This window comes from Nelumbo lutea, chromosome 2, assembly GCF_056320005.1.
Source record: "Nelumbo lutea isolate HS-2025 chromosome 2, American lotus-T2T, whole genome shotgun sequence".
In the NCBI taxonomy this organism is placed as follows: domain Eukaryota; kingdom Viridiplantae; phylum Streptophyta; class Magnoliopsida; order Proteales; family Nelumbonaceae; genus Nelumbo; species Nelumbo lutea.
The window spans coordinates 33,598,630-33,653,672 of record NC_142685.1 but is presented as its reverse complement, the minus strand read 5'-3'; the positions used below and the strand labels follow the sequence as shown (position 1 = coordinate 33,653,672).

The following is a 55,043-nucleotide window of genomic DNA, read 5'->3' as shown; positions in this document are numbered from 1 at the left end:
ACAACATACAGGAAAGAAACTCTTCGGTTGTGATCTCTCAAATTAAACTGAGAGTCGAACAGTCGGAGCTGCATGCAAATAACACTTTTGAGTCAATTTGTTTGTTTGGGAATTCAAATTACTCGTCGGTCGTCGCCTTTTTTAGTATTCCCCTTAAATTCACTAAATAAAAAGAAATCCACCATGCGTAATCTAGGTAATCTTTTACATGTTGTTTTCGAGGAGAGACGAGACTTCAGACTCGAGAGTGCAGCTCTTTGACGTCTAATCAATAATCATATCATATTCGTCAGGCAATTAAACATATACTTGAATTAAACTCTCATGTAATCCGGTTCGGTTCTGGGTAAATCATTAATGCACTTATCCGCCGGGTAGGTGATACACGATGAACGAAAACAAAAGAAGATAAGGAAGAGAAGTTAGGGCTCTGTTTGCATAATCAATTCAGAATAGGGATGAGTATTGTTCAATTAAAACCGAAAAATAGAATAAAAAATTTTGGTTTGCTCGGTTGTTTCAGTTTATTTAATTCTGGGTAAATCATAAAAATTGAATTTATCGAACGTTATTATTTGTTTTATATATATTAGTATATATTATATTATTTAGAATGTTTATGATATATTATAATATATAATATTATATATATATATATATATATATATATATATATATATATATATTGATGAAGGGAAATTTGGACCGATCTCGCAATCACTCAACATGTGGCAAAAGCGAACAGCTCGGAGCAATAGTGCGCCCAAGACGCAAGCACCAAAATGAACCAACCCAGGAGTCCGAGCTCCCTACTAGGAGCCCGAGCTCCCTACTAAGGACCCGAGCTCCCTACTAGGAGCCCGAGCTCCCTAAGGACCCGAGCTCCCTACTAGGAGCCTGAACTCTCTGCTAAGGACCCGAGCTCCCTACTAAGGACCCGGGCTCCCTACTAGGAGCCCGAGCTCCCTTCTAAGAACCTGAACTCCCTGCAAGGAGCCCGAACTCTCCCTTAGGCTCTGCGCCTCCCAAAGCAGTGACTCGAACTGGCCCATGGCAGTTCGGGACACTCCCCAAACCGAACTCGAGACTTCACCTCGCCTCGCCACTCCTGTACCTCACCTCCCAGATGCCTGGCTGACCGAACATATCGCCCCTGACACCGGGGATGTCCGTATCCCAAGGCGGCGCGTCTGACTGGCTTGGGATCTGACGCTTGACAACCGCACTTCAAACGACCTCCTACCACCGCCACCTGCCACCATCATCACCCGTCGCAGAGATGACCTCGACAAAAGGAGCAGTGGTGGTTCTGACCAAGTCAAAAGAAAGGACATCCAAACTGGGAGGAACACAGAAGTAATCATGCCCGATCAGACAGAGCTTGGAAGTGAGTGCGCGAGGTGGTTATAAAAGGCTTCTGACCCCCCAAGAAGGAGGTATGCAAACTTTGCGCTATCTGGTTTCATTTTGCCTTTGAAGGATTCTAACTTGAGCTTCGAAGCCTCCACACCGGGTCTCCCCCGGACCATTCTCACCCTTTGGTTTCAGGTTCCCCGTAGCTCTGTTCAGAGGCCAGGTCATCGACAACTAGGACCGGCCGGATTGCGCACCATCAATTGGTGTCGTCTGTGGGAAAGCGCTTCTAAAAGCCTCCCTCTACAACTCTCAATCCCTCAAACTTCTTCCAAAAAATGACACTCATGGCTTCCTCCAGTAACGCCGGACGTGGCATAGAAACAAACACCACCGGGGAACGACCCCAAGCTCTCGTAGTATGCATCGGACAGTTCACCATCCCCCTTCCTGTGGATGGAATACCCAGCTTGGATGCGCCTCAAGCAGTGGCGCCCATGAATCCTCCTACCATGAACATCCCCTCTTCGTTCCCTATCGAAACCACTTTTGCTGAACCAACCGCCATCCCCCTGGTCCCCCTGGCGACTCGCCCAAACCAGTTGGATGACCTGATGCAATGCATGCAGGCGATGCAGGCCCAAATGCAACAATTCCAGCAACATCAACTCCAACAGCACCAAGTGCTAGACCACCTCTCCCAACATCATTATCAACAGCAGTTCCCCCAACTACCCTTGAACCAGTCACTGCTTCCACCTAGGCATCCTGCCCCGAAACAGGTTAAGGCCTCTCCTCAGGGTGGACGCCCTCATCGGGGAGAAACCTCCCAGCTGCAGAACCCCCCTAACAGTCAAGCCTCATCTCCAGGCCGAAGGGAAAGGAAAATCACCCCCGCCTCGCAGCTCGCAGGCGGAACAGGAACCTCGCCCGTGAGGTCAGCACCCCGGCGCTCCAGACCCGATTTTTCGCTCACGGAGAACCGGTTCAGTGCCCTAGTAGTAGACTACCGGCATTCCGGGCCCGTCGAGCTCGGCAACACAGAGGCTAACAACGCCAGTACCAGGCCCACTCAACGAAGGCGCCGGCGAAGTCGCCGAACTGCCACCCACGTCCTGCCCGAGCTCAAAGGAAAGGAAGAGACGAGCTCGGACGAGGTAAGAGCTACCCCAATTCTCTCTGTTCCTTCTCCCCTCGCATCAGAACTTCTGGCAGTCCCCATGACCAGAGACTTTAAGCTCCCACCTTTGGACAAGTATGATGGGTCCTTCGACCCCAACGATCACGTCGATGCTTTACAGTCCCAAATGCACCTCGCTAGGGCCAGTGAATCATGCATGTGCGTAGCCTTCACCACCACCTTCAGGGGGGTGGCCCGCACTTGGTATAGGAACCTAGCCCCATGGTCAATAAGAAGCTGGACCCAGTTCGTGCAGGTCTTCACGGCACACTTCGTCACCAGCAAACGATGCCCCAGACCAGAGGAAAGCATCTTTGGGGTAGTCTAGAGAGAAGGAGAGTCCATCCAGGGCTACATCAAGCGGTTCAATGAAGCATGCTTGCAGATACCGCGTTTAGACCCCACAGTCCAGCTCGCTGCGGCCAAGAGAGGAGTAATGCACAAAGAGTTCAAATGGCACATGGTAGCCAGCCAGCCTGCGACCATGGCCGAATTCCTCAAACTTGCAGACAAGTTTATGAGAACAGGGGAAGAAATCAACCAAAGGACTGAAGCCGGGGTCGAGAAAAGGAAAAGAGAAGGTGAGCCTACCAACCCAAGTGACAGGAGAAACTCAGCCCGAGAGACGAAGCCTAGCCAGCCGTCCCGAGCTCCCCCAGCAGTTTGAACGGATTACATGCCGTTAAACACGAGGCGGATTGAGATCTTGATGACGATCAAGGATGCCCCGTACGTGAAGTGGCCACCTCGCCTGAAGGGGAATCCAAACGAGAGGAATAAAAATTTATATTGTAGTTTTCACAAATATCACGGTCATAGTACCGAACAGTGTAATAATCTCCGGGACGAGATAGAGGGACTCATCCATCGTGGATACTTGAGAAACTTTGTACAGTATGACAACAATAAGGCAGGTCGACAAGGGGAGCATGGAAAAGATATCCCCGAATCCAGCAGCAAACCAGCCAAAGCGACGCTACGACAGCCCCCGGAAGAAAGGCCAGTCCGAGGGACCATCCATGTGATAGTGGGAGGTGTGGTGGTGGCAGGATGTACTTCGACAGCAGCCCAGACGTTAGTTCGCGAGGCAGCCCGAGAAGAGCAGAACCCTCCCAAGAGGCCGAAGGCGGAAGAACCAATCTTCTTCACGGAAGACGATGCGCGAGATGTCCATTACCCTCACGATGACGCGCTCGTCATAAAACTAAGGATCAACGACTTCGAGGTCAAGCGCGTGCTTGTGGATTCGGGAAGCTCGACAGACATCCTCTTCAAGTCAGCATTTGAGCAGTTACAGTTGCAGAAACACGAGCTGAAGCCCTCAAATACCCCTCTAGTAGGCTTCAGCGGAGAGGAAGTCAGGCCCCTCGGGAAAATAACAGTGCCTATGGAAGTCGGCACATGGCCCTGTGCGGTCAGACTCAACCACGATTTCCTGGTAGTCGCGACCCCCTCCCCATACAATGTCATAATAAGACAGCCACTTACGCACATTCTGCAGGCAGTGGTCTCCACCTACTATCTGACAATGAAGTTCCCTACCGACTTCGGTGTGGGTGTAGCGCGGGGCGACTAGCTTGAGTCCTGCAAGTGTTATGTTGCCGCCCTGAAGGGAAATACAAAGGCAGCCGACGACCTCGAACTAGAGCGGCCTACGGAGCAAGGTGAAGAGCGAGCTTCGCCCACAGAGGAGACTGTCGCAATACCAACCTCGGTTGCGGATCCGACCCGAACAATACAGATCGGTGCTTCCGTCGAGGAACCTCTACGAACTGAATTGGTAAGTTTCTTACTCCAAAATTTAGATATTTTTGCATGGTCTGCAGCCGACATGCCCGGTATTGACCCTGACCTTATAACTCACAAACTTAACACTGACCCTGTAGTCAGACCCGTTAGACAGAAGAAATGCAACTTAGCCCCAAAACGCTGGAGGGCGATCGACGAGGAGATCGAGAAGCTCCTCGCAGCAGACTTCATAAGAGAAGTTCATTACTCGAGTTGGGTGGCCAACCCAGTGCTGGTGAAAAAGGAAAACGACAGGTGGCGCATGTGCGTCGACTACACCGACCTGAACCGAGCTTTCCCAAAAGACTACTTCCCCCTCCCCAGGATCGACCGCCTAGTGGACGCGACCTCGGGACACAAGCTGTTAAGCTTCTTGGACGCCTACTCGGGTTATAACCAAATCAAGATGGACCAGTCCGATGAGGAAAAAACCAGCTTCATAACCGAGTTCGGCCTATACTATTACAGGGTCATGCCCTTCGGACTGAAGAATGCTGGGGCGACCTTCCAAAGACTTGAAAATAAACTGTTTCGGCCCTTAATTGGCACGAAAGTAGAGTGTTATGTAGACGACATGGTCGTCAAGACGCAATTCTCATGGGAGTTAATACAAGACTTAGATTCTGTTTTCCAAATTGTGCGTCGATTTAGCATGAAACTAAACCCCAACAAGTGTGTCTTCGGTGTCACCTCGGGTAAGTTCCTAGGGTACATTGTCAACCGACGCGGTATTGAGGCCAACCCAGACAAAGTAAAGGCTATCCTAGACATGAGACCACCTCGGAAAGTAAAAGAAGTTCAAAGGCTAAACGGCAGTATAGCCGCCCTGAGCCGCTTCATGTCCAAATCAGCAAACCGCTGTCTACCTTTCTTTAAGGCAATCAAAGGCAAAGGGTTCGAATGGACCCAAGACTGCCAGTTGGCATTCGACCAACCCTGGCCAGGCCCGAGGAGGGCGAAGTCCTAGAACTGTACCTCTCAGCAAGCGATGAGGTGGTCAGTTTGGTACTTATAAAAGAAGCAGGTCGGATCCAGCGACCCGTCTATTATGTTAGTAAAATCCTACAAGGGGCAGAGGCAAGGTACCCGCAGATAGAAAAGCTAGCGTACGCACTGGTAATTGCAGCTCGAAAGCTCCGCCCGTACTTCCAGGCCCACACCATCGTGGTCTTGACCGACCAACCCCTAAGGCAAGTTTTACTTAAGCCCGAGGTTTCTGGTCGGCTTACGAAGTGGGCCATCGAGCTCAGCGAGTACGACCTCCAGTATAAGCCACGAACTGCTATTAAGGCCCAAGCTTTGGCAAATTTTATTGCCGAGTGCACTTTTAGCCTCGAAGCCCCTGGGCTGACCGAGCCCGGGATCCCCAGTTCGGGCGAGCCCGGAGCTCCCAAGCCAGTAGAGTCTGAATCCCGTGAAGTAGTAGCCAATGTGGCATCTCTCCTAGTTAGGCCAAACGCGAACTGGGATGAAGAGCCCTGGATCCTTCACGTAGATGGCTCCTCGAACCAGTAGGGCAGCGGGGCTGGAATAGTCCTGCGCGGCCCAGGTGGCGCGAAACTGGAATATGCACTATGCTTTGAGTTCGCGGCATCCAACAACGAGGCAGAGTATGAGGCACTGATAGCCGGGCTGAACCTAGCACAGAAGGTAAGAGCAAAGCACATAATCATCTGCAGCGATTCTCAACTCGTGGTCAACCAGGTTACGGGCGAATACGAAGCACGCGAGCTCGCTATGATCGCATACTTAGCAAAAGTAAAGAATGCTCTGCTCAACTTCCAATCACACTTCCTCAGACAAATCCCGAGGTCAGAGAACACTGAGGCCGACGCCCTATCACGGTTATCCAGCACGAGTCACAACACCATGAGAACCGTGTACATAGAAGAATTACCTCGGCCTAACATTCTCGAGGGGGGGGGGGAGGCAAAGGAGGTCGCTCCCGTCCTTGAAGCAGAACCGAGCTGGATCGACCCACTCGTGAGCTTCTTGCTAGATGGATCCCTCCCCGCAGATCGCAATACAACCAAGAGGGTGCAGCGCCAGGCAGCCAAATACGTCATAATAGATGAGCGATTGTACTGGCAATCTTACACGCTCCCCTACCTACGTTGCTTGCGACCTACCAAAGTCGAACTTGTACTACGTGACACCCATGAAGGTTTGTGCGGCGAACACTTGGGGGGCAGAGCCCTCGCCCAAAAAGCACTCCGACAAGGATACTACTGGCCAACAATGAAGGCAGAAGCGATCGAGCTCGTCAGGAAATGCGACAAGTGCTAGAGGCACACCAATATACACCATCAGTCTGCTGCCGACCTCAAGTACCTCACCAGTCCATGGCTCTTTGTGCAATGGGGCATTGACCTCCTGGGGCCTTTTCCACCAGCAACAGGAGGAAGAAAATTCCTAGTGGTGGTAGTAGACTACTTCACAAAATGGATAGAGGCTGAACCTCTGACAACAATCACAGCCCGAAACATACAAAACTTCTTTTGGAGGAACATAGTATGTCGCTTCGGGCTACCTCAGGTGCTGATCTCCGATAATGGCAAGCAGTTCGAGGATATCAAGTTCCGAGAATGGTGCCAAGACATGGGAATTCGTCAGAACTTCACATCGGTCGCACACCCACAAGCAAATGGTCAAACAGAAGTAATGAACAGAGCCATCCTTCGCGGACTGAAAGCACGACTGGACCGAGCTAAGGGATTGTGGGCAGACGAGCTACCAAGCGTCCTATGGGCTCACCGAACTACGGAAAAAACCGCCACGGGAGAGACCCCTTCAACCTCACCTACGGCACCGAAGCGGTAATCCCAGCGGAAATCGAAATACCTACGTTGCGGCTAGAGGCGTATGACGATCAGGCAAACGAAGATGAATTACGCACCAACCTCGACCTACTAGACGAGGTAAGAGACCTCGCGCACATCCGAACTGCAGCCTACCAGCAAAAAGTAGCTCGATACTACAATGCCTGAGTAAAGAAGCAAAGATTTCGTGTTGGCGACCTGGTTCTTCGTAAAATCATGCTACCCGAGCCTGGCGTGGGCAAACTTGGACCAAATTGGGAAGGGCCCTACAAAGTAAAAAGAACGCCCGGAGGGGCATATGAGCTCGAAACCTTAGAGGGTAAGCAAGTACCCTGAACTTGGAACATCGTCAACTTAAGAAGGTACTACCTATAGATCACCAAGGCAAGTATCCCGAACATACCGAGCTAACAAGGCAAAGGTGAAGCAGAGGTAAAAAAGAGTTAGCAGGGAAGACCGAAATGGTCAGTTCGGCAAAAAACACAGCTCGAAGACAGGACAACCAACACTTGAACAAAAGAAGCCATTTCATTTCAGATAATGAGGTGTACATCCAAAAAAAAAAGAAAGGAGCCATTTCATTTTTACAAGTCCGGGGCTACTTCTTCATTATCAGAAGCCACTTCGACGATACCCGAAGGCCCCACCTCCCCCTCGGAGTATGGTTCACCATCCGCAGCGTTGGCCATCTCCTGAGTAATACGCGAAGTGGATATAGCGCTAATGTCGAACTCGGGGTACGTATTCTGGATCATCCACCGGCTTAGCTTGAAACCCCTCCTGTAGGAGTCCACCATCAAATCATCGAAGCCCGGCGAAGCAATATAATCATCAACAACTTTCTTCTTCACATCCTCGATGTCTTGAGAGAAGATCTGAGTCCTCTCCCTGATGTCCTCCTGAAGATACTCGACCTGATGCTGCAGATCCAGCCTCAAGTCCGCCATATGTTTTACCACCACTCCCATGTCCTCAGCATCTCTCTAAGACCTTGCCTGCCTATACCGCGCGAAACGAGCGGCCTCCTCAGCAGCACGAGCAGCCGCCTCAGCAGCACAAGCAGACGCTTCAGCAGCTCGCGTAGTCGTCTCAGCAGCACGAAGAGCCTCTTCAGCAGCTCGCGCTTGCCTCGAGCTCCTCTCCACCTGGGCCGCCAAGGCGTGAATAGAAGAGTTCACCTACCAAAAAGAAACACAAGTGAGCAGAGGGACCAATAGAAGAATAAAAGCCAAAGAACTCTAAAAAAGGGAGATCACTTACCACCATGGCATGGGTAACGGCACGGCATGCCACTTGATGCAGAGGGAGATCGGTCCACGCCGCGACCTCCTCAGGGAAAATGGCCTCCTTGCTCCTTTGAAGAGCGTAAGTAGGCGACAACACACTCCTAAAGTCCCCCAGGGCCCTCGAGCCTAACGGCCCAGCTCGCATGTGGGTAGACCCGGAGTAAGCGGGAGCACCGGAGTAGGTAGGAGCCCCTGTGTGAGTAGTTTCAGCATAAGGGGCCCCCGCCGGCTCCTGCATAGGAGGAACCATCTCAGGCTCCCTAGGCTGATCCTCCGCCGGATAATCCGGCACCTCGGGCTCCGCACCCTAGGGTAGCTCGGCGCGAGTTCGCTCAGCAACCCGTTTCCTCCTCTTCATGCCCTAGAACAAGTGCCCACCTCGGGTCCCTCGAGAGTCCATCACACCTGCGAAAAGGAGTTCGGCATCAGTAAAAAAAAAAAAAAAGAAGAAGCAAAAGAAGAGCAAGACAGAATCGCTAGGGGAAGAGCCTACCCGAACTCAGGCCTGCAGCAATCAGCTTGGCCTCCATCAGATACTGTTGACACTTCAGCCCAAGCCGCGCCCATTGCCGGAGGCCCTTCACTGTCTCTTTGTCAAGTGTGACGCCGGAGTCGGGAGCGGCCATCCCCCAACCGTTCTGGAATGGCCACCCCAGCACACTTCGCACCCCGAAATAGTCTCGCTTCCACGCCGGGACCTTGTTAGGGAGTTCGTGTAAAAGCTTAAAGCCCGGGCGAGGAGACAGGTAGTATGTCCGCCTACGCCTAGTGAGGGGACCCGCTTGCTTTTTAAGCATCAAAATGGAAGAAAAAATCTCCAAGTCTAAAGGAAAGCTCTCCTCACAGAATAGGGAGATCGTCCCCACTAGATTCTGAATGGAGTTCAGGTGGAGCTGGCCGACCGTCACACCGAAGTGGTTCAGAACCTAGACAATAAGAGGATGGAAAGGCAGTCGCAGCCCCGTAGAGAGTTGCTCCCGAAATATCACGATCTCATCAGGACCGTGTTCCCAAGGGAAGCTACCCGTAGGGATGAAGTAGGCATACTCCCCGGGCAAGTTATAGTAGTTTATGAGGGATCGGAGTCCCTCTGGCGTCATGGTCGAAGGGCCAAACTGATCTAAAGCTCGACCGCAACGAGAGGTGGACGCCAAACTACCCGAGGCACCTCGGCCTATGGGTTCAACCTCTTCCTCAAGACCTACATCGGGCTCGCTAGAACTACAGGGGGATGCAAATTGGACTGTTTGAGCCATCCGAGCTAGACATCAGGGAGTAGAAGACGGGTTCCAAGAAAAGCACTCACCCGGGAAGAAGATTGGAGTAGACCACGAAAGCTCGAGCGAGCAGAAGGAACCTGGGACGCGAACTGAAAAGCCTGGACGCGAGCTGAAACCTGGACACGAGCTCGAGAGGTATAGTAGCAACGACTGGGGTCCCCCCCCCCCGCTATTTATATCCACAACAACCAGAAAACGACAGCCCAGATCGAAGCCAATCCAACGGCCCACAGTCGCGCTGACCGCACGTCCTCCGAAACTGAGACGTGACCAGTGCACGTCTGCTTGAAACGGACGGCGCCGACGCACGTCTTTTCGAAACTGACGAGGCGTCAACGCACGTCTTATCGAGACTGACGGGGCGTTGGCGCGCGTCTTTTCAAAACTGACAGGGTGTCAGCGCACGTCTCCTCACAATAAAAGTGGCAGCAGCACGACTCCCGAAATTTGAGAAAATGGCTACCGTCACGTCTCCCAAACGGCGCGCTTTTTGAAAATTCAAATTAAAGCGCACGCCATCAGTTGAATAAAATTCAAAGTACGGGACAAAACCTACCTGCCACCTTGCAAACTCCCCGCGCGAAGGCAGGACCCTTAGCGCAGGGAGTGGGGGGCAATTGATGAAGGGAAATTTGGACCGACCTCGCAATCACTCGACATGTGGCAAAAGCGAACAGCTCGGAGCAACAGTGCGCCCAAGACGCAAGCACCAAATGGAACCAACCCAGGAGCCCGAGCTCCCTACTAAGGACCCGACTCCCTACTAGGAGCCTGAGCTCCCTACTAGGAGCCCGAGCTCCCTAAGGACCCGAGCTCCCTACTAAGGACCCGAGCTCCCTACTAGGAGCCCGAGCTCCCTTCTAAGAACCTGAACTCCTTGCAAGGAGCCCGAACTCTCTGCTAAGGACCCGAGCTCCCTACTAAGGACCCGAGCTCCCTACTAGGAGCCCGAGCTCCCTTCTAAGAACCTGAACTCCTTGCAAGGAGCCCGAACTCTCCCTTAGGCCCTGAGCCTCCCAAAACAGTGACCCGAACTGGCCCATGGCAGTTCGGGACACTCCCCAAACCGAACTCGAGACTTCACCTCGCCTTGCCACTCCTGTACCTCACCTCCCAGATGCCTGGCTGATCGAACGTACTGCCCCTGACACCGAGGGTGTCCGTATCCCAGGGCGGCGCGTCTGACTGGCTTGGGATCTAACACTTGACAGTCGCACTTCAAACGGCCTCCTGCCACGGCCACCTGCCACCATCATCACCCGTCGCAGAGATGACCTCGACAAAAGGAGCAGTGGCGGTTCTGACCAAGTCAGAAGAAAGGACATCTGAACTGGCAGGAACACAGAAGTAATCATGCCCGATTTGACAGAGCTTGGAAGTGAGTGCGCGAGGTGGTTATAAAAGGCTCTCGACCCCCCAAGAAGGAGGTATGCAAACTTTGCGCTATCTGGTTTCATTTTGCCTTTGAAGGATTCTAACTTGAGCTTCGGAGCCTCCACACCGGGTCTCCCCCGGACCGTTCTCACCCTTTGGTTTCAGGTTCCCTGTTGCTCCGTTCAGAGGCCAGGTCATCGACAACTAGGACCGGTCAGATTGCGCACCATCATATATGTATATATGTGTTAATGTTTATCAATATATTAAAGAAATTCAATTTTAATTAAAATAACCAAAAATCGAACTGAAAGCTTCAGTTTTGGTTATTTCGGTTTTCATTAATATTTTGTTTTCAATTCCGTTTTCATTTTAAACTTTGTTTTTAAAAATTTTGATTTATTTGATTTAGTTTTAATTAATTAAAGGGTAAATTTCTTAAAATATCCTTATAATTTTGTTAATTGATTAAGTATACTCTTACTATTTGAAAATTAAATGGCACTACCCTTATTGTTTGTGACAATTGATTAATTCTTCTTAGTCATTAACGTGCGTCAATAAAGATGTCAAAAACACTATTTCTCCCTTTCCTTCTCGTTTTCTTTGCCGGAACTATCAGAACCGTTGAAACTGCTAGAACGGCAATCAAATCTTAGATCTGAGTATCTCTAAAATCTCAAATCTTGGTTCTTCTGATTTTTCAAAGGACAGCACTGGTGACATCAGCAAAATCACCCGTCTTGGGGCCTCCTGAAATAACCTAATGAACTTCATCGGATCGTGGCCGCTGCTCATTGGAAGAGGAAGGCAAAGGTGAGGAACAGGAAAAGAATATTTCCATTGGACCACTAAAGTCTTGTTTCCTCCTCTGCTCTAGACGGAAGCAACAAGATTTAAGGTTGCTGGTTTTGGGCTGGCAAAGAAGGCGATAAGAGAGAAAAAAAAAAAAACATAAAAGTGGGGCGTTTGGATTAAGAGGTACTTTGGTTTACATGTTGCAGGAATCACAATTTTCATGTTCCCGCCCTCAACTCGGAACCTGTGTGAGAACCCCTGGAATCTTCGCCCAAACCAATCCAAAACATTAGGGTACTAACGTCGGTGTTAGCTTCACACTTTTACGCCGACTTACCCATTATTATTTCCGACACAGCACAAGACCCCGTATGTCGGCCGGCGCCTCGTGTTCATTGCCGGACCTCCCTGTGCTCATCGTAAGAGTAAAGTGAAGGTAAGGAGCGGGAAAAGAAGATTTCCGATGATTGTTAAGAGTTACCCTCCGAACGGGAAAAGAAGATTTCCGATGAGGAGCGGTGATGTTTCTGCCGTCGAAAATCTACTTGTTCATCTCTTCAATAGCATCTCATGGACTGCTCATCACAGAAAATTACTTGCTGCCAGATTTCTCGTGCTCATGTAAGACTTTGAGATAACGGGAACGATAAAGGGAAATGGGATTTTGACAGAAGAGAGTGACAATGGGATTTTGTCAGTCGATCTGAATTCATGGAGTCGTGCTGGTTTGGAGAATGAATTAGTTAGATGACGAGCTCACTGGGTTGGCGTCAAATTTTGTTAGTGGCAACCTTTGCTGCCAGTAGACCCACGGAAGCTTCCCCTTTTTCAAACATTGGGGCATTCTAGTTTGGCCTTAATTTGGAGAGTGTGTGTGAGAGAGGAATCGGAGGTAGAGGGGGTTAACGCAGGCAGGGACTGAATTAATTCGGTTTGCAGTTGAAAGGTAGAAGAAAGTAAGGGTAAAATTGAGTTTTAAAAAAATGTAGGTTATTTGTATATGAATTTAAAGAAATATTAATGGATGCAAAGGTTAAGGGTAGAACTGGTCAATTGTCAGAAATAATAAGAATACCGTCAGTTAATTTTCAAACAATACAGATACACTTAGTCAATTAATTAAATTATAAGAATAGTTTAAAAAATTTATCCTTAATTAAACCGATTGCTCACCTCTAAAACCGAGTACACAAACAATCTGCTTCAATCATGCAATACTTCCTGATGAGGAAGTCTTATGATAGATCATTCATATCAATAAATAGCATGAAGTGAAGCAAGCCAAAAGCCACTTTGGGCTGTCAATGGATCAGATATTTGTCCAATTTGATCTGGTCTAATATGCATCCACTACAGATGGATTAGGTTCAATGCAATCCAATATTAATCCACTACAAATCATCTGCATTCACTCAGTCAGCTTGGATGGAAAATAAAAGCAACTTTATGTATCCGTCAAATATTCCCAATATCAACAGCAAACAAAATGATAGATTATTATCAATTCATGGTAGCTCGGTTAATACATAAGATCTCAATCGGCTGGTTGATAAGGTCTCTTATTAATTATGGCAGAGACATGGGATCGAATGGTGCTTATACCTTGGGTTGGGGAAGGGTTACTTCTGTTATGTAGCCCTTGAAAAAAAAAATTGATAGAATCTCTGACTTATTGTAACAGATTTCTTGTATCAAATGGCACTGCCACCAAAATAGATCGATTAATACATAAATGGCATTTGGATGATATAATCAGTTTTCTTTTAAAGCTCAGTTTGGATGGGGTGTAAATACAAATATGTAGAGTGTAAAATCTTGTATTTTGTAAGTATCTATACTGTATATATTTATATTTGTACTCCTTCCAAACTGAGCCTAAGGGAAAAATCTATGATGCCGGAGCGACAAGGAATTGCAATATGAATGATTTTAATGGTATAAAATCAAATTTTGGTCTGCCCAAAATGGCTTAAGTTCGGTTCTGATATGCCTGAGTGCAGAAAGCTAAGGTGCCGTTTGACAAGCCTTCTTTGAAAGATTTTCTGATAGACCTGACAGGTAAACTTTTGCATCAAGAATTTAACAGTCTGAAGACCGGCCATTAGGTTAAGGCATGTCTTTCTGTGTGATTTTCCACATGAATATGTGATGAAAAAAGTTGAAAAGTTTCATTTGAAGCTTCTTGAAAATGGTCTAAAACGGGTTTTATGTATCTCTTCAAAATGTCATCTTTTGGTGGTTAAATCTTTTTTCAATCAGACGGAAAAAGACCAAAACATGAGCTGCCAGACTTCTAAACAGTCGGCAGTCCCTGCAGAATCCGTGCAGAAATACACGCCAAAAGGGGAGTATTTTGTCAAAGATTGTATTTGGTGGAGCAGCCCTCCAATTTGTAATCAACAGTTTGTAAATTCCTTTAGTTGGTGTACTGTTAATTTATCTATATAAAAAAAGAACAAATTAACACTAAACCTTATAATCACCTGTGTTTTCAACATGTTTGCCACCTATTTGGTCCCTTACTCGACAAATATACTCAACTTGAACCTTCTGACCTGGATGAAAGGCTGTCTTGTCATGAGCTATAGTCAAAAACAACGAAAAGCTCTTGGCCTTCTCCCTTCGATTACCATTTGGATAGAGTAATAACTTCCTGGAATCAAAGGATGCAATGTCCCATAATCAGAAAAAATGATTATTTAATTGCTAATAACACCAAAACCTTAGAATGTTCAAGCCATAATAACTAGTAAAGGCAAAAGCCATTACCATTTATACTCTCCAAAAGTGAGCACTTCAGAGCGATAACACTCACCAGTCAACTCAGAAAACTCATCTATCTTCCAAGAATAATGGGTACATGCCAATGGTTCAGTACTTAACTTTAAACTTTGATGAACATTCCCCTTTTCCTTTTATACCAGCATCATTCAAATGAAAACTTCAGCTCCCAAGTAACATGTGCCGTTAACTAGGCATCCACAATAAGGGCTGTTGAAAGTATTAAGAAACGAATTGGGCAAAACCCCATTCCTGATCACTGAACGAAAGCGTCTTGATTTCTTTGAAAAACCAAGAAAAGCAATAATAAACCGTTTGGAAAAATATTAAAATCAAGCTTCCCCCAACAATAGGCATGCACATAAACTGAAGTCTAATTTTACAACTCCCTATACGTATGGATTCACATAATGAGGGAAATGCTGAAATGATGCCTATTTGACAGCGTTTATTTAATAAATGCCCATAATTTTAAACACCCTCATCATCTCCTCATGAATTTAACATACAAGTATATATGAAATATATTCTCAATGTATGGCTGAATGTTATGTGAACAGAATATTTTGCTTGTTTGAGATCCGAGACCGGATATGATATTCAACAAAATGGAAAGATTCCTTGGCTTATATAGTATCTAATCTCTACTAACAAGTAATTTTTAAGGAAATTCTTATATGATATAAGATATTAAAATGTATTTTATTATACTAATACAATACATTTTGTATATACTCCATATCCTTAGTATATAGTATTATTATTTCAATCGGAAACCACTAAATTATTAAAACTAATTAAAGTATGTATATATAGTATCTTAAGAAACATCATATTGGTTTTTCGGTATATAAAATGCCATATTTCATTTAATGTTCTACTTCGAATAGCGCTGTCAATTGTCTGAGTTGACCTGACAGACCCCAACTGAACTGACTCCCCTATTACATAGAATTTGGGTTTTGTATTTTAGTACCAATTATGAACAGAGTCGGTTCTGGGTTTTCATTAATTATGAGTTACGATTATGATAGGGTTGGAATTGGGTTTACTTGTTCCGATCTAATTAATTAAGATCCAAACCGATATATTTTTTATGGTTCATCTATAATAATTCGACATAAAATATTTAAATTTACCACTTTACAGAAGATAAAACAAAATGCTTGGAACAGATGGATTAAGAAAAAATAGTAGATTTATCATTTATTGTCATAAATAAGGCCTGTTAGTCAAAATCAGACCTTATAAGGCACTGTTTCATAGTAAGGTCGGTTCTGGGTGTAGGTGTTTTTTAATCAAATTGGGACTAGGTTTAGTGGTCTACCGTGATTCGGCCCAAACCCTCTATTGATAGCACTACCTTGAAATCAGTATTTGCAAGGGATAACATGATGCAAATACAAAAGGCTACAAAATGGATTTACTTGGGATATGTCTGGTTTGCACGGGTTTCTCTTTGCTTCCCTTCCTTTCCCTGTCTTTTCCTTCAAACCAAACACAACATTATTAATTATTAGAACTCCAAAGCTTGTGTGTCTGAATGAAAGCCGAGGTTAAGAAGATAGCTAGGCTGAAACTTCGGTCAGTGTTGAAGTTTCGGTTTGGCTTGGGCATTGGGCTGATGAGATACTTAACCTGCGGGTCCAAGTTATATACAAGATTAACAAGGGAAATGTGATGCAGCTAAACCAGCATTACACATGACCACTGTCTAGATATAACCTTGTACAATCAAGCATTCGTCCAGAAATTGGTCATATTTGAAGAGGCGAGAGCTTGTCTCTGAAATTGCCAAGTACAGGGAGATATGATCTTTCCCACTTCTTTTCTCATTTCCTTTTGGGAGTAAAATCAGTTTCCTGCAATCAAAACATTCCTTACAGGAATAAGCTTGAAGGTATGAACAGTCGATAAAGTGAAGTTTGCATATAAGATTGGTTTTACGTTATAAAAAAAGTCGAATGGCTTATGCTAAGAAATTACCTGTTCTTCCCTCTCTCTCTCTCTCCCTGGTATTGTTAATTCTATACTTGTATTCAACAGAGATTAAGGAAAAAAAGAAAGGATTGTTATGAGAAATTCTCCAGTTTCAGTAATTTTAGTAAGAATCTAATCAGTATGTATGAATGAAAAGGAAGAGTGTCCCGGAACAAAGTTTTGTCCATAATCAGGATATAGAGACTAACCAATCAAAAAATCAGGTTTTGAAGACTGGAAATTTCTGCAACTTTCAAAGTGAGCCAATGGGAATTAGTGTTCAGGTAAGGTGTATATGGAAACCATTATCAAACTATTGGATTAGGATTGAAATTAGAACCTTAGTTTAGAATTAATCTAAGTTTAAATTGATTGGTTAGAGTTTCTATCTTAGTTTCTTATTATCCCTTATTCTTTTACGTGTTTCAGGATAAGTGTTCTGTCATTTAATCATTGAGATTCTTATTTTTTCTGTGCAAAAAATTGAGAGAGTGAGAGAGAGATCAAAGTAATTAAGAACTGAAAGAACAAAGAGTTTAGATTGATAACATACCATTTGTAACCTCCAGCTTCAAAATCGATCACCAGAAACATACTTCTCGAATGGAGACTCTAGAAGAACCTGTTGCGGTTGCAGGAAAAATGCAGGCACAATTTTAATTAATGCACGCAGACTATAGAGATACGAGAGAGTCCACTACTCAAAAGAGTCCGACTCCATCTCAAACTCTAAACAGACCACTACTCAAAATAGTCCGACTCCATCTCAAACTCTAAACAGACCACTACTCAAAAGAGTCCGACTCCATCTCAAGCACGACCAATTCCATAAAAGAAACCAGCGAAAAAGTTTGACTAATATGTAATATCAATCACGATTTGGAATCGTGACATACCAGAAATCCACCCAAACTAACCAACTCCCAGTTTCCCTACAGAAGGCTTCACTGATCTGCAAAAGCAGTGGATGTCGAGATTAAAACCTCCCTACAGCCCGGAGCACGGTTTGTATTAATCTGCAAAAACAAGGGCGGAGAACGGTTGTCTTCTCAACGTCTACACTCTACAGTCCGGAGCACGGTTTGTATTGGATTATAAACCTCTCTTACATCATTCACTCTCCCAGTTCCAGGTATGTATTCCGACCATATATATGTTTCGCTCTTTTCGCCGATTTAAGAACATAGGTTTTGTTTGAATCCATTTGGAACGAAACAGGGGAGTTTCAAACGAAAGAAGAAACTTTACTGGCCGAATCTAGCTTTTCTTGGCCGGTTTTGTTGCAAAGACCGGCCGACGGCGTCTTTGCTTCCTTTTAGACGCCTAAACTCAGTAAAAACGGGAGCCTGTTTCACTACTGTAGTCGCTGTGTCGAGCGGAGCGACCACTATAGGTCCAAAATCCATCTGGGTCGAGAAGAAGAGTTATATGGGTCGGTGTCTTCTTGATCCGGTCGACCCGGCCCAATGGCAAAATTAAATCATGTTAAATTATATTTAAGTTATTTAAATTATGTTCTAAACTGCAATTTAGAGTAATTACAACAGTAATTATATTTAATGTAGTTAAGAATAATTGTATTTTAAATTTAAATTATATCTAAGTTATATTTAAATTATGTTTAAAATTGTAATTTAGAGTAATTACATTTAAATTGTAATTCAAGTTTGAATTATATTCAAATTGTATTTAAATATAGTTTAATTTATAGTTTAAACTATAGTTTAAAAAGTAATTATATTTTCAAATTAAATATATCCAAATTATATTTTAAATTTAAATTATACCAAGCTAGCTAGATTATTTTTAAATGTAAATATAATTTAACTTATAATTAAAACTTAAATTATATTTAAACTGTAACTAACAAAATTAAACCATGTTGATTTATATTGAAACTTAAATTATATTTGTATTACAATTATATTTTAAACTAGGGAAAAACTATAATTAATAGTGTGATCAACAGGGATAGTGTATTGTGGGTAGACGTGGGCAAAGTTCTCGTGGACAGGAGATCTGGTCTTCAAATATAGGGTTTAATTATTAATGAACTATAATTATAAAATGACAAAATAATTATTTTTGTGAATAGAGTATAGTTAATTAAAATATTAAATCATAGTTTTGTTGTAAGATACTGTTAGTTAAAAAAATATTCTTTTATTTGAATAAATTACTATAATCTTTTAATTGTTAGCAATAATTGATGACTGCTGCTAATTGAATTGATTTCATTTTTTTTTTGAAAATGCAATTGATTTCATTTAAGTTTATGCATTTTGTGTTTTGAAAATCATTGTATATTTGTTGGAAAATACGGTTAGTTAAAATGTTGTCATTTGAAACCTTCCTTTTAATTTTATCACTATTGTTATTTGAAAATTGTTGTATATTTATCTGAAAAATCAGTTAGGATGTTACCAATAATTTTGTTTTAGTTAATTCACAGTTAATTATTTGTAATTATTATAAATTGGTAGTAATTACCGGAAATTATCTCTAATTTATTAGTGAAATTAATAGTACTTGGTGAAATACCCAATATATTTTGTCTTGAGTAATAGTAATTATTTCTTTAGTAGTAATTACTGAAAGTACCAGAAATTACTAGTATTTATGAGAAAATTAGTAATTACTAGTATTTCTTAGGCTTCTAATTATTCCTCTTCAGATTCAAAGCCTATCCATTAATGGACGAAGAAGATAAGTTCAGAAAGAGGAAGAATAATAGTCAAGACATCCATCACTGGCGGCCCTTTTCCTCAGGGGAGTTCGATGATGATAGTCTTGCTCTAACTCTTTCTCCTCCTTCAACCAAACCAAGACCACCACCACCGTCACCAGCGCTACTGCCTCTTCCATCGTCGCTACAACAACCGAAACCGCAACCGCAACCGCAACCGTCACCACCACACATGTCCCCACCACCACCACCACCACCCCCACCCCCATCAACACCCCCACCATCACCCCCACCCCCACCCCCACCACCCCCGCCACCACCATCGCCACCTCATCATCCTCTGTATATTTCTGCATTTGTTACTGGTCCTTTAATGTCAACACTAGCCCCCCAAGAGTCCCGTCCTTCCCGTCCCTTATGCACTCGACGTAACCCTAGACAGGCTCCTCGTCGCGGAAAGAGCGAAGTCATCACCCCTCCTTATCCATGGGCAACCAACCACCGCGCCACCGTATACAGTCTTCACGAACTCTTGTCCATGGGCATCCACGTTATACCTGGGGAAGTAAAATGCAAGAGATGCGAGCATCAATACTTAATGGAGTTCCAACTTGAAAGTAAGTTCACGGAGGTCGCAGCATTCATCACAGCAAGGAAGAGCACGATGCACGATCGGGCCCCTAGAGAATGGATGTATCCACTGCTCCCCACATGCAGGCACTGTGAGCAGGTAAACAGTGCGAGGCCCATTATAGATAGGAAGAAAAGGAAGATCAATTGGCTTTTTCTGCTTCTTGGACGGATGCTTGGGTGTTGCAACCTAAATCAACTGAAATACTTTTGTAAGCACACCAAGAATCATCGTACAGGTGCTAAAGATCGGGTTCTTTATCTCACTTATCTTGGATTGTGCAAGCAACTCGATCCTACAGGTCCTTTTGATCGTTGACATATTTGTTTATGTTTGATCCGTTCTTTCTTTTCTTCATTTCGGCGGTCATCTTGTGTAAAAGAAACTTGTTAATTTCCTCAACTATTTTGAGTTCCTTACAAAACTATGATGATTCTTCATGTTGTTTGTTCCGTTGCCATACCTCTATTACATCCGGTGCCATTGACTTGGAATCCAAGTAGACACTCATCTTGCCACAATATATCTAAAACAGAATTGAATATTTTTTTTAATACATTGTTCCATCATTAAATAATTGTTGAATCAGTCCTTATCCACATGCTAATGGAGTTTATAACATATTTCAACATAGCTCAAGGTAGGTTTCACAGTAGCAGTGTATTTCTATATATAGTATAAATTTGTATACAATTCTGTACTCATGCAAGCAACGTCTAAATTTGTTGAATCGTTAGTAGGGACGAATATACCATGAATAAAAGATACAACATAGAGGTGTTAATTCCGGAGGCTTTGGGTTGCTTCGAAGTAATCCAATCTTATTGAGGCCCTGTTTGATTCATTGGAACAGGGGTCTGAATTTGGAATTGGAATGGGTCATTCTGATTCCAACTATTTGGTTGGACGGAGTGGGAATCCCATTCCCATTCCTGCTGGAATGACATTCTCTTATTTGAGGGAATGGCCATTCCCTGTCCCTTCTTTGGGAATGAAATCTCATTCCTACTTATTACAATTTTCATTTTCATCAAAGGCATGGAGTAACAAGGGGAGCAATTAGAGAAGGCTATGGCATCACTCTCAACATGACAGCAAGACCTCATGAGTCAAATGGCTGAGCGCTGTTTGATAAACTCACTATAGGGTTGATCAATTGACAGACCTCAATTTGGTAGAGAAAATGGAGAAACACCCCAAACTCCATCTTGAGGAATGGAAGCTTGTATGCACCCAAGATTGTGATGCATTTCAATGATGAGAGGACCCGACGTGCTGGTTTTGTTGAGTAGAGCAGTTTTTCATTTTCAAGAGATTACGGAGATAAAGTGCGTATCTCTGCCATCCTTTTCCTTCAATCTACTACTACTATTGTAGTTCGGCTGATTAAATGCTATCATAGTTTAATTGTTTAACTCTTAAGACCTAACCTTCATGACAAGTTGGGACCAATTAATAAACAAGTTGAAGTTGAAGAGAATCCATAAATATTATATAAATGTTTTATGTTTTTTTTTTTGTAATTTTTTATTCCATTTCAAGAAAATGACTAGGCAATGGAGGGGGAGGGGGGGACAAGAATTTAACATTTCCCCAAATGCCTCATGCACATTAATCCATATGTTTATGCTTTTTAGCGTTTATTTGATGAATAATGAAACCAAACAGTGGTTTCATGCTCAATAAGCACAAATGCCCATGTGGTGCTGATGTGGCAGTGCTTCTTGTGGTTTTTCTTATTGTTCCACCCGTCTTACCTTTCTTCTTAATTTGCCCAACAAAACTAACGGGTTTTTAAGATCCTGATTTGGGTACTAGAAAGAATTGGTACTTATAAGTGTACAGTTTTGCATATGCTACACGGCCAAAGTTACATCTTGGAAGACAGTTGCAAGAGGAGATGTATGGTCTGGCATGATTGCATGGATGAAGATACTACTACTAACTGCAATCTTCTATTCTTCTTGCCGCTAGGAGAAGCTCTCATGGCAGGCCATGGCAAGAAAAATGGTAATGCGGCCCAAATATGGATGAGTATCTTTCTTGAAGTAAGAGTTTTGGGAAATGTCTTTTTTTTTACTCTCTCTCTCTCTCTCTCTCTCTCTCCTTTAAGCTATGTTTGGCTTGAAGGAAAATGTAGGGAAAGGAAGGGAAAGGTAAGGAAACCTATACAAGATTTGTAAAGGTTTTCCTACCTTTCCCTACTTTTTCCTTCAAACCAAACATAGCCTTGAGTTTGATTTGTGGGATGGACAGGGAAAGTATGGACTATTTTGGAATATTCTTCTCTTTTAAATTTGGTTTGTGGGATGTCATGAGATGGGATGGGATAAAGGTGGTATTATAGATCTCAATTCTTAGAATGTGAAATCCCACCATTTTAGTGGAGAACAAGTTGGAATGGAGGAGAAAACTTGTTTAACAAAAAGAAAAAATAAACACCACCTTTATAGTAATATTAGACCAATGCCCAATAATAAATTATTAATTGTTTAATAACATAGAAATAAAATAATTTAATAAAAAATAATCCATAAATAAATTAAAATAAACAATTAGTAAAATATTAGTAAATTAAAATAATTTAATAATTAATTAATAGTTCAAAATAAAATATTAAAATATTAATTAATACAAACCAAAAACATTAAAATATTAATTAATGATAATAATTAATAAATAATAAAATATAAAATAATATTTTACTAATTACATAATTAATTAATAATTGTTATTAGGGTTGATTTTCCCATTATTCTCCTTTTTGCAACCAAATGATGGGACGTGAAAAATTTTCACCCATTTTCTCTTTCTCATCCCATCCCATCCCATGCTTTCCTATCACACAAAAATCTCCCATCAAACCAAATGCAACCTTAATTATGATGGAATGGATGGACTATGGAGATGAATGGATCTCCTACCCACAACTCTTCCCACATCCCTACCCAAAAGACACTATAGGTGTATATTTGGTGAGTTATGTTCTCCAAAGTGAGTTTGTGACTAGGAGCTCCAGAGTGGATGAATAAATGATTCGGTGAGTTATGTTCTCAAAAAAAAAAAAAAAAGAAAAAAATCAGAAAGAAAATCCAATGTTAACAAATGGGATAAATTTGAAAAAGATGAAGCATTATGAAAGGAGAAAATACAAAAAAAAAAAAAAGAAGAGAAAATTAGAAGATGTTAACTTGGCATTAAGGAAATGCTGCTAGTAAGGTGAAATGGAGAAAGGAGAAGGAAAAAATTCCTATTTTTCATTTTTGTACTTAAGGCTTGATTTGGAAGGAGTATAAATACAAATATTTACTGTACAAATACATATAAAATAATACAAAATACAAGACTTTATACTACAAATTTGTATTTGTACACTAAAGCTTATACAAATACAAATATATACAGTGCAAATACACACAAAATAGTTCAAAATATAAAGTTTTGCACCTTATATATTTGTTTTTGTACTACTTCCAAGCTGTTTGGAAATAGTGAGCATCTCCAATCTTAGTTGATACTTGATCACAACGGCTCACAGTTCCTCAAAGATACAACCTGCCGACTCTATTGACAGTGGTGTTAGAGGAGAAGAGTGGTGAAGATTTTACTTTAGTACCGTGTCCCATGATTGTATGGGTGAGGTGGTTGGTGTCTAAGCAGCCGTGTCCAATGATTCTTGTCCTCCAGTGTGGCAAGTTGGGTAGTGCGGTTGAGGATGCAGAAGTTCAGTCCATGGTGGATCCAGGATGCGTTGTTGGCACCTCGGAGGAGGAGCGCTTGCTCACTGAAAGGGTGGAACCGTTGGCCTTGTTTTGTTTCGGTGGAGAGGAGGGAGGCCGCAAGGCTTGGTTGAGAAGTCGAGAGAAGTAGATCAGATATCTTTTAAGCCTTAAGGCTTCCTTTGGTAGCGAAGTTGAAGGTGATGATTTCTATTCTCTTGGTGAACTTCCAGGAATTAAGAAGCTGAAAAGGATTTCTGACTTTAGATACATTGGTTGTATGACAATTTTCCCAATTCCTGCCGAGTACCTGGCCTCCCAGCTGATGAGATTTGGAATGGACATTGTCTTGGTCTTGGGCCTCTTTACAAGGAATCCATCTCTATTGGAGATTGGAGTTGGGGAGAAAGATTTATTTCAAAGTCAAGATCAGGGATGAAAAATATGGTATATGTTTGGCATCGATGCCGTAGATACTATACCATTTTTTGAGAAAATGATGTATTTTTTTTTGGAAACGTTGCTACCTGGTAGAATATTTCTTAGAACAATAACAACGCTTTCTGTTTGGTACCAGTGCTCCATATCTATTTTCAGCATTGGTACCCATTATAAGAAGTCCACGTCATGTCCTCGTTGACAGCAACAAGTTGTAATTTGAGAAAACGTTAAATTCAGCATTGCTACAAAGTCCAAACCACACATTCTTGATTTCCAAGGCATGGTTTAAAGAACCATTTTTTATGAAAAAATGATTCAAAACATATTAACATTTCTTGAAACACCGTTTTTTCCATCGTGATACTGATGTATCACCGTTTTTTCCATCGTGATACTGATGTATCACCGTTTTCTAGAGCAACGGCATCAATGCCAAACAGACACGCATGATCTCCGCCTCAAAGTGGCCGCGTTGCCATTCCTCGAGAGAGAGGGCTGGGTTGGTTGCTGTCTTTTGCTGGTTGGGCCTGTTTGGTTTATGTTACGGGTAGTACTTTGTTTTAGGTTGTTGGGCCGATTGTACATGTTTTGTTCAGATCCTGCTGGCTGGTCGTTCTTATTTTTTGAATTTTGGGCAAGCAGTTTATTTTTTTATTTTTGCTTTTTGTTTTGTTTTTTTTGCCCTTCTATCCCTGAATTATTTTTTTCCTTTAAATTAATAATTTTTTGTTTTACTATAAATTAAAAAAAAGTCGGTTGATCAATTAAATCGAGTGGGGAAACTCAAGGGTTTAAAAAACTTTTCAACTGTTTTCATTTCTATTTGCCTTGATCAGTTAAATCAAAGATAAACTTATTAACTACATTTTAAAAAGAACACTTTAAATATTTGTATAAAATAAAATTTATTTTTCCCTTTTAAAAACTCTTTCATGTATCAAATTAATAGTTATCAAGTAGTTGAAACTTGAAAAATGATCTATATATAATTGGCCAACTTATACTCTTTCAGCTTCATCCATCCAGATCTTGTAGGTGGCTGAGCAATTCAACTTGGATTTTCCATACAAATTTCAAAACCATTAAAAGCAGTTCCACTATCGAATTAATATTTGTTACAGAATAAATAAAGAAGAAGATAAAGAAAGAAAATTGTAATTTACTTGCTTCATTAATCAATAACGACTCCAAGAATAAATAGTTGCGCTCCAATAATGCAGACATTATCCACTAGGAAGCCTTTTGATGGGTCCAACACGATCTCACACCAGTACACCACACATCTTCCGTATAGCAGGTCCCACTTTTATTGAGTCCCAGTTTCATGATGAGTTGTATTGTATTGTATCGGTAGATATAGTTCAATACCAGTCAATACATGTGGATAAATTGCACTGCACAAGTTGGAATCTCTAGCTTTTGTAGTTTTAATCAAAATTTCCATCAGATTTGTTCAGAACCTTATTTGTATAACCAAATTCAAATCTTCGCCTCACAACGTCTCACAACACATCCCTACCGTGTATTGAAAACATCTCTTAATATTAGTACCACTCCCAATGATGTCATTATTGAAAGATGTTCCAATGCACGGTGGAGATGTGCTGTGGGGCGTAGTGGGGCAGAGATGTAAATTATGTATGACCTAGCTTGGTGGGGAACTGTTTCTTCACTCCCAACCTGCACAACCAAAGAGAAGATGAAGAAAATATAATTTTACTTTTATGTTTTGTTAATTTAATCATTCATATGCTCACCTTTTAGGTAGAAAATCATTCATATTCAATTGATGTATGTATTTTAGGGATCCAAATGAAAATACAGATTTGTTGCCTATATTTTGTGCACCCCCAAAATATAGAAAAATCCAAACGTTTACAAAAAAAACAATTATTTTATAGGTCTTACTTGATTTCTATTAATGATTTATCAAATCCATTGATCCCCAAATTATTTTAGTAATTTATATTAATAAGAATAATAAAATAATTATATCGATTTTTACAAATTCAAAATTACAAAACTCCAAATTCAAAATTATATCATAGATCTAACCATTGTGGTTTTTTAATTAATAATTTAATGCATAATAAACAAAACATAGTGATTATTTTAAGAAATAGAATTACTATTTTTATAATAATACTAAATAAGTAACAATTAATGATGAAATTATGGTTATATCTATGATATCTTAAGTTTCTATTAGTAAAATTATGGGTTTTACCCTAAAATTTAGGAAAATCTGAAAAATGTGAAAATGATTTATTATGTCTTAAATGATATTTATGGTAGTAAGGAACTATAAGATGAATCTACAAATGATTTATAAACCCATTGATTTAACAACAATTTATGTCAAAAATGTTTTCTTAAACCTTTGGTAGTTTACAGAAATAAAATCATTATATTATTATTTAGTGACTACTAATTGAAAATTTTGAATTGCATATTATATGCATAAACCTAAAAACTAATATAATTTTAAACTTGCATTTAGTCATTTTAAGAAGTTATTCCCATGTTTTGTATTTGGTTTGTTGGTTTCTGGGCTTCTTAGTCTTTAGCACAGTCAATTGGTTTCTTTTGTTGGCCTTTTAGGCCTTGGCTCTGTTTGAGGAGCTTGTCATAAATTTTTACCTTACCTATTCTCCAAAAGAAATAGGCCTTGGCTCTGTTTAATGATCATAGTTATTTCAACCTTAAATTATTGATGTATTAATTTGTGATATTTGTAATTAGAGTTTCTCTAATGTATCCAAGTGTAATTATATCTTTCCACAGCATCCATACATATTCCGATACATATCGGTTAACCTTTCCAATATATAAGATACACAATACTAATACTTTGAAACTCGGTCTGCCCAATGTCTTCTCCATAAATATACTCGCAGAACAGCTAAATTGTATGTAACACTGTTTGGATTACCTCTTATTACTGTCTGTACTCTTAACAAATTAAACAGAAAGGTGCAAGTGATTAATGAGAGAAAGACACACACACACAGAGAAAGAGCCTTAGAAAGCTATCTCACTGTGAACATTTAAACCTTGTAGATTACCTTCGTATTCAGAGTGCTTGCCGCCCACTTGGTCCCTTACTCGTAAGATGAACTTAACATGAGCCTTCTCTTTCGGACGAAGGGTTGTCATATCAGCCAATTCCAAGAACAGAGAAAGGCTCTTGCTCTTTTCACTTCCTTTTCCATTTGGATATAGAGCTACCTTCCTGAAATCAAAAGGTGATTCAATGACTGATCAGAAAAATGAATATTTACTCATGATAATATCAAAAGCTTTGTCAAGTGCATGCCATCAAACTATAGGGAAGGTTACCATTTATGATCTCCAACAGTGAACACTTCAGAGTAATAGCGTTCATTGACCAAACCAGAAAACTTCTCTACCTTCCAAGTATGGGTATAGGTCAATGGTGCAGTATTAAATATTGATGATAAGAGACATGAATTGAGCAAATCCCCATTCTGTCTTTGTCGAATGGAAACATCTCGGCTTGTCATTGGAATCTAGGCACAAGGACAATTTCTTGTAAGTAAAAAAAAATGAGAGCAATATAGAAAACTTATAAAGCCATAAGCCCATAAGAGAAGCCTTATCAATTTCCTTTTCCATATACAATATCCACTGCAGTCTTGATTCAGGTTTCAGACTCATCAAATTGTAGGATTGTCATTTAGCACTTTTGTCAAACACATCCTTGTATATAGCTTTTGTTTCCTTTTTGTTTATATTCGATTAACTATTCTTCCTTGAAATCTATATTATCTAGTATTTGGAAAGCAAGAGAAGTGTCTTTCTTTTTTATTTTGATATATACTTAACCCAATCCATGTTTTACTTCTACCGTGCATAGCTTCATCAAGATTAGAAATGCATGAACAGAAGAAAACCAATTATGATAATCAAATTGAGCATATAGCACTTCTGTGGTGCATCTACATGCATTCTCACTGTCTAGAACAATTAAATTACCTTGTACAAATAAAAATTCCTCCAGAAATTGGTCAAATATAAATAACCTCAATTTTGCATTAACCTCCCAGCCAAGAGGGAGAGAGTTTGTCTCTGAAATTGCCAAGTACAAGGAGATATGATGTTTCCCACTTCTTCGTTCGTCTCCTTTTGGATATAGAATCAGCCTCCTACAATCAAAACCATCAATTTAAGTTCGTACTGTGTACTTCATAAGTATAAACCAATCAAAATTAAATGATATCCTTATCTAATTTTTCTGAACGTACAGAAAAAATAAAAAAGAATTGTAATGGAGATATTATAGATACTATATCATTTAGGAAGTTACTAATATTGTATTTAGAAAGTTGCTAATATTCTATTTAGGAAGTTACTAATATTGTATTTAGAAAGTTGCTAATATTGTAATTAGGAAGTTACTAATATTGTGCATAGAGTTTTAGGAAGTTATGGTTTCAGGAAGTTGCTAAATTCTAGAGTTGCTAATTTGATCATGATGTAATTGCATATATATGGGGCGATTGCCTCCATTGAGAAATAAGACAATACAGCCATTCCTTTGAATTTTGGCCCATATTTTTTTTGTTATCAGAGCCATACTTACACTATGGCTGATTCAAAATCTCCTTATTACCTTGGTTCGCAGGACAACACTATGGCTGCAGGATTTGTTGTGCAAACTGGAAATAGAACCAAATCTCAGAACAAGGATGAGAAGACGTGCTTTCACTGTGGGAAAACTGGTCATGAGGTACTCGAATGCTTCCAGCTTGTAGGCTACCCAGATTGGTGGTTTGCAGGCAAAGGAGGTCGCTCTGGTGGTTGTGGAGGACGAGGATGTCGAGGCACGGGAACCGGAAGAGGTCGAGGAGGATCTTGTTCAACGGCGGCCAATGCTGTCCAGACACCAGGAAGCTGTGGCACTAGCACCATTGCTGCAGCTGTACGGACCAGTGACAAAGCTGGTTTTTCTAGACTTAATGATGAACAATGGGCAACATTAATGGCGATGATCAATTCACACAAGGAATCCAATTCAGAAAAAATGACGGGTAAGAAAATGTGGTTGATTGATTCAGGGTGTTCTCATAATATGACCAGGAATTTAGAGCTATTGAATAATCTGCATGAAATCGCTCCTTGCACCGTTGGACTCCCTGATGGAAAGAATATGATGGCGTTGCAAGAAGGAGAAGTGCAGCTTGGGAAAGGATTGAACTTAAAACATGTTTTATATGTTCCTAATTTGAATTGCAATTTGATATTTGTGTCTCAATTTATTGATGAATTAAATTGTACAGTCACGTTTTCTGACAAATTATGTGTGATGTAGGACCCCACTTCGAGGACAGTGATTGGTGTGGGTGAGAAGCGTGATGTGGACTCATATGAGTTGTGGCACAGGTGAATGGGACATCCCTCAAATCAAGTTGTTAGTTTGCTTCCTACCACTAAAAATAAACTTGCTAGTCAAGAAACATCCAGTGAGTTATGTGATATCTGTTTAAGAGCTAAACAAACTCGTGATGTGTTTCCTATAAGTTCTAATAAAGCTTCTACACCTTTTGCTTTAATTCATTGTGATGTTTGGGGACCATATCGTACTCCTGCTTCATGTGGTGTCGTATATTTCCTAACCATCGTTGATGATTACTCACGGGCAGTATGGATTTATTTAATGGCAGAAAAGAGTGAAGTTAGTACTAACATTATGAAATTTTGTGCCATGGTAATGACCCAATTCGACAGTAAGGTTAGGGTGATAAGGAGTGATAACGGGTCAGAATTTGTAGCCTTAAGTAATTATTGTAATATCCATGGGATTATTCAACAAAAATCTTGTGTAGGGACACCTCAGCAAAACGACAGAGTGGAACGCAAGCATCGAAACATTCTGAATGTTGCACGTGCTTTGCATTTCTAGGCAAATTTACCGGTGAATTTTTGGGGCGAATGTGTGTTGACTGTCGGGTACCTGATTAACCATACTCCAAGTTCCTTACTTGATGGAAAGAGTCCATGTGAATTGTTGTTCGAGAAGGAACCAAGTTACAAACATATTCGTGTTTTTGGGTGTTTATGTCATGCTCATTATCAAGGACGTGACAAAGACAAGTTTGGCTCTCGAAGTCGAAAGTGCATATTTGTTGGGTATCCTTTCGGTAAGAAAGGATGGAGACTATGACTTAGATACGAATGAGTTCTTTGTATCTCGTGATGTTATTTTTTTTGAACATATCTTTCCCTATAAAACTGCTATTTCTGAATCACTTAACCCCGGTATGGACGAGCAACCATCTATCTGTAATGATGATGCACATTTCTTTGATGACCATGAGGCAAACAGTGCAGACAATTCGAATGATGAATCAACTTTTGAAGGAGATATGACTCCGGAAGCAAGGGGGAGTGGTGAAGATCTTAATGAACAGAGAGAGGGCAACATGAACTTGGAAAGCAATAGTGAAGGTGAAAATCTTGGCCAAGGATGTAGGGAAAGGCGTCCTCCTGAGAAGCTGAAGGACTATATATGCCACACAGTGCAACACATTAATGACCCCCTCGCGGATCATGCCACATCATATCACTCCTTAGGTGCGTCCTATCCTATTACACGTTACGTGACTTGTACTAACTTTTCTTTGAGACATAGACAGCTTTTGACAGCTATAACTGCAAGGAAAGTCCCACATATTTGTCGGAAGCGAATCGTGAGTCACATTGGAGACAAGCCATGAAGGAAGAAATTGAAGCTCTTGAGCGTAATGGGACCTGGACCCTTGAACCGTTGCCCCCCGGGAAGCGAGCAATCGGGTGCAAATGGGTATACAGGACCAAGTATAATTCAGATGGAACGATCGAAAGACATAAGGCAAGATTGGTGATTTTAGGGAACAACCAGAAAGTCGGGATAGACTATAATGAGACTTTCGCACCAATGGCAAAGATGGTGACTGTTCGGTTGTTCTTGGCTGTAGCAGCGGCACGTAAGTGGGAACTTCATTAGATGGACGTGCATAATGCCTTTTTGCACAGTGACCTGGCGGAAGAGGTGTATATGTGATTGTCGCCCGGTTTTTCATCCACACATTCAGGGAAAGTATGTCGTCTGCGCAAATCTTTGTACGGATTGCGACAGGCACCCAAAAACTGGTTTGCCAAATTAGGTACGACATTGAAGATGTATGGTTTTACTCAATCACATTCAGACTATTCTTTATTCACTTACCATAAAAACGGAGCTGCACTGTGTGTTTTGGTGTATGTGGACGATCTTGTCGTGGGAGGAAACAATGGGGAGATGATACATCAATTCAAACAATATATGAGCCGGTGTTTTCACATGAAGGATCTTGGAACACTAAAGTATTTTCTTGGCATTGAAGTCGCCAGAGGAGATGAGGGCATCTATCTCTGCCAACGAAAATATGCATTAGATATTATTTTTGAAACAGGATTGCTGGGGGCTAAACCGGCCCATCTGCCCATGGAACAAAATCATCGACTAACATTGGCCGACGGGAAGTTCCTGGATGACCTAGAAAAATATAGACGCCTGGTAGGGAGATTAATTTATCTTACTATAACTCGGCCTGAGATTTGTTATTCTGTGCATATATTGGCTCAATTTATGCAACAACCACGACAAGAACACTGGGATGCAGCTATGCGGGTGGTCTGACACTTAAAAGGAAATCCAGGACAGGGAATCATATTGAGCGTCAACAATGATCTCAGATTATATGCTTATTGTGACTTCGACTTGGCTAGTTGTCCTTTGACACGACGCTCTTTGCTGCGTATTTTGTAATGCTTGGACGATCTCCTGTTTCTTGGAAAACCAAGAAGCAACATACCGTCTCACGGTCATCTGCAGAAGCAGAGTACAGGTCTCTGGCTGCTGCAACGTGTGAATTAAAATGGTTAAAGAGTGTCCTTCATGATCTTGGGGTGGAACATCCCGGACCTATGAAATTGCATTGTGATAGTCGTGCCGCTATGTATATTGCGGCTAATCCGGTGTTTCATGAGCGCACCAAACATATAGAGGTTGATTGTCACTTTGTTCGTGATGCCTTGCATGCTCGAACTATTGAGACTACTCATGTGCGGACTTATAATCAGTTGGCAGATATCTTGACCAAGGCACTTGGGCGACGATAGTTCGATTTTCTTCTTCGCAAGTTGGGCATACGTGACCTACATGTTCCAACTTGAGGGGGAGTAATGGAGATATTGTAGATACTGTATAATATTTAGAAAGATATCATTTAAGAAATTACTAATATTGTATTTAGAAAGTTGCTAATATTATATTTAGGAAGTTACTAATATTGTATTTAGAAAGTTGCTAATTTGTAATTAGGAAGTTACTAATATTGTGCATAGAGTTTTAGGAAGGTATGGTTTTAGGAAGTTGCTAAATTTTAGAGTTGCTAATTTGATCATGATGTAATTGTATATATATGGGGCGATTGCCACCATTGAGAAATAAGACAATACAGCCATTCCTTTGAATTTCGGCCCATATTCTTTTAATTGTCACTCTCCCTTTTGAATAATCTCATAGTTATTAATCAAATATATATATAAATTTGTTTGGACAAGTGAAAGCAGGAGTGACCAAGAGCAAAGGGTGAAACAGCAATAGCAAAGAAATATAACATGAAGAAAATTTGAAACAATATTACCACTTGTAACCTCCAGCTTCAAAATCACCAGAAACATATTTCTTCAGAGAAGACTCTACAAGTGAAGAGAACGGTTTAATCTTTAGTATGTAGTGAGCTGGTTTTTCTTTCCTAAAAGATCTTAAAATTCCTGCAAAATATGGGAAATTTTGATTTAGAGATGAGAATATATAAATTAACCCAAAGGTGTGACCGTGTGAGGGAGGAATTGAAAGAATTAAAACTTACGTTCTTCACGGTTCATTTTGGCAAGAACTTATTGCAGGAAATCACTGCGCAAGTAAGATGTATATTCTAACGCTTCAACGCAAACTTTTAATGGTGCGGACATGCAGAGGAGTTGCAACATACAAGAAAGGAACCCTTGGGTTGTCTATCAAAACTTTGAGATCTCAACAGTCAGACCTACATGCAAAGAATATTTTGTCACCTCCAGTCATTTATTTGTTGGGAAATGTTAACTATACGTCTTCTTAATGGATCGATGCAGTCGAATTGTTTAATTGTTTTTTGATGATTCCAACACCATTTATTTTATTCGGATGGTGAGAGATGAGAGTTAAATATTTCTTTTACCCGCGTCTATTCATGTTCCACAATCCACATGCAATATCTCTCTCTCAATCAATGATTTTATCAAAAGTATAGGTTTAACCATCTGGTTCAAATGGTTTGAATGGTTCATTGTCTGATCAATACCAATATCTGTGACCCAACCCGGCTTCGTTTTGGGTCAGCTGGTTGGGACAGATTATCTTTGAGTTCAGGTCACTAAAAATAGGAAACTCACCCTAACCCACCTTTTTGGGTTTGGTCGGATTCGCGGGTTGGGTCATGTTTTTGCCATCTTTAATTCCTACAATAATTAAAAAATATATAAGATTTTACCATTGGATACATGTTATATCTAGTTATGAATCATTGAATCAATACCAATTTGAAAATAGGTGGCATGCGACTCCGTCCGGCTTCGTTTTGGGTTGCGACAAACTATCTTTGAGCTCAGGGTATTTATTTATATATAGGAAACCCTAACCCACTGTTTTTTGGTGGATTTCAAGTTTTTGCCAGGTTTAATTCCTACAATAATTCAAATACCATTTTTATCAATTGGATACATGTTATATTTAGTTATGAACTGCTTCTTTCATAATGTCATTATGTTTCTCTCTCTCTCTATATTGAAATCGGAAACTACTGTTTATTCATCTAGAAGCTGGAATAATCAGAATCAGTCAAAATTTTTCAATTTTGTATTTTGTTTGTTATTATTGTTGTTGTTGTTATCATTTTTGTTGTTTCATTAAATAATTCTTATTATCTTATTATTATTTTAATAATATTTTATTAATATTAGTGTTAGGTGTATTAGGGTTTGTAGGGTTTTTTGTCATTATTTCTTTACTTTTTCGAGAAACTCTGAATGGGAATCTCATTTCCAGGGGGAGGGGGCTTGAATTGCCATTCTGCCAAAAATGGAAATCAGTCTCATTTGATCAAAAATTACAACTATACAAAAAATATTGGATTCAACGCTTTTTCAAATTCGACCTCTATCATCTTCATTTGGTGAACTATTAGTTGAGGTGTCATGTCCTCATTTTTCTTGTAGCATGTACTTTACATCTAGCCAATCCTTCAAGCAAATGCACATCTCCAAAGGTTAACTATTGAAGTAGTTCTTCTCCTCGCCTAGAATCCAATTTATTACCTACAAAAAAACAAGACTCCGATGCAATTGTTAACACTGGAGGGGTTAATATAACATACCATGGCAAAAAGAATTGGATAATTTTTTCCATTTTCTCTCCACCATGTTAAAATATCAACTTTGTCTATTTCCTCTGAGCTAAGGCAGTCAAACATATTTGATTGTTGCAAATAAAATTGAAGTTCACTGAATGATGAACTTTATGAAGAGGTGGCAGTTGATTGCTGCCTTCCTCTAGTTATTATTGACCAAATTTTATTCCCACTACCACTTTCACATAGTGTACATGATTGTTGAACTTAACTTTGATATTCATACATTTCATACACTTGAAATAATCTTTTTTTTTTTCATTTTGTATTATCATATTTATATGATAAAGATCAAGTAAAACATCTAAACCTGATTTTTTTAACTCTAGGGTCAAAAATTGCAGCTAAACAATATAAAGGAGAAATATTTTCCTAATATTTTTTAAATTTTGTTTTCAAAATTTCAACAATCTTTTGAAATTGTGGAGTATCTCTATATTTAAAAAAATATCACTAATTATAAAAATTGATTAACTAATACACATGAAATAGGATGATAAACTCATACAAAAATAAATTAGTTACATCATAAAAAGTTTGTAAACAATCTTTTATACAAATTACAACTTCCCAATCTTCATCAATTATGTAACCATTTGACAGTTTTTTATTATAAAACTTGTTAGAGCACCTTTATATGATAAACAATTTTCTAACATTGAATATGTTAAATTCAACTTATGTTGTACATCTAATACAAATCTTTTATATTTTTTTCCATATTTGTGACATAAACTTCTAAATTCTTGCTTTCAAACCCTTGAAGTTCTAACATGCATAATACAATGTCAAACTTTATTAATATGGGGTGAAATAAATTCTAATTCATCTTGTACACATAAATTTAATATGTGATATTCACACTTAATATGAAATAGTTTTCCATGAAAAATATTTTAATTAATTTTTTAACATATTTATTGCAAAATCATTATTATTAGCATTATCAAAAGTAATAGAAAAAAAATCATTTTCAATTTTATATTCAGATAAAGTATTTAAAATAATTTCAAAAATTGCATTGCCAGTATGTAGCCATTTAGTTTTGTAGAACTTAAAATTCTCTCTTTTCTTTTTTTTTTTTTTTTTTGTGCAAATTTCATTCTTGATCAATAAAATGTGTGTAGTGACACAAATATAACTATCCATATACCAAACGTAAGAGAAACTTTAGAATTTAAATTATAAAGAGTTGAATTTAAATCTTGTCTATATATCTAAAAAAAAAGTAAAGCATCATTTCTAGTTGTATTCCTAGAAACTTTCCTAAATTGAGGATTAATAGAATGTGTGCACAAAAAATTTTCTAACTTAGAGTCTCCAAAAAAATAAAGGGTTGCTCAACATGTACAATATATTTAGCCAATTCTTACTTCATTTTCTCTTGGAAATAATGAAAATTATCAAATACCCCACAAGAAATCTATATTTGGTTTGAATTATCTCTCTATCTTAAGTGAGATGCCTTGTGTCTAGACAAAATGGTCAGTGCCACCACTATTGTGGTAGTTAAAATCATGTTTGCATTTTTTGTAAACATCTCTTCTTCCCTTTCTCGGTATCAATATTTTCAAAATTATCATACTAAGATTAGGCTTCATCAACAAAAGGAAAAAGGAGTTTGGGAAGAACCAACCATTGTAATGAGAACTAAAATTTAGAGAAAAAGAATAAATTTAATCTACTACCAATTCGGTCCAACTGCTAGTATCCTTGATTTCAACCGATGAAGCTTTCTAAGCATCCTAGATTGCATTATTTGGTTTGCAGACTTAAGACACTTGAAACAAGCTCCTCCTTCTTGAAATTTGGAAATTGGAATAAAAGAATAAAATTGAGAAAATGAAGAGAGTACGAGAGTATGTAGATTGTAGAGAGTAATAGAGAATGAGAGTATGTAAGTGACTATGAGACTTGTGGTGAGAATGAAGGAGGGTGGGAGTATTTATAGGAATTAAAGGGATTAACCAAAATACCCTCTAAAACTAGATTTTTATGGCTATTGGGAGGGATGTTTTGGTTATTTCTAGGGCTTATATGTCATTTGACTTAATCACCCCCTAAAAAGCTGCTTTTCATAAGACAATAAGAGACTTTAATTTGAATATCAGCAGAACTAAGATCATTAAGTCTTGTTGTTACAGAGACAACAAAAGCATCATAATATAGGTTAAGCCCCGAAGTAAATGATGAATAAATTCAATCTCAAGTACAACGTAACTAGCCACAGCCAATGAACCTTTTATCTTTTGTATATAGTGTTCAAAGACAAATTTCCCTTTTGAACATGCACTAACTCCAATTCTAAATCATTGATACGAAAATGGTTGGATGAAGAGAACAACCAGTTTAGATCAGTCCACAATTCCTTAGAAATGGAACAACCACAACACTTGCAAGAACTAATTCAGTAAGGGTTGATAGTAAAAAATTCAAGATCAATTGATCTTGTTCAATCCATGTGGTATATGCAGGGTTAGGAGTATGGGTACCTTGAGTGAATGATGTAGAAGTCTCATCATACTGAGACGGACAGGGAAATGAGCCATCCACATACCCGAGTATGTGTAGTCCATGTAGAGTAGGATCAACTAGAATGCTCCACAAGATGTAATTACCCTTTGTTAATTTGACAAAGATCAAACTAGTGATTCCTTGAATCTCTGGATCAATGAAGTCGGGCTTGGAGTTGCAGCACTTGGCTGATGTGAGGGAATGGTAGTTGAGTGAGTAGAAGCCATGAGAGTGATTGATGTTAGCCTAAAAGGCTTTGATACCATGAAAGGAAAAGTAATATGCAGAAAACCCCACGCATGGTGAGTTGTGTAAACTAAGTATGTATAGTGTATGTTACAAGTTTGAGTATAAGTATGACTTATCACATTATCTTATTGTTACAACAGATTGGACTTCTTATGAGAGCTGAGCTCTATCTTATCTGAACTCTTTGAATCTGATTAGGTGATGTGTTAGATATAAGCCTACACTAGGATGGTCTGTGTTTGTCTTCAATACGGTCATGCGCACTTCTTGGTATTGAGCACACTAAAAATTCTTTAAGTCCCATACTTGGCCAACACAAGTACACTATTAATTAACTTGTTGAAATGAGCCAACATGCATGTTACATGCCAAATTGCTCTCCTGTTCCAACTTACTAACCTAGTTGAGTATAGAAGTGTCAGGAGCACTCCAATATCTCACTCTTGCACAACTAGAAATACCTTTTTCAATCAACAAAGTTTGTCAATTCTTACATGCCCCAACAAATCAATCTAGATTTTCTACTCACTTTCTCTACCCGCACTTAACCCATAGTACACTCCAACCACACATTTCACAATACAAGAAGGGGATGTGTTGCTACAATTCAAGGCAGGTAGAATGTGGGTAGGAAATCTGATTTGCCAATAGGTTAGCATTGGCTAACTGTCAAAAGAATTTTGAGATACCTCAAATTTACTATTGATTATGGGTTGGAATTTAATTCTTCAAGTTGCTCTCCCGAAGCATTCTCAAATGCAGATTAGGCTAGGTTCTGAGATGATAGATAGTCCACTGGTGGGTATCCCTTCTTCTTGGGTCCAATTTGATTGTTTGGAGCTCCAAGAAGTAGGCCACAGTTGCACAATCAAGAATAAGGTCCAAATTCCACTCTTGTGCTAATGTTGCCAATCAGGTGATAGGGATTTGCTTCTTGTTAATGGATTTGGAGCATCCTCTTCCTTCACCACCTCTGATTGGGTGTGACAAGATTGGAGCTACTTATTTGACATGACACCCAAAAGGGTATCAACAAATCGATTTTGGATTGGTCCCGTCCAAACCAAAATCAATTTGGACGGAATGGATGAACCAACAAGACATATTCAATTGGATCAGTCCAGACTCAATGGTTCAAAGTATTTATTGGATTGGATTGAACCTAGTCATTTGTAATGAATTTATATTGGATTGGATTGCATTTAACCAATATCTAGTTTATTGATAGAAGATAAGAATATAGGTATCAATGGACCAGGTTTGGATTAAAACCAATCTAAATTAAAATGAATTTGAACAGATAGGACGGTCCAAACATTGAATTGGACTGGTCTAAAATATTCATTGGATTGGACTAGACCTGGTCCATTTGTAATAGGCTCACATTGGATTGGATCAGATTGTACCAAATCCAATCCAATTGACATCCCTCACCCAATTTTCCATTCTTGTACTCATAACGTAAGTAGACTTTCATTTCTTGCGATATCTTGTCATGAAGCATTTACTACATGTGCAATACATTGCTACGGGTGACCAATTAGCAGATGCCTTTAAATGGGTAAAGTACTATAAAGTTGGTTTGTGTTAGTAGGGGTGAGCAAATGGGTAGGTTCTACTTGGAACTGTATGGAACCGACTTTGAACCGATGCTACCCGATCTGTTATAGGATAAGGTCTGATTCCAAATTCTTAAAACTGACCCCCACCCAGGTTGGTTCTAGGGTCTAGGGGTTTAGCCTATCCAAACCGACCCGATGAACCGTCCTTAGTTGGCCTTGGTGGAACCAGCCTTGGAACCAAATTTGCCTTTAAATAAACCCTTAAATTATTAACATATCATTCCAATTCCAATTCCAATTCCAACTGCAAACCAAATGAAATAAAATTGGAAAATAAAAGAAACTAAATGGTGGTCTTTATTGACAAAGCAAAAGGTAAATAGTGAAAATGCACAATAGACAAACTTGACATACAATAGCAGTTTGGATGGATGTCTTCAAGCCTCCATGTAAATGAGTAAATTAAGCTAAGCCCAACAAATTAAAAGAACTTAAAATTACATTTAGTTGCTACATATCATGTTTATGAGAATTGAATATCCTCCAACCACGACTATTATCGAGGGCATATCTTGGTAGTTGACACATTACTTGTGGATTGATCCGACTCAGCAGGCGTCGGATAATAATTTTCTTTAGATGACAAGCTAGCCTCCATTTTACCAGGGATAACGAAGGCTGGTGCTGAAGGTATAGGCAGTCCAGAGTTGTTATTGAGCGCTTGAACAACTGAAGCCATGGTTGGCCTGTCAGCTATGTTTTCTTGAATGCATAATAATCCAATGTGAATGCATCGCAACACTTCAACTTTAGAGTAATTTTTTGTTAGAGTTGGATCTGTGAACTCTAATGATGCGCTTTCATTCCAACATCTCCAAGCCTGCAAAATTTAACCAACTCATACATCTAGTGGTTAATTAATAAGTTCCTAACAATTTAATCTTCTTTTTAGCATTTGTAATCTGTTTCATATAATAATATTATTAACCCTTTTTTTTCTGAAAGAAATTAAGTTTTTTATAACTCCATGTATATACTTACACGGCTAAGAAGATTTTCTGAATGATTGGAGTAGCTATTCTTTTGTCCGCTAACAATTTCTAGCAGTAGAACACCAAAACTAAATACATCAGACTTGACTGAGAATTGCCCATGCATTGCATACTCCGGCGCCATATATCCACTGCATTAGGATAATTAGTTATGTTACAATTTAGAATATAATCTCATCAGTCGTTAGTAGAAAAAAACTATTTAATATTGCAATTGTGAACAATTAAATGTATAACAACCCTGTTTGGCCTTTCAGCAATTAATACATCCCTTTGACTAGCGGAATACTAATTAACTAAGAGGGTATATTTGACTTACAATGTTCCCACAATTCGATTTGTAAGTCCTTGAGTTTGATCAACCACAAAGAGCCTTGCCATGCCAAAATCTGAAATTTTTGGATTCATCTCACCATCTAAAAGAATATTGCTGGCTTTAAGATCCCGATGGACAATTCTAATTCGAGAATCTTCATGAAGATAAAGGAGTCCTCGAGCAATTTCTCTTATGATCTTGTATCGTGTGTTCCAATCTAACTGAATACGCTTAGTTGGATCTAAGACATTCACCAAAGAAAAAAAAAAAAAAGAGAAATGGCTCAAATATTTTGGAATTAAGGACCCGTTTGGTTTGCGGAAATAAAGGTTTAGAACCAGAATTAGAATGGGCTATTTCAATTTCAATTCCGAAGGATTTCGATTCCAATTCCAACTGTAAACCAAACGGATCCTAAATACTAATAAGGCGATTAATATGCATGTAGCTAGTGCCAATTTAAAAAAAAAAAAAAAAGGAATAGACCACCAATCCACCAATCATCCTAGTGGTTATTTTATTTCCTTTAATCTAAAAATAGAAAGATAATTTCCCCTCCTCATAATCTAAAGAGATAATATCGTTATATATAATAGATTTTTGCAAGGACTTATTAGCTCATGTGCATCTTAATACATTTCCTGATGCTAGACCATGTTGAATAGCTTGTAATCTTTTTTTTGTTTAATATGATAAATATACAATATATATTAGAAATGTGCTTAAATGTTCTCTACAAATTCTTTTTGTATTTTTATACTTTTGTATATTCTTATCTTTTTTAATTTTATTATTATTTCACTATGACATTTAGGATTGACACATTTTGACCCAAAATGTTGAATTGTTGATTTGTCACCAAATAGGAAAACAATTAAATAATATCTTAAAAGTAGGATTCAATAAAAATGGGAGTTAAAACCCTAAGATAAGACATAATGAGAAGGAATTGAATGAGGAGAAATGTGGTAATTCAAATTACATTTTGTGCCTTTACAATTAGAGAAGAACCAAATTAAAAAATAAGGGTATTCTAGTCAAGAAAATGATTCAATGAATGTTAATGAGAGTTAATACTTCAAATATGAGACTTAATATGAGAGGGATTTGGATGAAGTGAATAGTGGTTTTTCAAATTACAATTTTGTCCTTTTCAAAAATTGGGGTCGTTTAATCAAACAAAAGTTCCACACGATTATGCACACTGTTATAATAGCATAAATAAACATTAAATGGAAAATGCAAAATGACATTTTTGCTATAGATTATTTTTCAATTATTGAACAAAATAAATACTTTTGTATCTTCTTATCAAATAAACAATACTAAATGAAGATGTAAAATTGCAATTTACCTTTGCTTGTTTTCCAATTAAAACTTTAGAGAGGAACATTTGTTGTCCAATAAAAATTCCAAAAGCCAGAAACATCCATTTACAGTTTTATAGATAGATGCAGATATCTTCTATCTAACCCTTAAATTAAATACTCATTTCCAAAGGATGTATTTTGGTTTGATGGGAAATAGGAGAGAGAGAGTTGGTTTTAGCCATGTGCTAACATATGATCATTCGGGCCCCAAAATGGTCTAATATATGGAACCACTTCAGTATGCCCATCAACCAAATATGCTAGAGTTCTTGGGAAAATACCTCCTGATCCGACTAGTGGGATTACAGCCATAAGTGAAATGTTGTAGAACTAGCCCCTATTTGGTGATTCGAAACCTTGTAATATTGTATACTCATGCTTGTCAAATGGTAAGACAGTAATATAATTCAAAATGGTAGAGACAAACCAAATATGAAGTTATCCAAACTCCCATTCTGCACGAATTCATAGATGAGTAACCTTTCTTCCCCTTCTAAGCAGAACCCTAACAACTTCACAAGATTTCTGTGTTGAAGCTTGGCTACTAATAGAACCTCATTTTTGAATTCTACTTCTCCTTGTCCAAAAATTTTAGACAGCCTCTTCACAGCCACATTTTGTCCATTTGAGAATGTACCCTAAGGATATATTCCACAAAGATATATGAGAGAAATTCATAATAAAATCTCATCTAAAATGAACAGAAACCTACTTTATAACCTTAAGACTTTTCTTATTCTATTATCTAACATGTTAATATGTAAATATAATTTGACTTGTCATTATGACAATATTCTTATAATCTCATTACCTTATAAACGATGCCAAATCCACCTTGACCAATCTTATTAGCATAAGAGAAGTTATCTGTTGCAGCTCTTATTACATCAAAGTCAATTTGCAAGTATTCTGCGCTTATAATTTCATCCGCATCTTCAATACAAAATAGCAAACAGAGATGGTGAAGTTGAGCTTCAAAAAGATCAAATTAGAGCTAGAGAGAGATATAGAAGCGTTACTCGTATTTTGTTTTCTTTAAAGCAGGTGTGATTTCAGGTGGCTATAAAGCTAGATGTAAGTTATTTGGACACCAAATTAAGTTTTATTTTTTTTTTTATTTGATAAAACTTAAGTGGGCATCGAATTAATGTTTAATGATAAAAAATATGCTATAAATAAATTACATGATATGAACTGTTGGGATTAATTAATGCTACATTGGTTTGTTACGGTGGTGTTTGTATGTAGTGGCGAGGGAGCCGATGGTGGCGGAGGAGGTAGGGATTGATAGAATGGGTATATGCTATACCTGAGAATACAATTTGACCAGAGTTGGTTTCTTCAAGAGCTCTTCTGGGAACGAGAGAATAACATTTGGGTAGACTGAGATTATTCCGAAAAAGGAATCTACTACCATGTTGGTTTGAGTTGCAGCGGCGGTGGCAGAGCAAGGGAGAAAGAAAAAGAGAAGAAAATGAGGAAGAAAGGAAGTTGCTACCGCCGCTGGTTCAAGTTGCAGCAGCCACGGCGGTGGTTGTCCATCCTCGGAACAGGTGAAAACAGTAATTATGATATAAGGAAACCCTAGATCTTTACATATGATTTAAGGGCAAAACGGGTATTTTATACCTAATGTTAATATTTTTAATAACAATGATAATTTTTTGAAACAGTAGGGGTAAGTCAATTTTCAAACATTAAGGATACATTTAATCAATTAACACGTAAGGATAGTTTAAGAAATTTACCCTATATATTATAAATAAATAGATACATACATATTATATATATTATTGCTTAGAACCGTTGTATTTTCTTTATCTTTTGTTTTTTTTTTTTCAATTCAATGTTTATTTATTACCAAAAATGAAGTCCAGGTTTTATCAAAGAGAACCCAGGTTCTGACAAGGCAAATTTGGGATTATGAAATTCTAAACACGTTACTTGACATCGCATAACCAAAATATAATGAAACTAATGACAAAGGGTAATATGATCATATTTACAAAAAGTTCAGGAATACTTTAACTAGGTTCTGAAACTTAAGGTATTTTAAGTAATTCAGATAATACATGAATTACATTAAATAATTGATTTCTTTAGTCACTAATTATTTCTAATTGATAATGTTGAATAACAGTTGAATTAGGGCAGGGTCATTGACGATTTCAACCATGTCACATCATTCATGTATGCAAGCAAGATTGACGGTTTCTACAAACAATTGTAAGTTGTGACAGTTAAAAAATGGTTGAACAATCTTAACCGCCATCAACAATTGACTTTATAGGGGTTGAACCGTCATTCTCCCTATGTTGAACGGGGGTGTTGCCGTGTTTAGCACTTTGGCCTATGTGATTATATTGTTTTCAACTCACAGTTGTTTTAGTTTTGAAAACACACTCCCTTGCCTTAATTAATTACATTTAATTTTGGGTAAAGGTATAAATAATAATCTTATAATATGATATTTCGATTTAATATTTTAGTATGCACATAGAATCCAATAGGCAAGCATTGTCATGATATAGTATAGCTAATCCATGCATAAATTAGTTTTTCTTTGCAGCAGAAGAAAATGTGAGAGCGTGGCAACACCTTGTGTTTCGTGTGAGGAACAGGCAAAAGTAGAGAAATCTCATTTGGCCCATGTTTGGATTTAATGGAAAATAAGAGAGTTCAAAACCCCTCTCTCTCTCTCTCTCATATACGCATATTATTTAAAATTAGCATATTTAAAAAAAATCAGAAACAGAACTATTTGCGATGTTATAAATAAAATAATAAAATAGTAAAAATAAATAAAATATATAAAAATTAAAAATACAATAAACATGTAAAAAGTAGAGGATATCTCTTACGCTACATATTGTTCACATTCGCCATCTATACTAAACAAAAATAAATATGTTTGAGAATTATTAGTTAAAATATAATACACAAAAAAGGAAAATAAATGAATGATCTACGGTTTGACCTGTCTAGTGGCTCAACTATTTGGGTCACTGTTGTTGATCAGGTCAATGTTTGTTTTTTCTTTTTAACATTTGTTTTGACAAACAAACGGTTTGGGGTGAAATAGCAGGAAATGCTGCCCCCTGGTAGGCCAAACAGTCTTAACCGTCAGGCCAGTTTGATTAGAAATGGCGGATCCGAAAAAAATTCAAATTCCTGTTTAATTTTGTTTTGGGGTTTTACTTCTTTATGTTTTAATTTACTTCATTTGTACTGAAATCAAATAAAATAAATTAAAATTTGAAACAAAATAGAAGTTTTTTTTTGTCAAATTTCCACTCTAGATATTTGTATTTATACCACTCCATCGAAAACTGAGCCTTATTGTCAAATTTTTTTGAACTACTCTAACAAACATATTGCAAATTAACAAGTAAATAATTGTTACCGTACCGTCAACGTCTTGTTCTGGTATTCTCATCATCTTGCTGCTGTTGCTTCTCCTCCTCCTCCTATATACGTAGAAGCAAAGACTGGATAGAACTATAAGTGTTGTAGCTGTTGGAATGGCGATAATAATAGCAACAGGAGACGAATTTGGCTTATTGTCTGCAGACACATACATGTGGCAGTTAAACTTGTCGGCTTTCCGAGAAAATCTTAAATTTTCAACAGCTTTATCGAATACCAGAGACAATACTCTCAAAAGTTGTAGATTTCATACAATCTACAAAATCAAGCACCGACCGCAAAGCCAGCACCCAACTATGTATTACAGCAGAAATGAAAACAAAGAAATATATATTGCATATTGCATATTTTACACAGAGATATATGCATGAAAGATCGATCATAAAAATACCTGCTGCTGCTGCTGTTGTTGTATTTGTTACGGTGGTGTTTGTTGACGGTGGCGGAGGAGGTAGGGATTGATAGAATGGGTATATGCTATACCTCAGAATACAATTTGACCAGAGTTGGTCTCCAGTTTCCCTCCCATGACAATTTTTTGTTAAATATGTGGTAGCTGTCTTGAGACAAAATGAGCAATCAGCTCGAGATATATCCGGAGTGCACTGTGCAAGACAATATACAGTCCGCAGCGGACCAAAAGCCGCCTCTCCGGTCGCGAACATTTTGCTGCTGGAAGGATCGAAGGCGGCACGGGCAATGAGAGCAGGGAACGTTTTATTTAGTGCTTCATCAAGCTGACTAACATCGGAAACATTACTAATACTTGTCAAATAAGCGGATCCAGATGAGTCTGAATCCAAAGTCGAAAAGATGGATCGGTTCGAGTATCTGAGCATACACTGATCATGCCATATGATTGCTTCCTTCTGGTAGGGGCAACGTTTCACAAGGTCTTCACTCGCAGCTTGGACGCATGCATGGCAGACATTCAAGTTAACATCTCCTCTGCACATGAAAAGACTATAGACTTTGTCCGGAATCTGGCCAGCCGTGACGTTATAAAAGCTATCGCTTGCTGCTGCAGTGGAAAGCTGAGAGAGGAGGAGATCCAGATTCTGTTTATATGCACTGTTGCTGGTGAAGTTGCCTCTGTCCATGCAAAAGTGGAACAAGTAATTATCGGCCGCGCTATGACCAACAAGTAGGGCAAAGAGTAGAGAAGAAAGCAAGATAGCGGGAGCTTCAGCTTGCCTCATTGTATGGGAAGACTCACAGGCTTTGGAGTTTGTCTCGAAAGTTATTTATCCACCTAAAGGTTAAGTTCAAGTGTCCCATAAAGCCCCCTAAAGGTTACATTCATTAACCAATGAAATTCATCAAATTAATTAAGGGGTTGGAGTGATTTGAGCCCTCCTGATGCCAATGAAGTTGTCCTATATATACTTACGCCTTTATACTGAGGCTTACGAAAATTATCAAGGGTGGTTTTCATCAAAATTATTAAGGGGAGTTGTACAATACAAGTTAGGTGAATTGTTTTTCACAGTGTTGTCGGTTCTAAAAACAAATTAAATCAAATGTTTGTTTTTAACAACAAACACTACAAAGCATTTGCTATTTAGTATTGTGTTCCATAAATTATATAATTACTATACTACAAGAATTGCTTTTTGTTTTAAAAATGATTATACATAATAACTTTTTTGTTTTATAGTTCAAAATATATGTGTTGTTTTTTGAAATAAAACCAACTTTTTTTACCTTTCAAAATAAAAACAAAGTTGAAGATGATTTTTTATTTGCCGATGTGACAATTTCAAAAGCAAATGAAAACAAATGCATTCAATTGTGTAGAATACCCCTTAAATCTGTCTCATTGATCTCTTGGGCTTTACAGAAAGGCTTACACCAACAAACGAAACGATGGCATCTCATTCTCAGGTCATTTAATTAAGGGGTTTAATTTTATTGTTCAATCGGCCTTATAAATCTTTATGAATTTGTATAATTGGGAACAATGACAAGTATAAGTAGTGCTACTACATAGGCATTTAAACTTTATATAACCAACAGGGTAAATTTTAAAAACCTTCAATTCCTTGTGTTTTTTAACAATCCTATAACCTCTACTCCTGTATTTTGACGATCATAATAAAAGCTTTCTCTTCTTTGTCTTAGAGGATGTTTGGCATCGATCACTACAATAAAGTCCTCCCAGCTCCCTACATTTTTTTTTTTCTTAATTTTTTATCTTAAACCATCAGGCCGGGCTAGTTTAATTTATACAGTTGCACACCTCACACCACATAGGTTTTGGTGATATAGCTTTTCCTTGTTAATGAAAATCTCATTTTGTTTAATGCACTTTATTGACCTTTTCTTTAGTAACTTATTGATCGATTCAGCACCTTAATTTGCAGTCAATTTAAGGGTTGTTGTGTTTGTATGTTTTAGCTTGTTGAATTTGCTCCTCACAGAGCACGCTTCGCACCAATATTATAGCACTTAAAACCGCACATCGAGAATATTTTTCAATACACGGCTGCAAAATTCTGTGAGGTTGGTGTGAGGAACAAAATCCAAATTCCTTGTTGAGAGAAAGGTTCTTAACCACGTGTTGACCTAGCCTGTGAACCTGGTCAACGCATCACCCAGCTGGAAATCCAGGTTGTCTCCTTCTCAACTGCTTAATTGCTAAAACTAATCTGTTGACTTAACCAACAACTCAATGACGACCTAGTCTATTTGGCCTATCTATCAAGGTTATTGGATCCGTCCCAACTGTTATGTTGAGAGAAAGGTTCTTAACCACGTGCCTTTGAGCCTGGTCAACGCATCACCCAGCTGGAAATCCAGGTCGTGTCCTTGTCAACTGCTTAATTGCTAAAAATAATCTGTTGACTTAACCAACAACTCAATGACGACCTAGTCTATCAATTAAAATACTTCAGATATTTATTATATATGATATTCATTCAATCCATGGTACCATGGGCTGATCCTCGACATATTCCGTCGTGTGGAGGATAAGACATTTTGTATCGTAAAACCATCTCCATCTGCACATGATTTCAGAACACACACCTAAGTAATGGATATGGTCTTAGGTGTGTGTTCTATAAGCAAGTAATCCACAAAATATTCACAATACCTAAAGGATTGAACTGTTAATCTAGTCAGCAGATCATCAGGTAGTGTTTTGGAGGTGCTCAAGCTCAACTGTGGGCATATACCGACACAACCCATTTTTTGAAAACTGTTAAATCCAACCAGTTAATCAGTTGATCGCTTAATTTTTTTTTATCAGTTCGGTTTACTGATTTTTTTTTTTGATACTTTTATAATATATGTTAGGGTAAATTTCTTAAACTATTTTTATGGTTTAGTTAATTGATTAAGTGTATTTTTACTGTTTGAAAATTGATTGATGCTATTCTTACTATTTTTAATAATTGACTAATTCTACCCTTATCGTTAATATTTCGTCCAAATTTATATACACATGACATATAATTTTTTTTAAATTCAATTTTACCCTTATTATCTTCTTCCTTTCAAAAGTATCAAAACTGATTAAAAGTTAACGCCATGATTTTGTGAGCTTCTAGACCTTGGCCATCGCCGGCTCTTCTTTATGGGCTGGGAAACTTCCGTGGGTCTACCAGATGCAAGACGCCCCAACTGACAAAATTTGATGCCAACCCAGTGAACTCGTCATCAAATTCGTTCTCCAAACCAGATCAACTAGGGCTTCCTCTCCCGTTCGAATAAAATCTCATTGTCACTCTCTTCTTCTATTAAGTAACAGGTCCATTTGAATTCTTTTTTTTTTTTGTCGAGAGAGAAAAGAGAGCAAAAATAAGAAAGATTTCGAAAGCACCTCGATGAGGGAATTTGGGTTTTGTGTTTTCTGGAAAATTAAACAGGTTTCAGAGGTTTGCTTCCTTGAATAGTATGGAGTTCGCCAGGGTAAGTCTTCTTCAGTTTTGGTTTCTTCAAGAGCTCTTCTGGGAACGAGAGAATAACATTTGGGTAGACTGAGATTATTCCGAGAAAGGAATCTACTACCCTGTTTGTTTGAGTTGCAGCGGCGGTGGCAGAACAAGGGAGAAAGAAAAAGAGAAGAAAATGAGGAAGAAAGGAAGTTGCTACCGCCGCTGGTTCAAGTTGCAGCAGCAGCGGCGGTGGTTGTCCATCCTCGGAACAGGTGAAAACAGTAATTATGATACAAGGAAACCCTAGATCTTCACATATGATTTAAGGGCAAAACGGGTATTTTACACCTAATGTTAATATTTTTAATAACAATGATAATTTTTTGAAACAGTAGGCATAGCATCAGTCAATTTTCAAACATTAAGAATACATTTAATCAATTAACACCATAAGGATAGTTTAAGAAATTTACCCTATATATTATAAATAAATAGATACATACATAATATATATATATATATATATATGAAAATATATAAAATATATCATATACATAGATATATTACATATATAGGTCGATTTAGTTTGATTTTTTAGTTTTTACATTTTCAGTTTTTGATGATTACCTCTAAGTATTGTTTACATCAAACATCTCACTCTTAATTACAAAATATCATTTGTTTTTGTTAATTTTATTAGCTAATCAGAATCTATAACAAACAATTCCCCATAAAAACGAGCCTTGTTTGGCTAATTTATCATGGGGCTTTGCATATTTCCAATGCAAAATAGTGATTGATGGTGAAGGAAGAAAATTCTACTGCCTTCACTTTCGTCTAACATAATATCTATATGCACTTGATCACTGACCTTTCAACGTTGCAAACAAAATTTGAGTTTTTCACACATACCACTCAAAAAAACACACCCTTTTTTTTTATTTCTTTTGGTAACATTTAAACGTTTATTTTAAAGGTCGCAGATTAGTTATTCAGGACGTACTTTTATGACGTTTATAATAAACATGGAGGATGATTGATCTTTCGTGTCATTTGAGCTTTTGTGGCAAATGCATGAAAACGGGATAATTTTTTGGCTGTTGGGAATCAACAGGCCAATAGCCTATGATAGGGTTTTTCACTCGATACGCTAATCTATTTAGAGATGACAATTTGACCCATTCTCGTTTGCCTGGCCTCCATCATGTGGAAATCCAAAACTTTTGGAGATTGGGGATGGGAGAGAGATGGTACTTGTCCACTTGGCTCCAAATCCATCAAAACTATGCATATACTAGCAAGGCTCCATGTGATGTACGGGAAATTTGAAAATCAAATAATAAGATAGAAGGAAAGTAATTCATAGTAAAATAATAAATGCATAATTACTATTCACTTAAGGTTAATTATATACCATAATAGTTGTTAATAAACTATTATTAATTTGTTATTAAATTTAAATAATTGTTGTTAGTTAATAGTAAAATAAGTAAATTGTTGTTTATGATAAGTAATTGAATGGCAACGGAATACGTTTGCAATAGAGACCATATTCCCCATCTCCAACCTTGACCACTGCTAGGGATAAAAGTTACTCTCCATCCCCGATCCCTGGCAAAAACAGGTTTCCCATGGGGACCCAAATCACCAAAAATTTTTATAATATATATAATCTATACTACATATATAAAGCAAAGTGGTCCATTTCAGCTACCCTCTCCATTCTCCAAACCCCCTTCCTCCTTAGCTCTCTCTCCTTTCCCCTTCCTACTACTCCCATTTTGTCAATTCAGCACCATTTCTCTTCATTCCTTAATTAAGTAAGAAAACGAAATTAACCAATTTACTGTTAATTATGTAATTAAAGTTAATTAAAAGTATATTTGAAAAAATAGAATCACTTAAAATATAAATAACATTTAAATATATTTTAATGTATATATAATGTAAATAATATTTAATATATACAATCAGGGCCGGGGTAGGGCAGGGAGTTCACTCTCCATCCCTATGCCCATCCCCAACTAGGGATCCCTATTAATCCCCATCCTCACCCTTACCTTATCCCCGCCCTATTAATCCCCATTGGGTCAAGGAGGTCGAGTACCCGATGAGGATAGGGAAAATTGCCATCCCTAAGTAACTTTGTTAATTAAACAATCTAACTACATTTTATTAGGCAACCTAATAAATTAAAGGTTTAAAGTGTTAAAATTTCAGTAAATTAATTAGTATAAACTAAGTAATTATTATGGAAACTTATAATTAACTAATTTACTGTTAATTATGTAAATAAAGACAATTAAATTAATTAGTGCTAATTATGTAAATCATTGGTGTTATACAACCCAAGAATGAGATCTGCAAGGTTTTGACTCAAGATTTTAATGCAACTAATATTGTTCTTGGCAATGAAAGAGGAATATGGAAATAGAAAATTGTTCAAAATCTTCCCAAAATACTTTATCCAATTTTGTAAGGAATCGTAATTGGTTCTACTCTATGGGACATGGTTTGCAAAACCGGACCAGATCAGATGGTTGGATTGAAAAAACCGAGAACCAATCAAGTGACCAGTTTTGATTTTCCCCAAAACCGAAATTTTGCCAAAAAATGTTGATTTGATCAACAAACCGCTGACCCAGGCGATTGAACTATTTAAATCGTTCAATGGTTTTGACCATTTTTTTTTTGTCAGAACGGGCCAATCGTTTGGTTCAAACGGTCGATCCGTTCGACCCAAAAACCAGACCCCTAACTGATTCATTCTCCAGATAGATAAACTATCCTAATATGGAAATGTAATGGATGTTAACTGATTAACATGGAGAGAAGAGAGAGAATTGAGAGAGGGAATTGAACTAATTAAGGAGAGTAGTTATGTGGGTAAAGAGAGTGAGAGACATGAGTAGTTATGGGGAGAGAGGGGGGGAGATATTATAAGTAATATATTGAGTTAATTAAGGCTCAATTTGGAAGGAGTGCAAATACAAATATGTAGAGTGCAAAATCGTGTATTTTGTATTATTTTATATGTAATTGCATTGTACATATTTGTATTTGTATTCCTTCCAAACTGAGCCTAAGGAATTGAGAGAAAGGGTGCTGAATTGACAAAATGGGAGTAGTGGGAAAGAGAGAGGAAAGAGTCAAGGAGAATGCAGAGTGGGGGTACAATCAGCCTAGAAAGGGTGCTTTCCTTAGATCCTTGTTTAATGCAATTGGCATTTTATGGTGCAAAATTTCTATCTATGAATTGTTCAATGTTGTTCTCCACAAGAAAATAATAAAGTTTGAATCTCAACATCCAACACCATCTTCATTGAAGCTAATTGATTCACAATATCTTGTATTTAATTCAAGTGTTTGGTGATGGAGGTACCTTCATTGTACTTCAAATTTAAAATTTTCCTAATCAAGAAAGACTTATTGCCAATGGTTTTCTTCTCATACAATTCTTCCAACTTGTTCCAAAGTGAAACAGTTGAAATTTTATTTGTTACAAGATGGTAGACACTATTATCCTACCATTGTCTAATAAAAGCAACTACTTTTAAGTTAAAGAATTCTCAATCCTCATTGGACATATATTTCAGCTTGCCATTATCACCTCTCATAGGTGCATACAAGTCTCTAGAGAGCAATAAGTCATTCATTTTTTGTTTCTAGAGGGACCAATTCCTTTCATTCAATAAAATCATTCTAACTGAACCTCCTTCCATGATTCACACAAGAACCAAGTGCTTTGACACCAGTTTGTTGAAAATAAATTCTTTTAGTTTTCCTTGTGCAAATCAAAGAGTTTTTACAACAAATGACAAACATGTAGTAATGGAAGCAAATAATCAAACTGAAAGAAAACAATAGTAGTAGACATCAAGATTTACATGTAAAACCCCTTAATGTGAGGGTAAAAACAACGGGACCGAAGTCCAAATTATCCACTACCAACAATAATAATGGGATACAATGTTTTTCTATCTAGTCACAACTCGATGATGAACTTCAAGAAAACTCTTGGATTCCAACAATAAACATCACCAACAAAATGGGTAAAAAATAGAAAATCTCTCACCAAACAAGGAAGCAAAAAAGAAATGCTGAAAAACATATTTGTCTTCTTCATTTTGTTGGGATTGAATAGAAGATTCAAGCTGAATTACTCATACATAAAAAAGACAGACTTACAGCTTAAATAGAGATATTCTAAACAACACAATGTTTACTAACAACATGTGCAGATTTTTAGGAACAGAATCAAAACAGAGTGGTAAACAACCTCAACCACAACTCCTACAAACTAGGATACTTGACTTAGTCTTTGATAAAACTTAACTACATCCTCAACTACAACTCCTACAAACTAGGACACTTGACTTAGTCTTTGATTTACCATGTCAATAAAATTTAACTCTTAATACTCTCCCTTAAATTGATTTCTGCTGAAAACAGTTTAGGATTCTATTGCCACATGGTCTTTTTCTTTTTCTTGATTAATGCTTCGAACAGAACAAACTCCAAGCATGTTCCCCAGTTTTTCAAACACTGGTTGCTTCAATGGCTTAGTCAAAATATCTGCAACTTGTTCTCCACTCTTTTTGGATCATACACCTCACATTCTCCTTTAAAGATGGTGATTTTATAACCTTTGTCTTGCAATTAACCAGCACTCAAAAGATTTGTTTTTAAATCAGAAATATAAAAAACATTTGAAATGATTTCAATAGAACCATTCCTAGTCCTGATTTGAATATCCCCCTTTCCCATTACATTCACAGTTGATTTATCCCTAAAACTTACAACAGAACGAAAATCTTCATTTAAGTTTAAGAAAGAAGACTTACACCCACTCATGTGATTGTTGCAACCGGTATCCATATACCATGTCTCTTGATCAGGCTCCTGCAATGCATGAAAGGCCATCAAAAGTGTTTCTTCCTCACCCTTCTTCTCAACGAAATTGGATTTTTCTCCCTTCTCTTTTGGTAACTTTGTATAACATTCATTCTTGTAGTGACCAAAGTATCCACATCTGTAACATTTGATCTTGGACTTGTCATACTGCCCTTTTTCTTTTTCTTGAGAGTTGTCATCTCTCTTGGAAATGTGAGTGCTGTCCCTATTTCCACAACCACCTCTTCCACGTCCTCTTCCACTTCTTCCTCGACCTCTTCCTCTCATGCCTGAGAACTCAGTAGAGGCTTTAAGAGCTGTTTGCTCCTCATTATTTTCACGATTGAGTTTTTGCTCATGAACAAGTAGGGAACTTTGAAGCTCATCAATGGACATATGCTCAACATCTTTGGATTCTTCAATGGAGCAGACAACATAGTTCCACTTTGAAGTCATTGATCTCAGAATTTTCTCAACAACTTTAACGTCTTTCATGACTGCACCATGAAAGCGCATCTTGTTTGCAATCCCCATTGTTCTTCCAAAGAATTCGGTAACAGACTCTCTTGATTTCATTTGAAGAGTCTCAAAATCTCTTGTGAGGGCTTGAAGTTGTGCTCGCTTCACCCTGGCTGTGCCTGAATATTTCTTCTTCATAGAATCCCAGATATGCTTCGAAGTGTCCTTTTAGAGAATGGTTTCTAAAATCGAGCGATCAATTGCTTGAAACAAATAATTCTTTGCTTTCAAATCCTTGAGCTTTCGATCTGCCAAAGCCTTGTTTTGTGCTTCAGTGAGTGTTTCTTCTGCAACTGGTTCAGTCACTCCATTCTCTACAATGTCCCAATACTCTTTGGACCTTAAAAAATTTTCCATCAACATGCTCCAATGACCATAATGACCATCAAAACGGGGAATAGCTGGTTGCACAAAACTATTGCTGTCGGACGCCATATCACCTTGCTGTTGCAAGAAAACTGTTGTTTTTTTTTTAATGCAAAAGCTCTGATACCAGATGTTGGGATTGAATAGAAGATTCAAGCTGAATTGCTCATACATAAAAAAGACAGACTTATAGCTTAAATAGAGATATTCTAAACAGCACAATGTTTACTAACAACATGTGCAGATTTTTAGGAATAGAATCAAAACAAAGTGGTGAACAACCTCAACC

General features: G+C 38.5%; 5 protein-coding genes and 1 long non-coding RNA gene across 6 annotated transcripts; 3 read left to right on the top strand and 3 right to left on the bottom strand.

Annotated features, from left to right (window-relative positions):
- Positions 1–19,332: 19,332 nt before the first annotated feature.
- On the top strand, positions 19,333–20,274 carry LOC148869737 (uncharacterized). Its single transcript, XM_088969933.1, has one exon. It carries the CDS (start codon positions 19,333–19,335, stop codon positions 20,272–20,274), a length of 942 nt encoding a protein of 313 aa, XP_088826059.1.
- Positions 20,275–27,212: 6,938 nt separating this feature from the next.
- Positions 27,213–28,296, bottom strand: LOC148869736 (uncharacterized). The gene is made up of 3 exons (XR_016108220.1): positions 28,113–28,296; positions 27,456–27,646; positions 27,213–27,348 (listed from the first exon to the last, which is right to left on the bottom strand). It is a non-coding gene; the product is annotated as an uncharacterized LOC148869736 (long non-coding RNA).
- A 364-nt stretch (positions 28,297–28,660) lies between these two features.
- LOC148869735 (uncharacterized) lies at positions 28,661–29,681 on the top strand. The gene is made up of 2 exons (XM_088973831.1): positions 28,661–29,167; positions 29,449–29,681. Exons 1-2 carry the CDS (start codon positions 28,723–28,725, stop codon positions 29,481–29,483), a joined length of 480 nt encoding a protein of 159 aa, XP_088829957.1. The 5' UTR covers positions 28,661–28,722; the 3' UTR covers positions 29,484–29,681.
- Positions 29,682–30,121: 440 nt separating this feature from the next.
- On the top strand, positions 30,122–31,122 carry LOC148869734 (uncharacterized). The gene is made up of 2 exons (XM_088969932.1): positions 30,122–30,710; positions 30,773–31,122. Exons 1-2 carry the CDS (start codon positions 30,122–30,124, stop codon positions 31,120–31,122), a joined length of 939 nt encoding a protein of 312 aa, XP_088826058.1.
- An 8,185-nt stretch (positions 31,123–39,307) lies between these two features.
- Positions 39,308–46,322, bottom strand: LOC148869733 (cysteine-rich receptor-like protein kinase 8). The gene is made up of 7 exons (XM_088968334.1): positions 45,490–46,322; positions 45,081–45,236; positions 42,484–42,605; positions 42,100–42,310; positions 40,306–40,543; positions 39,976–40,117; positions 39,308–39,814 (listed from the first exon to the last, which is right to left on the bottom strand). Exons 1-7 carry the CDS (start codon positions 46,295–46,297, stop codon positions 39,491–39,493), a joined length of 2,001 nt encoding a protein of 666 aa, XP_088824460.1. The 5' UTR covers positions 46,298–46,322; the 3' UTR covers positions 39,308–39,490.
- A 7,313-nt stretch (positions 46,323–53,635) lies between these two features.
- LOC148869732 (uncharacterized) lies at positions 53,636–54,526 on the bottom strand. Its single transcript, XM_088969931.1, has one exon. The coding sequence runs from the start codon at positions 54,524–54,526 to the stop codon at positions 53,636–53,638; it is 891 nt and encodes a 296-aa protein (XP_088826057.1).
- Between the last annotated feature and the right edge of the window lie 517 nt (positions 54,527–55,043).

Excerpts from the sequence above, each read along its gene's own strand:
- LOC148869732 (XM_088969931.1), bottom strand. The coding sequence starts at position 54,526 with ATGAAGAAGAAATATTCAGGCACAGCCAGGGTGAAGCGAGCACAACTT.
- LOC148869735 (XM_088973831.1), top strand. The coding sequence starts at position 28,723 with ATGGCTGATTCAAAATCTCCTTATTACCTTGGTTCGCAGGACAACACT. Across the intron at positions 29,168-29,448 it reads CAATTCAGAAAAAATGACGG|GACCCCACTTCGAGGACAGT; the intron begins GTAAGAAAATGT and ends TGTGTGATGTAG.
- LOC148869734 (XM_088969932.1), top strand. The coding sequence starts at position 30,122 with ATGGAAAGAGTCCATGTGAATTGTTGTTCGAGAAGGAACCAAGTTACA. Across the intron at positions 30,711-30,772 it reads CACATCATATCACTCCTTAG|CTTTTGACAGCTATAACTGC; the intron begins GTGCGTCCTATC and ends AGACATAGACAG.
- LOC148869737 (XM_088969933.1), top strand. The coding sequence starts at position 19,333 with ATGGACGAAGAAGATAAGTTCAGAAAGAGGAAGAATAATAGTCAAGAC.
- LOC148869733 (XM_088968334.1), bottom strand. The coding sequence starts at position 46,297 with ATGAGGCAAGCTGAAGCTCCCGCTATCTTGCTTTCTTCTCTACTCTTT. Across the intron at positions 42,311-42,483 it reads GATTTGGCATCGTTTATAAG|GGTACATTCTCAAATGGACA; the intron begins GTAATGAGATTA and ends ATATATCCTTAG. Across the intron at positions 39,815-39,975 it reads CAGAAAATCTTCTTAGCCGT|GCTTGGAGATGTTGGAATGA; the intron begins GTAAGTATATAC and ends TAAATTTTGCAG.